The sequence below is a fragment of the Zophobas morio genome, unplaced genomic scaffold, assembly GCF_036711695.1.
Source record: "Zophobas morio isolate AGI-343-1 ecotype UQ-CSIRO unplaced genomic scaffold, CSIRO_AGI_Zmor_V1 ptg000175l, whole genome shotgun sequence".
NCBI classification, from domain to species: Eukaryota; Metazoa; Arthropoda; class Insecta; order Coleoptera; family Tenebrionidae; genus Zophobas; species Zophobas morio.
The window spans coordinates 144,995-215,410 of NW_026972279.1; the positions used below are offsets into that span (position 1 = coordinate 144,995).

General features: G+C 29.9%; 5 protein-coding genes and 3 long non-coding RNA genes across 11 annotated transcripts; 2 read left to right on the forward strand and 6 right to left on the reverse strand.

Annotated features, from left to right (window-relative positions):
- Positions 1-4,322: 4,322 nt before the first annotated feature.
- LOC135145688 (protein SERAC1-like) lies at positions 4,323-7,351 on the reverse strand. The gene is made up of 13 exons (XM_064077819.1): positions 7,212-7,351; positions 6,944-7,006; positions 6,852-6,889; positions 6,688-6,748; positions 6,269-6,361; positions 6,015-6,082; positions 5,505-5,618; positions 5,417-5,450; positions 5,272-5,371; positions 4,886-5,015; positions 4,674-4,780; positions 4,438-4,537; positions 4,323-4,382 (listed from the first exon to the last, which is right to left on the reverse strand). The coding sequence occupies exons 5-13, from the start codon at positions 6,327-6,329 to the stop codon at positions 4,323-4,325; spliced, it is 774 nt and encodes a 257-aa protein (XP_063933889.1). The 5' UTR covers positions 6,330-6,361; positions 6,688-6,748; positions 6,852-6,889; positions 6,944-7,006; positions 7,212-7,351.
- A 261-nt stretch (positions 7,352-7,612) lies between these two features.
- On the reverse strand, positions 7,613-14,913 carry LOC135145689 (uncharacterized). Its single transcript, XM_064077820.1, has 8 exons — positions 14,612-14,913; positions 11,859-11,996; positions 9,909-10,017; positions 9,717-9,788; positions 9,609-9,652; positions 8,367-8,487; positions 8,095-8,197; positions 7,613-7,815 (listed from the first exon to the last, which is right to left on the reverse strand). Exons 1-8 carry the CDS (start codon positions 14,911-14,913, stop codon positions 7,613-7,615), a joined length of 1,092 nt encoding a protein of 363 aa, XP_063933890.1.
- A 4,946-nt stretch (positions 14,914-19,859) lies between these two features.
- LOC135145696 (uncharacterized) lies at positions 19,860-21,432 on the reverse strand. Its single transcript, XM_064077829.1, has 3 exons — positions 21,324-21,432; positions 20,164-21,260; positions 19,860-20,111 (listed from the first exon to the last, which is right to left on the reverse strand). Exons 1-3 carry the CDS (start codon positions 21,398-21,400, stop codon positions 19,882-19,884), a joined length of 1,404 nt encoding a protein of 467 aa, XP_063933899.1. The 5' UTR covers positions 21,401-21,432; the 3' UTR covers positions 19,860-19,881.
- A 1,463-nt stretch (positions 21,433-22,895) lies between these two features.
- LOC135145700 (uncharacterized) lies at positions 22,896-24,820 on the reverse strand. Its single transcript, XR_010283537.1, has 7 exons — positions 24,810-24,820; positions 24,588-24,629; positions 24,414-24,499; positions 24,305-24,363; positions 23,410-23,493; positions 23,238-23,361; positions 22,896-23,082 (listed from the first exon to the last, which is right to left on the reverse strand). It is a non-coding gene; the product is annotated as an uncharacterized LOC135145700 (long non-coding RNA).
- A 5,648-nt stretch (positions 24,821-30,468) lies between these two features.
- On the reverse strand, positions 30,469-35,905 carry LOC135145695 (nuclear migration protein nudC-like). Its single transcript, XM_064077828.1, has 6 exons — positions 35,818-35,905; positions 35,372-35,744; positions 35,101-35,224; positions 33,279-33,383; positions 31,037-31,193; positions 30,469-30,566 (listed from the first exon to the last, which is right to left on the reverse strand). Exons 1-6 carry the CDS (start codon positions 35,867-35,869, stop codon positions 30,469-30,471), a joined length of 909 nt encoding a protein of 302 aa, XP_063933898.1. The 5' UTR covers positions 35,870-35,905.
- A 375-nt stretch (positions 35,906-36,280) lies between these two features.
- LOC135145703 (uncharacterized) lies at positions 36,281-38,878 on the forward strand. Of its 2 annotated transcripts, none has more exons than XR_010283539.1 (4): positions 36,281-36,568; positions 37,719-37,800; positions 38,170-38,269; positions 38,836-38,878. It is a non-coding gene; the product is annotated as an uncharacterized LOC135145703 (long non-coding RNA). The 2 variants fall into 2 exon arrangements; XR_010283538.1 differs by lacking the exon at positions 38,836-38,878 and adding an exon at positions 38,370-38,605.
- A 3,122-nt stretch (positions 38,879-42,000) lies between these two features.
- Positions 42,001-43,013, forward strand: LOC135145683 (uncharacterized). The gene is made up of 3 exons (XR_010283536.1): positions 42,001-42,056; positions 42,150-42,237; positions 42,958-43,013. It is a non-coding gene; the product is annotated as an uncharacterized LOC135145683 (long non-coding RNA).
- Positions 43,014-57,111: 14,098 nt separating this feature from the next.
- LOC135145693 (uncharacterized) lies at positions 57,112-59,842 on the reverse strand. Of its 3 annotated transcripts, XM_064077824.1 has the most exons (12): positions 59,708-59,842; positions 59,364-59,558; positions 59,210-59,266; positions 58,821-58,967; positions 58,653-58,760; positions 58,533-58,595; positions 58,441-58,480; positions 58,274-58,383; positions 58,143-58,223; positions 58,009-58,088; positions 57,837-57,960; positions 57,112-57,189 (listed from the first exon to the last, which is right to left on the reverse strand). In XM_064077824.1, the coding sequence occupies exons 2-12, from the start codon at positions 59,446-59,448 to the stop codon at positions 57,179-57,181; spliced, it is 906 nt and encodes a 301-aa protein (XP_063933894.1). In that variant the 5' UTR covers positions 59,449-59,558; positions 59,708-59,842; the 3' UTR covers positions 57,112-57,178. The 3 variants fall into 3 exon arrangements, with proteins under 3 accessions (XP_063933894.1, XP_063933895.1, XP_063933896.1); XM_064077825.1 differs by lacking the exon at positions 57,112-57,189 and having other exon boundaries at positions 57,823-57,913; XM_064077826.1 differs by lacking the exons at positions 57,112-57,189; positions 57,837-57,960; positions 58,009-58,088 and having other exon boundaries at positions 58,142-58,223; positions 58,320-58,383.
- Between the last annotated feature and the right edge of the window lie 10,574 nt (positions 59,843-70,416).

Consider the following 70,416-nt stretch of genomic DNA (forward strand, 5'->3'; position numbering starts at 1 on the left):
GGAGAATTAGGAGGGATGCAAAGTCAATCCAGTTCATATATTTCTGTTTAATTTTATCTCGGTTAGAGACAATCATCTTTGGAAAGTTTTCTTTACTTTCTACCATTACGTTAAATGTTACAACATCAAATAAAGAGCTTTTTTTAGGAACCTCTTTATCAAATAAAAAGTCTTTATCAATTTCCTTCTCTGATAAGTGCTCCAAGAGTTTCGTGACATCCTCACTCTCAGTAAATGAAAAGTGTGCAAGTAAATTATTCCTTTTAGTTTCATTTCTACATTGTTTTATGAACCATAAGAACATTAGTTGAGTGTTTGTAAATTCATGGATAGGTGATGAATTACCGTTAAGGTACAGTAGAGTATGCCCATCGGTTTTATTTACTATGTAAAAAATGTCAAAGGAATAGACATCGGTTTTAATATTGGATACCCAGTTTAAAACGAATAGGTTTATAAAAGGAAAGGGCCCTAAAATCTGAGCCAATAAAGTGAACGGTAATGGTCGATAAAGGCCAATAAATTTAATTTCTACGCTCTCCTCTCTTTCAGTAACAGCATTTATTGCAAGGGTTGCTCCTTTTTCGCTTAATGAATGTTCTTCATACTGCAGTAAAACACTTTTAATAAATACTAAACGTAGATGTTTAGAGAAGTTATAATAATTATCATCCCAATAATTGTTTAAATAGTTTTTATACTCCGTCTCAAGATCAATACTCCCTGCTATATTTCTAATAATCTCTGGGCTGATGGACCAATGTGTTTTGGGAGTAAAGTCATACTTGAGGTTGCTCTTATATATGGCAGAATAAAGATAAAATTTTTCATTCGAAATGGAGGTTTTTACAGTGTGAACTTGTCCCCCAGTGGAAATAGATAATGTGTTACAGGGAATTCCTGTTTTCATAGCGCTTTCATCAAAAGCAAAATGAGGCCCTCCCTCTTTATCGAAGTCTTCATAGATATAATGAGGTTTAGAACCTCCACAAAAATTAACCGACTCTAGGGCATCACTTCTATCCCACTCATTGTCTAATAAACAACTAGCTAAACTCTTTACCATAGTTATGTACGAAAAATTATTTTTCCTAGTATATATAATTGTGACATATTTTGCTTCAGTGGCATCGATACTTTCATTTAACTTGACTTTAACAGCGTTCTCTATTAAATTTTTCGCTTTTTCCAAAGGTGACTTTAATACTTGGAAGGGAAGGCCTATATATTAAATAAATAATATTATTCCATAATAATAATGACACAGACATAAGAATAATATTAAAATTTAGAATTTTTATTAATTTTAACTTACCAAAACCTAAAAAAACCACTATTAAAAACTTGGGTAGAAAGAACGTCTTATTAAATTCTAGATAATATTAAAAAATTGTCAAATTAAAATTTTTTAAGTTGTTATTACATTTATATATATACCCATTTTTTTTAAAATCTAAATAGCACTCTATGTAAAGTAAATTGCAGAAAGGGGACCTCAGTTTTTATAAAAATAGATTATAGAGTTTGTGCGTAAGCTAAGCATTTATTCGTACAGAATTATCCTTGTAGTTATAAAATAATAAAGTTGAGATTAAGTGACTCTCTTGGCCACTTTTGTATGATTAAAAGTCGTGGAGTGTTAATATCTTCCCCTTTTAAAATTTTATAGATTTTAAGTCACCTCAGTTACTATTAAACAAATAAAATTCTAATTATTATTTGCAATATTTACCGACGTAACTAAATCTTTTTTGTATATATATAAACAGTAGTCGGAACGATTAACTTATGTAGTGAAGATTAATAATAACATTAAGTAGAAAACGGGATTATAGTCCAAAATATTATTTTGCATCGTAAAAAAATTTTTACTTTTAAAAGATGTATTTATTGATAATTAGTGCAAACAGAAATTTATATAATTAGCACATAAAGTCCCCCCCTCACCATTTTGACTTTTTCTTCTCTAAAATTTATTTCACTAGCAAGCTGTTCTCAAATTAAAAATAAAAATTAAGCTTTAATATAATCTATAGAGTAAATATTCAGAGGTTTAGAAGCGAAATTTAGTTTAGATATTTAATTAGAAAAGGCTGTTAGTCTACCACCATCTCATCTTATATCGCATAAACAACGCTGTTATAGAAACTGTTTAATTTAAAAAAGAGATAAAAGTTTAATATAACATTATGAATTAAACTTTTACAAAATAATTCTAGCATGGGGAGAACTTTCATTAGACACTATAAAGTATATTCTATAAGTTAAAAGGTATGTCCATACATATCTTCGCAATTTAGAAATCTTATAAGCTTCTGTAATATTATATGAATTGTTTAAAGTTAAATTGGGGTTATTTATCGCTTGTAGATTTTCTGAACCGCATTTAGAAGTCTTAAAAAACTAGTTACAGTCTGAAAAAATTAGTCTTTATCTTTTATTAGTATTTGCCCTGACAAAATTGGAGCTTAACAAAAATAATAAATTCTCCAGAAAACTACACATGAATGAATAAATGTCTTCTAGACCAAAAAGCGTATCCACTCTGTCCAATCTAAAATTTTCACCATTAATGACGATATTACAAATTCTGGTCTAAAATTTGTACGTTTGTACAATTTAAAGTTTACAATAAGGGAGGAAAACTTCAAAAAGCGTTCTTCTTCCCTCTTTCGTTTTAGTGATGAGAACCCGTTTAATGTGTCTATTGTACTATAGTTAGCATTTTTATCTCAAAGTTAATAAGGTAATGTATTATAAGTAGGTTAATATCTAATATTTGTCCAAGTGCGCTTTGAGAGACTATAATAATTTATTTACTTATTTAATGTACCATAGCGCCCAAAACAGAGTTGCTTAATAAATTACCTCAACTTTCAAGTACGTTAATGTCTTAATCTAATATTAAAAGCTTTGAGTAATTGAATAGATAGATATAGAATAACATAATGTTAAATTGCGTTTATAAAATGTATAAGTGTAATATATAGAGTGAAAGGCTTACGCGAGGAGTTTTCTTGGAAGGATTGTAGAGGCCATTTAATATACTCATGTTAGATAATAATAAAGTTAAGAAGCTTTTGAAAATATATTCTAAAACATACTTTCGTAGCAATAATAAGTTTGAACTCTTAAAATTTTTTAATAAAAAAAAAGGAGCAACAATTTAGATATAGACAATTTTTAAAATAATGTAAAGGCTGCCAAAAATTCAACTTAAATCCTGAAAATATTGGCTTAAGTAGCGTCTTCTTGCAGTGGATGGTAAAATTACACTGTGAACGCAAAGTTCTAATAGGGAAGCATTAGCACTTTATGTAGGTGAGGCGTCTTTGCTGGCTGACGACTTGTATAGGCTTGTCCTACAGTGTCTTTGCAGGGCTAATTACCAGCACTTGCCGATGGGTTGACCAATGAGGGCTTGCTCAAAGCGATATAGAGCAAAGCGGACTAAAGTGCAACAAATGAGTATTCTACACATTAAAAATACCACCATTCATGAAATACACCACTGCTGTATGGGCTTACGATTTGCCGGCCATGACGTCTACTCCGTTATCGCGAACAAAAGAAACTTTGCGCCTCACGAGGGCGTGATTTGTGGGCCCATAAAAAAGATTTCTAGGTATAAGCGAACTGCAAATGAATATAAGTTCCTTTTATTTTACCAAAAATTTTTGTTACCTAGTTAGTCAAAAGATTCTATTAGAAACAAGCTATTTTATGTAAAGTCAAATATCGAAAAGACTGAACATATTTGTTAAGTTAATGACTGGATGATGCACTTTTGCCATAAAATCAATATTTGCAAGTGAAAAATAGTGTGTAGTTTAAAGAATAAGTAGTAATCCCATGTAAGTGTAGATAATTGTAAACGCATTAAGTTTTAAGTTATGTTAATTGTAGCCCTTTATATATATGTATGTAAACCAGCAAGCCTATATATATAGAAAAAAGGTATATAAACATATAAAGTAATATCACAAAATCAAGATTTATGTATTTTCAATATAGTTGTGAATTATTATAATTCTACTTTCCACGTGTCATTGTCTCACATTTTAGCATTGTTATTTAATTTTTCTGCAGTTCTAAATGAACTTTTTCTAAAGAGTTTCATTTTTTTTTTTTTAAATTGCTCTCTGCTAAACTCTGATTGGTTGTAAAATTTGCAGCTTTTTTAATATTTAATAGCAACATAATGAAAAAGAAAATTCATGTGAAATAATTTAGTTTACTAATTCTAAACTTTTAAACACGCGGAAAGTAATGCATTTTCTTCAAGAATATTTTTATTACAAAGTAAATTCATTATTTCTTGTTTATTTAGTGTCCTCCACAATAGTTTTTATAAACTCAATAACTTTCATATATCGTTCATCCTGATTAATAATCACATTGTTGTATGTAACATTAACGATAATAAAAAATTATTACTTTAAACGAAGTCGGTTTGCAAATACTCGTGTGATCAGTGTCGTATTCTTCATAAACGCCAAGCCCTGGATTGGAAGATTCCACAGGAACAATTACAGCACTGGTTGTATTAAAGTCATTAAAATATAGTACTTTCGGCTCCACAATTTATAACAAAAATTTAAACAAAAAATAAGACAAGACCGACTGCACTATGATAATATTATAGTGAAAATGTTAAGGGGAGGAGGCGGTACTTAATGGCCCACGTTATATTGGTAGCTTTCAGTTCGCCGAGGCTGAAGGACTTGATATTTTTAAGCTTGGAAAAGCGGCTGTGGAGTTTTAGCAAATAAGGAGAGTTCTAAAAAACAGTCATAACAGTTTAAATTAGAAATGAAAAAGGTTAACAAGAAATTTGGTAATGATGATAATATTTATAATAATAATAATATTATTATTAAATAACCGATCGTAATTCGTCTACTTCGACAGACGGAAAAATAATATATCTGAGCTTACTAAAAACTTGGTCCGCCACGGGCGAGCCAAAGTGCGGTGTCGAATAAAAAACGACGCCTCGCGTGTGTTCCGCCAATCTTAATCAGAAACATGCTTGGTCAACCAATAGGGTTAATACGTTAAAAAATCATAATTTAAAGTTTTATTATGATCATGGGGTCACTAAATTGGCAGACCAATAAGGTTAACCCATTAAAAGTCACACTCAATTTTAAAGAATTTTTTTATTACATGTTCCCCAAATGTTGGGCATGGAAAAAATTTTAAGACAAACAATAGCAGATGGTCTACGCTATTAAATAATAAAGTGAAAAATAATAATAATAGTAATACTCTCTATAAACTGGCGAGTTACTTGACCCCACCAATAGGCACTTAACGATCAGACCGCCCATTGAGTGAGTCACAAATATAGTCGGCCGCCTTCCAACCCCTGAAAGGTATTATAATAAAATCATATTACTCATAATATCTTAACCGGCTGTGTGCAATTTCGAGAGCAAACTTGAGGCCTTGGAAATAATGAATTTATAAAAGTTTATTACAAGTTTTTTTAAAAAAAAAACTTTTTTTCGCAGCGTTCGATTTCTGATTGTTTCTGGTAGCAAAGGGCAAACAGACGCCCAATCACTAAACTGCGTATCGTATTCCACGCTAATCACACGGACGTTGGGGATGGACTAGCCAATAAAATAAAGTAAAGATTCATTAATCAATATACTTAAATATAAGAAGAAAAAAAATAAAGTGTTATCAAGCCATAATAAAAATAATAATATATTAAAATAGTAATGAATTAAGAAAATATAAATGTTTATAAGTAACCAATAATAATGACAAGGGCCAAAAAAATAGTGAGCAAAAAATTTTTGGAAAGTTTATAAGCACCCATCAAGAATAATAACTAATAAGATTCATAAAAAATTTGTAAGCACCCAAAAATAATAATGAATAAAGAAGTTATATATATAAAAAATTTATTAGCATCGATAATTTTTAAAAAAAATTTATAAAAAACTTTGTAATCACCCAAAAGTAGTAATCAGAAAAAAAAACATTAAAAATTTTGTAAGCACCCGTGGTAGCCAATACTTGGGCCAGCAGCTCGTTTGGGTATCGCTTTGTTCATCCACTGGCTCAACCGCTGTTCAAAAAAATTTATAAAAATGTCTTCCAGCTGACATCGGACGAATGAAAAGGCAATTTAAATAACAACTAACCAATTACGCATAATAGAAAAGATGGTTATTATCTACGCTCTTACAGGAAACCCCAAAAACTGCGCATTATTTTTTATAGTTCCAAGCAACAGTAATAATAATGAGAATACTTCTGGTATTACTAAAATTCAGTTCGTTTTCGGCTTCTATAGAAGGAGAGCTTTCTCTCATCGGTAGAGAGCGCCAAGTAAAAAAGGCGCCACCTGGAAATACATTAATAATAATGAAATAAAAAAAGTTTTACTTTTAGCATAAATAATAAAAATATATTTTATTATAAAATTAAATCAGAATAAACATAAGAAAATATCTATTATGATAAACTATATTGAACCGAAGAAAAATAATGTAAAGTTTTATAAAATAATAACAAACCTATAATTGATATACTAAAAACAAGTTATTATAATTAAAAGCTGCATATATAAAAAATATAATAAAAAGTAAATTATACTTTTTTATAATTTTTAAATATTAATATCTTTTATAATAGAAACTTTTATTATTATAATTATAATTATTATTATACCGAGCAATCCATGAACAAAAACAATGTCCACTACTGGCTCTTTTTTTGACCAATCGCTCTTCTTTAAATTTGTCATAATAAAAAAAATAAATACAGGGAATAGAGTGAAGCTAGATATGGAACTTAAAAAAGATAGATAAATTATTATTGAAGGTAACTTCGACCTTTTCAGACCAATGAATGTCTCTTTTTATATCATTATCTATATTTTTAGTGAGAAGAAAAGGAAAAAAGGGCCAATGAAAAAAGAACTTACACCAGAGTGGCTCCAAAAGGGTCGGATAGAGAAGATAAACGCCGTCTCGAAAAGTTTCTTGTTCTTTTATAAAAGTTTTATTAGCGAATATAACAAAAGAAAAAAAAATTCATTAAAAAGGTAGTATGCCAAAAAAGTTTTATAATTGGATATAACAAAAAAGTACTGAAAAAAAAGAGAAAAGTTTTACTAATGAATATAGAAAAAGAAATTCATAAAAAGTTGTATAGAAAATTAATAAACAAATGATTTCTCAGAAAAAATGAACTTTTTTTAATGGGTAATAAACTTTTATTCAAGTTTATTAATGCGCGCGTGGCTTCCGACTGCAGAGCGACATTGCTCTTAATATTGGCCCATTCCACAAGGAGGCCAATGAAATCGCTTCGAATAATAACTTCAGATAATTGATCTGTTGAAAAGTATTCGAAATAAAGAACTAAAATACACCATTAGCGTTAAAAAGTAAATAACTAGAAAAATAATGATTATTTAAAAGCAATTTCACTATAAAATATGCAAGCGTGCCGATTTTATATGCATTAATCGCGTAGTTCACAAAAATAATGAATATGTAACGATAAATAGTTATGAAAACTCTGAAAAAAAAATTAAGAATAATATAAAATATACAAACAGAACTGTATGATATTTACTTTTCACAACTATTTAAAAGTTATTCGCTAAATTTTTTTTATCAACGATAAATAATGAAGCGCGCTTTCCTTGAGCTGATAAATTTGCGACGATGCGCGCGACTTCCAACTTTTCCTGAGCGATTTGCTCTGAAGTGTACTGTGAAGGCGTTAATTCTAATGTGTCCAGAAGCACTTGTAACCCGTCGGACTCTCCAATGAGAATGCAATTTTCGTCTTCAATAATTATAGTGGGGTGAAAGTTTATAAAATAACAAAAATTAATAATAAAAAGTTTTTCAATGTTTTCATTCTAATTTTGATTGGCGCCTTTCACATAATAAAACAGTTATATTTAATTTTATTGGTCCATAAAATTTATGAAGGCCAATCGTCTTGGAAAGGGTAGAGTGAACAAAAAAGGATTTCGTATACAATTGGAGGGTTTAAGCCCCAACAAAAATTAAATCCTAATTTTTGGGGGCCCCATAAATATGTGTAGCTTAATAAACGAACCAACAGTGGATAAAAGCGCTAATGAACGAATGCATGTCTCCCTTAGCATAGCACGTGAGTCTTGAGAGCCGGACGGAACACGAAAACTTGCATCATCGCTAATCTTTGTAGAGAATAAATATAAAAAATTCACGAAAATAAGTACAAAACTATACAGCCCTGACAACTATTTTTTACGGGTAAAAAAAAAAGATAAACTTTTTACATTGGTAAATTTTAACGAAAGAAAAATAGTTTTATCCATATTAAATAATAGGAATTCATTATAATACTGAATATCTGTGCGACTTTTTTTTCTTGTTAACTGCGTCATACACGTGCAACCGTTGGCGCGTGGCAAAGAGGATGTATTCCATGCATTGGTCACTGGCTTTTAGCTTGGAAAGCAAAATTCTGACGAAAAAAAATTTCATTATTTTTTTACTTTTTTTTTTGGTGAATAAAAAATAAACTAACAAAAATGTAGATAGTCATTAAAAAAACGAGCATAAGCGGGCGAAGCCCACTAAAAAGAACCCCAAAAAAGTGCGCTTTTCATTATTTTTATAATAATCATTAAAAAAATTACAAACGCTGAAGAAAATTTTTTATAAAGCCAACAGAATTTAAATTTTAAAAATTTCTGCAGTTTTTTTACTGCAGCGTATACATAAATACCGACGAAAAAACGAATAAAAAATAATGAAAAGTTACTCACAATTAATATAATTATTAAAGAGCACACTGCAAATTCGAGAACTTTTTGATGATGAAGTAAAAAGTGACTCCTTTTATTTATAATAGCAACCAAGTAATATATAATGAACTATTTAAGCGCATTTTGTATAACAATTATAATTGGTGTAGAGCCAAGTTTGATTATGAAATAAAAAGAAGCCATTTAGAAAAGTTCAGGCTATAAAAAAACGGTTCAAGCCCATTCGCTAGGAAATCTAAATAATAGAACATGATTGGCTAACCCTTACCTTATTAAACTTTTTAGTGAACTTTTATATAAAAAAGTTACTTCAAAGAAAAAGTGTTTTCCATAAAAACTTTTAAATTAAAAATAAAAAATATAAAAAAATTAAAAAAAACTTTTTATGCTCACTAAAAAAAAAGTTTGTAAACTTTTTTATATTCTTTTTTATTTGATGAAGTAATAAAAAATATTTACAATATTATTACGAAAATATATACAATTATAAATATTGTAATAAGAAACTATAAAAAAACTTTTTTAGATAATAAATATAAAAAGTTCATGAATTAACCATAAAAATAACTACAAAAAATGGCATAACAAATATATATTTTCAAAATAGTAAAAAAAATTATCATTCTTCTTTGATTGGTTCAATAAAGCTTATTTATAAGAAAATATTCGTTAAATTAAAAGCCAAGAATTTTAAAGTAACCAACCAAAAGATATGAAACAAAACTCTCAACCAATGAAAAGTTGGCAAAAAATTTACTAACTTCCAGTAATTATTATTATTATTACAAAAATAAGAATATTCATAAACAAAAGCAACCTCAAATCTTGAAGATTTTGTCGTTCCAGTTTGCTTTTCTTATGCTATAATAATAATAATAATAATAATAATAATAATAATAATAATATTAATAATAAAATCTTTTACAGCATGCAAAGTTTCTTTTTTTCCAGTTTTAAAAAGTTCGAGTGGAATTGATTGGATTAATGAAAGACCACTCTATTGGTTCAATATTATTTAAATTTTTTAATGACTAATCATAAACTTTTATATAAAAAACATTCTTTTATTGAAATATAATATTAAAAAAAAACTTCATTATATAATAGGTGAACTCACTAAAGTTTTATAGTCGGCGTGCTTGCGGATATGCTCTACCGCGCGCGTGGACGTAGAAGCCAACGCAGCCAATAGTAATAAGCAATTCGGACGGTGCGACTCCGAATAACTTTATGTAGAAAATAAAGTTATACATATATATTAAAAGTAGAATAAAAAGAAGTATAAAGATACGAAAATATAATAATAATAATAATAAGTAAAAAGCAAAAATATTTTTCTAAATTTAATAGTTAAGTAATTTAAATTGTAAAAAAATTTAATTTAATTTTTCTACCACCTTTTAACAAAAATGATCAACACTAAAAAATAAATTCTATGTAGTAAAAGATTTATAAATAATAATTATACAAACTTATGTTTAACTAAAAGATCAATATCATTTATAATTAAATAAAATCTAAAATTAATGTGTAAAAAAATTTATTTTGTAATAATTGTAATTAGACTCTTCTATTATTTGAAAAAGTAATAAAAAAACCACAAAATTAATTTTTTTATCAAAATTTAATAAAATTTAATTAATATTTAAGCATAAAAATGAAACCTCTTTTATACCTTTCCGCAAATCATAAAAAAAATAAATCACAAATAAAAATCTTTTAATCTATTGGCGCGTATTATAAAAATAAAGAAAAGCAACTTCTACTTTTATTTCATTTAAATCTGAAATTTTCAAATTCAGTTTAAATCTTAAAATTAATATAAAAATCTTTTAAAATTATTTTGCGCGGTTAAAATTTTTTATCTTCAAATCGAAAAAATGTAAACAAAAATAAATTAAAATCAAAAATCTTTTAAATTTATTTTACGCATATTATAAAAAAAATAAAATTCTATTTATTTTACTATTGAATCTCAAATTTATTCATCTTCAAATCAAACAAATTTATAATTAATAAAAAAAAATAAAATTATATTAAAATCTTTTCTTATAATTTACTTTTACTTTACGCATATTATAAAAATAAAAGCGAATTTAATTTTTATTTACTATTTGAATTCCAATTTTAATCTTCAATTTCGAAAAAAATTATAATTTATATAAAAATAAAATAAATTTATAAAACTTTAACATTAATTTAGCACTTATATAAACGATAAAATAAAATCAAATTCTAATTTTATTTCCTATTTGAGTTTCAAACTTTTCATCTTCTATACAAAAACTTTTATACTTTATAAGAAATATAAAAATAAAATTTGAATTATTAATTTAGTAATCAATTTTTTTTTACTTGTCCTAAAAAAGTGATTGCCGTTATAACGAGTCGCTTATTTTTTTTTTTTAATGGTCGCCTTCTGGCGCATGTGACGTAGTTATTAGCTCTCATCAGTCAATAATAATTGAAAAAGCAACAGATCTTAATAAATAATTTCAGTTTAAAACATTAACAAATTGTAAAATTTTTTGATCTGAACTTTCAAGAAAAGATCAATGAAATTAGCTTTTACTTTTTTATAAAAAAGTTTACACTATAAAATAAACTTGAATATAAATCATTTATTTTTTAAAGAAAAGAAATTTAAATTTTGAAAAAATTAATGAAAAATAATAATTTTGAATGGCGAATTAAGCATAACAAAATTGATTTTTTTCTAAAAATATTCCAAAAACGATTTTGGTAAAGAATAGAATTACCATATTATAGTGAAAATGTTAGAAGTGAAAGTGCTTGTTTTAGTAATTGAGGACATTTATACTTTTTAATATTTAAACTTGAAACTTGTATAATATTAAAATCTTAAATTAATCGGCATAATATTGTACAATTTTTTTAATTTTTGAAATTGATTAATTAGTTTAAAAAAATACTCAGATAACGTTACCAATTTAAAAGATTGATAAAAGTATTAAAAAAAAGATTAAAAATAAAAAAATATATAATTTATTCGTGCTAAATGGTTTTCACTAACTTAATTTATTCAAAATCAAAAAAAGGAGACAACCTGAACTCAGAATTATTTAAAAATCTCGTTAGAATTTCTACCAGTGCAAAAGATTCTAAAAAGTTAAGCTCTTCTTTATTTATTGTAACAAAGTTGTTTAAGATTTTCAACTGCGTCTGTAGCGACGCAAACTCCAAACTTAAATAGAAAAAAGAAATTAAAAAAAAAAATTTCGAAATAAGCAAAAAAACGGGCCTCGCCAGTGAATTCAGAAGATTTAACAAAGTAGAACTCCCCATCATATGAGAATGAGTACTTAAGTAAGTGGAAGAATCTGTATACGTTAAAGTAAAAGTGGACTTATTAACTTTTTCTTCACGTATAAGTTTATTAGCAGGACTTAAAAAATAGGATCCCGAAATTAAAGAAAAGCCTAATATCAACAAAAATAAAGTAAATTAAAAATAAATATTGTATAATTATGTACCCAGCAAGGCCGCCCATTTTGTTCCGCAAATTACTATATTTCGAGCCAAAACGCCAAAAGGTTTTACATATATTAAAGTTTTCATTATGTTTTAAGAAATATTTAATAATAATAAAGATATATATTATATGCAACGCGAATGAGAAAAGCAATTTTTTTAAATTAAAAATCTATGTTATGAATTTAAGCTATGGTCATCCCAACTATTTTGAAGCAAAAAGTTCCATGTTAGTTTTTTATATTTTTATTTTTTACTGACTTTATCAAACTGAAGCAAACCTTTAAAAGAGAATCTTAAACTAATTAACTTTAGAAATAGCTTTGAAGCGATAAGGCGTGACACCTATAAGAGATAGTGACCAGCCTTTGGGTTGGCATATATGTTATCGATGCATTCTAATAAGAAATTTATATAATTTTTATTTATATATTACTGCTTTTTAATTTTATTAAAAACCGGAACCACTTATGAACTACTCGATCACTTTTTAAAAACAGTGTTCTTAGATTAACTGTTAAATTGTTTTTGTTCTCGCTCTATTAAAAAATTAATAGATTGAACGAATTTAAAAGTAGCACTTTTGTTTTGCTTAAGCTTTCACCATCTTATCTTTATAAGGTTCTTAAAAATTCTCTATTACAAACTTTAATGGGTGAAACGTTTAAAAAATAGTACAAAAATATTTATCGGAAAGGAGCATCTTCACCTGCATCCTTTCCCACTATCGGGTTTTAAGTTGTATAGAAGATTACTGTACTCTAGAATATTAATTATCACAATTATTTTATATTAACAATAAAGAAGTACTTCCAAAACTCATTGCTCAACTACACAACTTATAACCTTTTATAATATCTTCCATAGTACTCAATCTTCTTTATAATTGAAATGTTTATATTCTATTACTTTTATCTTTTAAGTTAAAAAATATAATATAAGTAACAAAAATACTTGATGCCTCTCTAGATTTGAAGCCTTATAATCTACGCCGTTATTTTCTATATTTTTTAATCAAATTTTTAAAAAAATTCTTATTTTTATTGCATTTATTATTATTATTACAACAGTTTTTATTTATATTAATAATTGTAACGGTGCTTAAAATGTCGTTTAGTTTATGAAGGTCCTTGTACAGAATCTCCCAGTAGCCTAGTTTTTGCTCATCTTTTTCAAAGGGGACTTAAAAAATAACAACTACTTATAACGCCAATGAAGCCGAGAAGGTGCAAAGAAATAAAAGATGTTTTAATTATCTACTCAACTAAGTATTAAACCTTGCGGGTCATAAAAAGAGTTATCTTTATTAAAGCCAGTTAAAAAACTATTAAACAATAAAGTTTGAATTCTTTTTTATACAAAAAAAAGAGTAAAATAAAATTTAAAGGCGTCTTATTATCACTTTCATAGCTATGCTAAATATCAATATATAAACTAATTAAGTCGATATAAAATCGGATTAGCTTATTTTAATAATAAAAATAAGTTATATAGAAAATTTTTTCTTTTATTAAAAGATGCACTACTTTTCTTCGGTACTCCTAATTATCGTTGTAAAAATATAACAGGTAGATCCATATTATTGGTAAAAATTAAAGCTTAGCCGTAATATAAGCTAGATAAAAAGTTTTTATAAACAGATTGGCGTACCGGAGATTAACTATAACACGATAACGATTAAAAAATTGGCAAGAAAAGTTTTTATCAAAGGACATACAAATGATTTAATCTGTAAAGGATTCGAAAAGATATTGTCATAAAGTTCAAGTAAACCATATTTTTAATAAATTCGTTGTTACAAAAATAAACCTTCTTTTACGCTAAGAACGAGAAATGTTAAACTTTTAAAATAAGCCCACAATGAATTCATATAAAAAAAAATTAAAAAAATTTATAATATAAATTTTTTTTGAAGCGAACTTAGTAAATTTTAAAAATATGAACTATATAAAAAAAGGGTTACTATAACTATATTGCTTATATAGATGAGTTGAGAAATATACATTAAAGCTTCAGCTCTAATAATTTATTTATTAATGATAGTTTCTGGTGCTCGGTCGAGTTAGATACTTTTGAATACTCGGGCTCCCACTCAGGAGTGATTTGCAGTTACATTTCAAATAGAATTCAGGGTGTCATTATTTTTTATATTAACCTAAAAAAACTAGAGCTTAAGCGCGTGTCCCATGGCCCGTAAATAAGTTCGCTCACCAGCAGGCGATTAGTGAACCTGCTGAGCCTTTCGTAGAGAGTTACGGCATGGCGTTAGAGGCAATGTTTCAAAGGTCCAGCTGAAGGCCCCGGTGAAAAGCATCATTTCGCACAAACCATGGTGCCTTTGTAAGAACACGCAGCAAGTTGTTCTGTCGCACTGGAGGTGCCGACGCTAGGGCAGTGGAGTTGTAGGTCAAGCAGCAGATGCATATGTCATTGCTGGTTGGATGTAAAAACAAATACAATTGCCGTTTGTTTCGCAGAGAAAGCTTACTCTTGCCGCAAAGTAAAGAATAAAGCGCCTTGGTTGCTGTCTTGACCTTCGCCACTACATAGTCCACGTGAGAAAGCCAGGAAATTTTGTTGTCGATGATGATTCCCAAGTATTTCGCTTGAGAACACCATGGAAACTTCATGCCATTAAAAGTTATGGGTACCAACAATGGAACGCGTTTCTTTGAAATTAATATATCTTTACTCTATCGCAGTTAAAGTAACCTTCCAATCTTATACGTGATTTTGAAGACCTTAAGTATTTAAAAAATGGGTCTCAAAATCAAAAAGAGTGCCTATACCTATTAAATAAGATATACAAAAGTTTAAGTAAAGTAGCATAGGTATAAGCACTAACCAAAGTAAACATTTTTATAAATTATTATTTTTATTTTAATTTTAAATTATAAAACAAATAGATAAAATCCAAAGATAGTAATTCAAATAAAATCACGGCATCAGACAGCAAGAGTGTCAAGATAGCGCTGTAGATGCTTGCATAGCAAGGCGGGAGACTTTGAAGAGGAACGTACGGTCCTATCAGCAGCTTAGAGGGCAATTCGTATGTGTAGGTCGGACGGCAAAAGCACGTCACTCATGTAAATTGCAAACAAAAGGGGCGAGAGTAGTGATCCCTGAGGGATCCCTGCTATTAGAGTCTGAAGCAGTGAGCGGGTATCTTCCACGCGCACGCTGAAGACGCGACCATTCAGGTAGGTATGATTTCAGCACGTTGTAAAGGCCATGAGGAACGGATAATGAGCGCAGGTTGTGTAGCAGACCTTCATGTTAAACTTGCTCAAATGCCATTCAACATCAAGGAAGACAGCGCCTGTTGCCTTCTTATGATTAAAAGCGCGAGTGGTCTTTTTCAGTTGAGCAGGGCTGCTGGATCGTTGAGTGCCCTTGCCAAAATCCACACTGAAACTCCGGTAAAGCTCTCCGAGCGTCAACGGCCTCTAAAGACGGCGCAGTAAAGCAGTCCCCACCCACTTTGCCGGCCGCTGACAGTAGGCTGACGGGTCGTTACTTGCTAGAGGCTGATTCCGACGGTTTAAGTGTTTTTGGTAGCATTATCACGATATCCGTCTTCCATCGAATCAGAAAGGAGCCAAGGAGGCGTCAAAGATTTTATAGAGGTAAAGATAGTGCATCCTTCTTAATGGCATTTTCTGCAGCTTCCCATTAGTGATGTTATCGGGGCCAAGAACTTTTTTTTTAGGTAATGCTTCGACAATTGCTTGCACCTCGTTAACAGTAACTAGATTAAGCGGTTTTGTTAACGGGGAGGGGTTAAGCTCAGCTGAAGGAACTCATTATCATTAGGAGTAGAGTGGGCAGCTAGCAAGTTTTGGATAGCAAGAACATGGGCGAAAAGAGTAGCTTTATTTCCATCACTCTCGGTCACTATATTTTCTTCACGAAGGGGAGGTAGTGTTATACAAGTCCCCAATCTTTGAACCTTTTAACAAATTTCCAAAAGGAGAAGCGGTTAATGCTGCCTGTTTCAGATATACAATGCAGTTTGCTCTTCCATTTGTTAAAATGGGTCATTATCTTTTTTCTAATAGACCTGTGAAGTCGATTATGCGCAAGTTTGTCTTCGGCGCTCTGCGACAAATATGGCTACTCGAATGAAGACGTCGACGTTTACGAAAGACTGCCTTTAGTTCGTCAGACATGCGGTCGGAGCGGTATGTTACTTAGTTGTCGTGGCAGTAGTGGGAGCCACGTCCCTTGCGGTTTCCAAAAGGGCGACAGCATCATCCAGCAGGGCGAAGGTGGACGGTAGTGATGTACGCGGAGCTCTAATAAATAAAACTATGCAACTTTTTTAATAACCCAATACGCAGGCTTTATATCTTAGCTATCAAAATATTTTTTTTAACTTTTATTATTCCCACTTTCTATAAACGTAAATTTAAAATTATTTTTTGAAAAATTCAGTTAGTGCATTTTAGTGGAGCTCCTTTTTTTTAAAAAAAATTAATTAGTTTGTTTTATTAAATGTTGATGTGTTCACAACTGTAAAACAATTTAATAAATCTGTTTTAGTGCCTCTTTATATACAGTTCTTCTAGATTAGGAGCTACAGTTTTTGAAATTGTACGAAATAATATCCCCACTTAATATTCGTTTTAATGAATAAGTGTACTATGTTAAAACAAATTTAAGCCTCAATTGGATTTTCTATTTTTAACACTAAATTAAAAGTAATAATAATAATAAAAAAAGCAAATAAAACAAACTAACAAAATTGTTAGGAATATTTAATGGCCATAAAATAACGAACACATTTCCGAATTTTTTTAGGAGGACCGAAGAGTATAGTAAAAGGCAAGTTGTATAAGATTATACACCTTGACAATGAGTTATTATGCGAATTAGTTTATAGAAGTATTCCTTTTTCGAAAGCTTATAAAAAGAAAACTATATTATTACTTTACTTAACATTTTACATAAAAATAATGTTATAATGATATTTAAAAATTTAATTTGGGACGTAAAGTTTTTTAAGTTTTGGCAGAAAACTTATTTAAAACTTGAGTTTAAACTGTTAATATTGTGTTTAACTAATTATTATATTTTAATAATGTTTCTTAAGAAAAATTCAGTATATAAGTAAGCATTATTAATATAGTGTTTTGTAGCCACACTATTTGTGAATAATTAACACCTCGCCTTAAACTTTATATAAGTTAAAGCATAGTATAAAGATTTAATAAGTTCCCAATAAAATTATATATAATAGAAGAAACTTCCACACAAAAAAGAAATATGTCAAAAAAATGATAAGGTATTGAAAATATAGCGAGTAGGAGAGCTTCAACGAAAAAATTTTATAACAGTAACTTTATAAAAAACATAAATTTAAAAAATAAGCGATATAATTTCATCATTCTTAAAATATACGATATTTTGAAAATAAAAACGATTTTTACTAAAACTTATTAGTTGAAATACTACAAAATTTATGTTTTAAAACTTCCTTGAATTGAGAAATAGACTACGTCGTACTTGCAAGGGGCTGAACTTGACACGCTTTGTTAATTTTAGTGTACTGAATACTGAGCTCTTAACCAAATACTACTGCCGCTATAACTGAGATGAAAAATTAATAAAAGTATATGTAGTTTGCGTACATATTATATAAATTTCTTAAATTAATGTCTTTTCAAGAATATCAGGAATACTATTATGGTTTTGGTTTTAATGCTCATTCCCAACTTATCCCAGAAGCTCACCCTGACTACTCAATTACAATAGATTCTTTAATAAAACTACCCGTAGAAGTGACCGTAAAAGAAGCTAAATGGAATAGGGATAAAGAAATTACTACTAATACTGCTAATAAGTGTAGTAATAATAATAGTAATTACAATAACATTAGTAGTAATAAAAATATTGCAAATGTGTTGCAGCCTTCATTTACTTGGGATGGAACCTGGTTTTTCGCTAGCAGGGTGGGTCATGTTGATAAATTTAAAAACAATGAAGAGAATGGAAGTGTAACTATAAACTCTCCCGTATCCCTATCATATTGTCTGAATTTTGTAGGTGTTTGTAACTTAAACGCCATTAAAGATCCCTCTTGTGTGAAAAACTTTAAGGAATTCAGTATTTCTAATTTTTGTATATTTGATTCGCATTTTGATATTACAGACATCTTGAATTGTTGTCAAAAAAAGGAACGCGACTTGAAATATTGCACAGAAAAAATAAAATCTTTTCACCGCTGTATACTTCTAAACTTCGAGCACTGCGCCAACGTCATTTACTTATTTATAAAAGTTGCCAACGTTCTTAAAAACAGTACAGTTGGAACTAATAAAATTTGTAAGTTTTGTAAGTTACATAAGGAAAACTCTTTCCAGATTAGCACTTTTGGTAAATTTAAATTTTCGGAACCCATTACATCTATAGCCTCTAAAGACAAAGAAACTATCTTAATCCTTTTAAAAAGTGGTAAAGTCTTTAAGCTATACTTAGAAAACAGTAACGGTAAGAAAGAATATTCTCAACTTTCTACTTCTGAAGATTCTGGAACCCGTATTTACCTTGACATTTGTTGTGAATTGTGCAAGTATAAAGAAAAAAACGGTTTAGAAAAAAATATTTTCACGCAAGTTTACTTTAAACAGCTGCACTTCGCCTTGAGTTCAACATTAACATACTTGCCTCCCCCTTGTATAACTAAAATCCGCTGTGGTCTTCTACACGGTGTTTGTTTGGACGATCAAGGCAGATTATGGAGCTTTGGTGCAAATAACTTTGGTCAATTGGGAAGAGGACTCCCTATTAATACGGAGTTTGAAGAAGAGCCAAAAGTATGCTTCCATTGTATATTTATGTTTCATTTTGTTTAAAAATAACATATTATAAGAAATAATACTTAAAAGATTTATGTCAGCCTGTGATGAATTTTTTTTTAATACTACTGGTGCTTCCAGCTTTATTTTTTTACTATAGTGTCTCTATAAATTTTTTACTTTAAACATTATATCGCTTCCAATACTAATAATTTACTTTTACACATCTTTCTATATTTCCAACAATAGACCTTAATGGTATCATTTACAAAATGATAGATAATAAAAGCGTTAGATGGGCTTCAAGTGGTCGATGTGGACTGTGGCTATTGGCACGTGGTAGCTGTGACCTCCTTTGGGGATATTTACACGTGGGGCTGGAACAATTTCTCTCAGCTTGGGAGGCTCACAGCTGAACTCGAGTCCACTTGCCATTTACCACATTTTATTGAGTCCGACGTGGAGGCTTGCAAAGTTAGCTGCGGATCCTCTCATTCCGTAGTGATAGATGAGAAAGGACACTTGTATGGATGGGGCTGGTCCAAGTATGGCCAGCTGGGCAAACTTTCCGGAGAGCCAGGCGTTAATTTCCCACAGCGCATCGAGTGTTCAGGTCTTGAGCGCAACAAGGCTATTAATGTTTTTTGTGGCCCGTGGAGTACCTTGGTTCAATTGTATTAATAAACTGTTTTTTATACTTTTTTTTATAATAAAAAAGAAAGCTAATAAAAATATTGTTTCATTGTTTTTTTAAACCTGTTTGCTTTTATTTACATATAAAACTTTATCTCATAGTTACATTTAGCTTTTATTTATATTCGATGGTTCATGTACAACTCGGCGAGGGCGAAGAGTCGGTGAGAGAGATTTTAGGCTTATTTTTTTTATATTTGTAATATTGGAAGAGCTTTCATTGTATAAGTTAAGTGTCTTGCCAAAAGTTTTTTTAAATTTAGAGCTGTCTTCCTTATTAGCATTAGTGAGGACACCAAAAACTGAGCGCTGCTGATTTTGACTTCTTTTTCCCAAATCTATTAAAATACCGATAGTAAAGTTATTAATAAACAATAAGAAACAGTGTACTTTTAGATTTTTGATAGTCCGCATTTATTACATTTTCCTTGTTAACGACGTATAAAGGGCTGTTCAAAGGTTTATTTAAATTTAAAGTTTCATTTAGTGGCAAGTTTTTCACATTCCTTGAGTTGGCTTTAAAACAATTTTTAAAATCGTTATTAGAAAATTGTGTTCTTTCAATTCTATTATCAAGTAACAGTCCTTTGTGATTATCTAATTGACCTTGAGTAATAACTTTCTTTGTATCTTTGTTTAACATACTCTTCAGATCGGTTAAAGTATTTACCATGTGATACTTTTCGGATATATTGGTAGGCAGCTTTAAATCTGAGGCAAAATTTTGGGAAGTTTTTAATTCTTCAGAAAGATTTCTTTTGCGTAAGTCGGAAAAAACTTCTTTTTCTCTTGAGTTAGACATCCTTCCAAAAAACTTTTTAAATTTGCCCTTAGACATTTTGTGGAACGGTAGTTCACTTTCCTTTAAAGATTTCTTCGATATTGGACAATTCATTTGCCGGATTATTTGGAAATCACTTTTTTTATCAAGAGTTAAACAAGAAAGGTTAAAGATTTTATTTTCAGCACTTAAAATAATATCATTATTGTCATCACTTATATAAGAGGTATTATAATTATTATGAGTAGTAAAATTGACTTTAGATTCTGAAAAACTGAAGAAACTAGGGTTATTATCGTCACACTTAACAACTCTCTTATCCACGCTATTGTTCAAATTTATAATGTAATCTTGCTGTGTAAAATTTAATGTGTTGGAACTTTTTATAACAGGAGCGGTTGCTGAAAGTAATAAGTCCTTCTCTAGTACGTGCGCATTTATATATCTTGGTAAAGCAGTTGACTTGCGTGTGAAGTTATCCCAAGCTTCTCTATTGGCAACAATAGCAGATAAGGCCGCAGACTTATTAGTAAAATGGCTTTCTTTTTTTATAGTTTTATTATTGGAATTAAGACTCAGAGATGATGTGGAAGTATTTTCTAAGAGAGTGATATCTTCTTTACGCAACTTTAAAAGGGTTTCTCGTAAATTAGGTTCCGGTTGTTCAAGACTTGGATGGCAGCGAAAAAACCACTCATCATTAACACTTTCCTCATAACAAATATATAAATTAAAAGATATTAATTAAAAAAAAATATTATTACTATACTCTAATAAAGGAGCAGCTAGATTCGCGTACTTGGGAGCGTCATACTCATATTCCAGATCTTGATAACCTTCTTCCATTTTAGTTACATATTATATGTTAAATAGATAAAAAAAAAATAACAATTTTATATGATAAAAGTCTATCTAAGAACTGAACGAGCTAACATCAAACTGAGCCAAGCTAAAGAGGTACGCGTTTTAAGTCTTGCGTAGCTGAGTTAAGAGTAGAAAACCCATAAACTAAATTGAGACAGCACAATTTCAGAGACCAATTAAATTGCAAGACAAATATTAAATCTTAACCGGCTTGAGTTTGGCGGGAACGATTCCCATTTGGACCTCTCTTCTTGCGTAGGACGGGGGAGAGACACTTAGTGGGGATTTACTTGGTACTATGTCCGACTAATTTTGTTACAGTAAGAGTATACCCAAGATTCTAGAAGATTAAGTCGGGTTATCTACAGAAAATAAACAATTTTTTAACGCTACAGGTGCATCCAGGATCTAGCTTCTTGGTGGAATTAAAGCAGCACTTAATCTAAAGACGTTTAAAATTTGACACCCTCCAGCAAAGCTTTCTGGCGGCATTAATAGTTCTTTAAAAAAAGCTTAGATATCAATGAGAGCTTTTGCTGAATAACGTACTCTTATTCCCGCTTAACTTATGAGCAATAAACCTTAGACTTTGTAACGAGTACCTAGCTCGCAATTAGTATAAATTTTATAAATACTACTATGTGATAATAGTTTAATCTATTGTTATGCTTGGTCTCTTAATTATAATATTGCTACTCTACTCAAGCCGCTTTAAATAAGAAAATGACTTTTATTAAGTGAATCAGCTAAAGTTTGCTATATAATTCTCTTTTAGAGAGTCGAATATACTGAATAAAATAAGCAACTTAAAAGGATTTTAATTATTTACCCCTTTAACTTCTACCTCTTTGATAACTTTCAAGGGCATAAGTCTAACCGATTGCGTTTTACGTTAGCGATTGTACAAATGCCTTTTTAAAGGAGTGTAAAGGCATATACCCCATAAGCAAGCTTCTAGAGTTGTGCTTTCACCTAAATCGCAATTAATACTGTTTGTCCTTTTAGAATTTTCTTTAAAAACAAAAAATAATGAGATAAAAAAGGATATTATATGCAATAAAAAAAGGATGGCATTGATAAGTTTGTCGAACGTCAGTTGATCTAGCATTCATTCTCCTTAAATTTTGCCGAGATGTTGTGTCTCACCCTTTCTACTCTAATTCAAATATATTAGCGATTTTATCGCAATTTTAACGAGCATATGATTTAACTAAAAAAATTGATTTATTTTACTGAGTCAATTGTAAGCGTGTAATAGTGGAATAAAATCTGCTAATATTTTTTACCATAACTACTCGCTATAAAGTTCTAGTGTTATGCTTCCCCTAATTCTAGTGTCACACATCTTTAAAAAGGTTATAGTCAGAGAACTAAAGCAATTAACATTGTTTTTAAGTGTAAATTCCTCAATTATTACCTCATTTAAATTTAAGATTTATGTAAGTATTGAAAATAATAATTAATCAAAAAAAAATTGGTTTATTTGCTTACGAAAAGTTTTTATAGAAAATATAGTAAAAATGTCTTCATACGTTATAGGTCTTATTAAAATAAAATCGCATGAAATGTATTCACATAAAGACTTGGTCGTGCTAGACACGCTTTCAACCACGCCGACAAGAAATGGTCTTCTTTTAATACCTTTTAAAGTTTTAGCAAAGTCCCTAAATAAGTAATTAATATAATATTACGCAGCACTTATACTTTAAAAGCTTTTATAGTAATTTATATAAATTAGAATATTCCATTTTTAATTTCGTTAACTTTTTTAAAAAAAAATTAAGTTGATTTACTTAAAGTATAAACTTCAAAGCATTACCTTAACAGCTGCTTGTCAAAGGCAAACAACCAGTTTATGTCCAAAAACAAAACATCAAAAACATCCAGAAATATAGAGTTCAAATCTAATTTAAGTAGAATCGCCTTGACAAAAATTTTTCGCTCTAAAAAAATTGTTATAATTAATATCATATAGTTAAAAAAATAGTTACCAGTCCTTTCGAAATGTTTTATTAATTTTCTTAAGCAGTTATCTTTTTTAACAGCCACTAGTACAGTGACCCTAGAAAGGTTCTCTGTTAATATAATAGTAACCATTAGAAAATAATAAAACCAGTATATATTAACTTTTTAAAAATTAAAGACTTATGACAAAAAGAATTTAAAGAAAATACAATTATGATCTCAAATAAAATTAAGTTAGTTGACATTAACAATGCTTAATAACGCCACAATAGGCAAAAGGCCCGTGTCCACCTGGAGATACCGGCCAACACCACGGCCAGTTAGGCCTCATCGATTATGAACTCCTCACTCGGAAGGGAAGTCTTTTGAAAGGGCAATAATTAAAATAGCGAAAACCTATTTATTTTTTGCACTGACGCCGTATATCTTTTTATATATAGATGCTGCCTTCACAGGAGAACCATTTTTTATTATAAATTTGGTCAACAGTGAGTAAACCTTTACTGACTGGGCCATTTTTATAAAAGCAGGGACTTTGATTACATTAACTTAGTGCACTATCCATTTATAATGATATATTTCTTTGAATAGATCTCGTCTTCAAAGAAGATTTTATTATATTTTAAATTTGGCTGATAGTGAGTAAACCTTTACCGACTTTATAAATACTATTTGAGACTTTAAATATACCGTTACTAGCCGAGATATTAATTATGCACAACTCATATTTTAAAATTGCTTTTATCTACGTTTATATCGAATTTGTATGATGTTGACTAAAAAATTTTGTTTTTTCCAATGAACACATGACAAAAATTACCAGCTGACAACCATTATAAAATTTAAATTATACTATGTTATAGTAAAAAGTCTATTAGTCAAAGATAAACATGTGATTGGAAAAAAGAATAATTCACTTACTTAAATTTACTCCTTTTGAACAGTTTTCCCGCTGTGGGGGGTCATCAGCATTAAAAGATCTATTGAAAGAGTCTACAAGTTTTTCATAATTTTAATGACAATTTATAACTTATTATGGTTGCTCTCTTTTCTAGCATTTTTCAAAAGAAAAGTTCGGATTAACGAAAGAATACGAGACATAAAGGTTAATTCGTCCTAAACGACGATATAAATACATTTAATATCAGCTACAGATAAACATATTAACCTCCCCCCCTCCCACCCTTTTGAAAACTCTACTTACTTTCTGACTAAAGCCGAAATGAATAAATTTGACAGGGCTCCGCTTTTTACATACAGTTAATAAGTTAAAGAATTAATTAAGGAATGGACAACTCTTAAGAAAAACAAGCAAAGGTTTAAAAAGTACAATGATTTCTATAATTCTATTTAATTAAAAGCCCTGTAGGAAAGGAAGGCACGCTACGAAAGCGTCCCCACTTACACACACAGAAAGGATGCCTACCTATCTCCCCATGAAACCGTTGAAGATCTTTAGAGCTGGAAATCTTATATACTAATTGTCTGCCCCTACCATACAATACTTTAACTTTTTGTAAAGATTATCTTATAACCAGTACCCTATTGCTCGAGATTCACTATAGATTTTTTTATCAGTAAACTTATCAGATAGCCTTTCAGTACAAAGAGTTTTTATATAACTTGAAAGAGGAGGACGGTTTGTCGCACCTGCACCACAGTGGTCAACGAGAAAAGCAGAATTTAATATTTGGAATGCGATTACAGTTATCTTTTATAATAGGCACAACAACTTAGCTCAGAAATTATAAATACATTTACAATAATAACTCTTAACACCAAAAAACTTTGAAATGCTCAGAAAGTATACATTTTTAAAGTAAATAAAATGACTCGTATTGGTAATAAAATCCTTTTACCCTAGCAAAAGTAAAAAAAATCCCCGTGTCTATAAATTTTTAAAAAAAAATATTTACATGATTAATCTTTTACATAAAGTGCATCTATTTACTCTTCATAATAATTTTTCAGTATTACAACTTAGCACTAACTACTAAAATGTTGACGGTCCGTAGGAAATATACAAGTGGTTAATAATATTGCCTTCTATATTGTTTTTCTCTCAACGCAAACGCTACTTTAAACTTTAAAGAACAAAGAAAGACAACATATTACAATTACTTTATAACTTGTATACTACCTTCTTATTTTCGATAATTCATATTTTCCAAATATAATGACCATGTATTAATTTATAGTATTGCAAGAACACTAGACTCCTCTTAGAGTTATCTAAACGAAAAATGCTGCCCTGTTTTGTTTGTATAATCTAAGCTTAACTCTACGACTTCAAGAATAAGTTAATACAAATTTTATTTTGGCAAGCACCTAAAGGTGTACTTTAAAGCTTTTTCCATTTTGGCCTAGTACGACTAAAGCTAAAAAGGGTAAAAATAAATGTTGTAAGTTAAAAAAATCATAACCACTACTTAGAAAACCGATGTTCGTAAAAGTAAGGACTGAAAAGGAATGTGAGCCAGAATGTCAACATGCATACGAAACGTATCTAGTATCTGTGACTATGTGTATGCCCAAGGCAAAGCTCTCTCGGGTGTAGCGCAAAGAAATTTAATAAGGGTAATGTTTCTGCCTATTTTTAGTTAAAAGGTACTTTTATTTAAACGAAAAAATACGGCTTAAAAGTAAAAAAATTCTTTCAGGACATAAGCAACTACTAATGTTCACCGTAGAAGTAAGATTTTAATAACTTTTGAATAGTATAACTATAATTATAAACTATTACTGTGCGGAAAATTAAAAAATGATATCTAAGATGGTATGCATTGCTATTGAACCGCTTACAAAAGGTAGTAGTTAACCAAAGTGTCTTTTTAAACTCTATTAAACAATTATTTAAATGTAAATATTTTTTAATCACAAGCATTTTAAAGCTACTTTTAAGGTTATTTATTGTTAAAAAGAAAAAGATGCACACAAAGCGTTGTATAACAAAATAGATACAATAGAGAATAGATGGGTGCATATTTTACTAAATCGCGTGCCATAGAAATTTACATCAGTTGCCACTTGTTATTAAAGCGCTTTTGGAGATCAACGGACTTTATAAAAAACAGAATATATTAGAACGCTACTCGGTTTTGCAGGGCTGATAACTTTGGTATGAGGTCTACAGTGGGACATATAATATTTTTTAATGGCAATTCCTTCGATTGATGTTCTAATGTTGATAAAAGCAACTACAAAAATCTACATGCGAAGCCGAATACATAGCCCTTAGCAAGGAGATTACGGATACCATTGCTATGGAAAATTTAATGTTAGAACTTTTATATGAGAAATATAATAGCACAATTTTACATGGACAATGAGGATGTTGAAAATATTATGACTGGTGTTGCCTCAAATGGAAGACTGCGGTATGTGAATATTGCTTACCCCTACGTCCTTCAAGAATTATAAAGAGAGAGTTAACTTGTAAGACATGTAATGGCCAAAGAAATGGAGCAACTATTTTTACCTAAACTTTATCCTTTAAAAAGCATATATCTTGGATTGATATTATATATTTAATAAGACATAATATATAAGGTTGATAACATGGAGGTATAACAGGTTAACTACGTAAAACCACGTACCAAGGCTTTGAGTACGCGCGACAATGCTCTTAACCGCTGAGCTGCGACAAAAATCCTCGATCCGGTATGAGATGATTTTATATATTGACCTGTTACATACAGCTACCAACAAACATTCTATTTATTAGCCCTTTTACTAACACTAATATATACGTTTTTTTTTCATAAACTATGGGTGGGTTTTTTAATACAGTTTAAAAGGATATTTATTTTTATAAAGTTACAAAGTTTTCAAGGATTTTGCTTAATAAAAGTGATATGCCTATAGACCTTTAAAGAAAATTTACATAAAGACTTACAACCCAGTTGCTGCGCATAAGTCGGGTACGTTTATACCCATTTAAGCCTAATTTAAAAAATGTATATCTACAGTGTTTTAGGTTAACGGATTAAAACATGGCCTTTATCTAAACCTTTCCGGTCGATTTCTAAGTTAACGAAAATCTTAGTTTAATTAGAAAAAAATAATAATTATAACTTGATAAGCACAGTTGGTAGGTAAACTTAGATGTTTAAAAGAACAGAACCTTGACAATCAAAAAAAAAAAGTATATAAAAAAAAGTTTGTAAACACTATAAAATATTGAAACAATTTTTCGTAGCTTTAATATAAATCACTGTAGGGAACATATGGAAGTAAAGGAGATATAATTTACAGACAGCTTTAAATATTTATGTATGAAGCCATTGGTTAACAGTAGTTAAGTAAAATTAACACTTAAGAGATAATTTAAAATAAAGAAAAACATGTAAGGTTCAACTTGAAGTTAACAACTAAAAAAATATAGGAGAATTCTAAAAATTTGGGCTTATATTTGAGAATAACTTTAAAGAAAATAGTTACGAGCGCTCACAGTTAATAAAAGAGCAATAAATGCCCCGATAAATTATAAGGTTTTATTTTTATTTATAGAAAAAAATATGAACACCATTTAAAGCTCATTATAAATGCACTCGTTAGGTTACTTAAAATTAGCAATTTTTTAATGGGATGTTAAAAATATAAACTGTGTAAGTATCAAGAGCAAAGATGAGGTGCTTACTTTGTACCATGCAATCATCTATTAATTAACACAAAAACTACTTCAAAATATTTTTATTTAAACACGTATTAATAAAGTTGTTTAAATAAATAATTACAACTAGTTTTAAAATATTTAATAAATAAAATTTTGTGTACTTACTGTTTCCATTCTAAAAAGGTAACTATTTTAAGATGTTTTCAGTTTTTGTGAATGTCTAGAAATTTAAGATTTGCACTACCTAAATTTAAATTTATCTGTATTGTTATGTATACATACTATATAAAGCGAAGGTAGAAAATGAAATAATTAACAAGAAAATAAGGAAATAGAACGCAAACTTAGCTCGTAACTATTAACATATTAATACCTTTCAGTTAAAAAGATTATTACCACTACTTCTAGAAAGTAAACGTATTCTATAATTTAGTAGACTTTTTGTAACTAAAGTAATCTATATAAGCTAAAAATTATAGTTGTTAATAATTAGGAGCCAAAATTGCTTTCTATATTCTGTTAGTTTTGTTAAAGATGCCAACAATGAGTTAAAATTCCCGACGCTTTATTTGTCCTATCAAAAACCTACAATTTTATATATATTAAAAAATTATTTTGATAATGTAATAATTTAAAAAAAATAAAAACAGAGACTTGGCAGAAGTTATCGCGGGTCATAATAACAACCTTTAACTTAATAAAACTAAATTAAGAAGTATTACTAAAGTTAGTTACCTCTCTCCATATCTAAAATTTCGGATACTGTCTTCCAATGAGCTTCCTTATTTTTGGGATTAATTTAATTAAAATTTTTTTAACGAATTAATTTTTCTCATCCAATAACCTGGCTTGCTGTGACCATTCGATATTTGGCATTTTTAATTTTTTTTGTTTTGTATGGACTTAAGTTATTATCATACCTTAATGTTATGTAGTTGTTAATAGTGTTCATTAGTTGTCTAAGGAAGTGTTGATATTTCTGATGAGATAACTTCTTAGTATTACATCTGCGATGTTGTTAGAGGACGGGGTAAATAAAACAGTATGAGTTTTTCAGTTCTTTAGCTTAGTGGTAGGCTACATCCCACGTGCCTTAGTCTCTTGTTAGGAGCATCAACTTTATGTTGCACACTGGTTTGTTGTTGAGGTTATATTTCCTTTAGGATGTTTTCTAGTGCTTTAACTTCTGCGATGCTCTTGCTCAGTGCTACGTTTTCAGATTCGCACGTACTTGTGTAGTTTGCATCTGTCGACATTAGATTTCCATAAAACTAAGTTTTAATTGATCGTAATGATAAATCCCATGGGAATGCGTATATCGTGTTTCACCCCATGAAGTATCCGAATAGTATCTTATTTCCAAAGGGTTGTGGTTATTATTTCCTTTTTTGTTTATTAGGGTGAGGATAAGAGATTGCTTAAAGATTAAAAAAAACTAATCCTTTTGCAGAAGTTTTAAGGCCTTTTCGTAAAACTTCCCACGCGGCCAAAAAATAATAAAAAAAGCTAACTCAACGTTGATGAACGTCAAAAGTATAAGAAAACAGTACCCACTTACAGGATTCAAAAATTAATAACTCCAACTTAATTATAAACAATAAAAATTTATAAAGCACAAACTTTTTTAATTTTATTTTTAACTGATAAAATGATCTTGCAAATTTGTTATATAAAAGTTTCATACTAAATCTCCTATTAAACTTTTAAACCTATAAAAATAATAAAAAGAAAGAGTGTAAAAACTTTGAATAGTAATCTATTATACTTTTTAAAATGGTAAATAAATCACAATACTTGAGTAATTAATGATTTCTCTTTAATTGGTGCTACTTTCAACTTTACTTTAATCACCCCTACGCTAATTTAAATTTAATTAAACGACCGCAATCCTATCATCTATTAAAATTAAACAAGGAAAATTCTGTATAACAATTTCTTGTGGACGCTCCAAACAGACACTAGCTTTTATTAAAGAAGACCTCCTTAGAACATTAATTATACATTAATGCATATTATAGAAATTTAGTGAATTTTTTCAGAATTTTCTAACTTTTGACTTTAATTAGTACTATACTTTTTTACTTTTTTTAATTAATACGATGGTAATCCTGTACTTTTTCTGTTATATAAATTAATATAGCTAGTTAATATACGAAAAAGGAGAAATTGTACGTAGCTCTTTTGTTAAGATCTTAAAACTTTTAAGATAAATAAAAGCACAGTATTTTGTAAATGGTAACTTCTTTCTTGATTTTGTTACTTTTGACTTTACATAAATTAATACAACACTAATTTAATCTTAAATAATAAAACGGCAATCCTATACTTTTCCCATTATACATAAATATAACTTAATAAATCAAGAATTAAGAAATTGTATTTAAAATATTTTTGTTAAGTCAAATAAAAAATATAATTCGCACTTTTTATATATAAAAGTAAAAAATGAAAATAGAGAAAAATTAATTTATTATGAGAATTTGGCTTTAGAAAAATCCATTTCGGGATGAGCCTTCATAAAGTTTTTAAGAAGTTCTTGCTTTTTCTGTTCCTCTGACGTGGGCAAGCCTAAAAAAGTTTTATAAAAAATAAACTAAGAAAATTATATAAAAAAACTAAATTTTTATACTAAACAGAATCTTGAAAATTTTAATAAAGCAATTAAATTAATTAAAAAATTAAATTTTATTATATAACAAGTAAAAATATCTTTAAACAATTTACTTAGGAAAAGTTAATTATCCTGTGGGAAATTAATTTTCTATAAAAAGTAATACTAAAAAAACTCTCAAACTATTTAAATTTATTATATATTAAATAATTTAATTTTTTTTTTTTGATGCTTAATTATAATTTTTGAATTTGTAAAAAGTTGACTACAATTTATATTTTTTTACACAGAACAAAATCTATAATTATAATATTCCTACAAAAAATAAATAATTCAATTAAAAATTTAAAATTCTTTTTTAAATTATAAAACTAAAAAAAAAATAACTAAAATAAAATTTCTAATTGTTAATAAAAAAATCCCGAACCCATTTCCTTCTGCCGCTGATCGTACATCATTTTCTCAACGAGGCCACGTGTTTCTCCGTCCAGATCGGATAGTTTCGAGTTTTCAGGTTGAATCTTGCGCGTGTCGATTTCCTGCTCGCCTTCCAGCAAGCGCGGCCACCAACTCATACTATTAATCTGCTTTAAAAAACAGATCAAATCTGAAATTAAATTATCATAAACATTTTTAAGATTTTAATTTCTTTTGAAATCAAAATAATCGATCTGAATTTAAAAATATGGATTTTTAATAAAATTAAATTTCCTTTAGAATGAAAATAATCAATTCTGAAATTAAATTATTGAAAACTTTTAAGGAAAAATCTTCTTTGAAATCAAAGTAATCAATAAAAAAAATTTATTTATAACATTTACTTTTTAGAAGAAAATTACAGTTGAAAATTCCCATAAAAAGTAAATAATCCAATTGTTTAGAATTAATATAATAAAGAAAAGAAATATAAAAAATATAAATTTTTTAGTTAACACAATACAGTTTATTATTAATAAACTTTTCGCCAAATAAAATTATTAGATGCAACAACACAATAAGGATAATCATTATTTATAAAAATATTTATACAGCAAACTTATATTGAAATTCATTAAATTATTAACAAAAGAAAAATAATATTAAAAAATTTATTACAAGATAAATACAAAAATAATAAACAAATTTATATTAAAAAATATAAACATATGTTATTAATAAAATTTATTTGCTAAAGTAAAAATAATAAAATCTAGAATCAAAATTATAAAAAATCTTTTTTTAATGAAATTAAAATCTAAAATTACTTTTTAATAGTAACAAATGAAAGATTTTTAAGAAAAATTGAATTAAAGATGGGAATAGAATAAAAACGAATCTAATTTTATTTAATAGATTATTAAGTAAATTTGCTATTTAATAATAAGAAATAAAATAATTTTATTTCTTAACTTTAAAGATGACCACTTCGAAAATAATTATAAGATGCGCATCAACAAAAAAATGTTTATTTTATGAATTTATAACTAAATTTATTTTTTAATAATAGTAAAAAAAATAACTTTAGAAATAAAGTTTAAGATGAACCTTCAAAATTTATATATAAAACAAATATAAGAAGAGCATTAAAAATTAAAATTATAGTAATAAAATATAAATTATAAACGAGCATTAAAATAATTTTATAAAAAGTTTAATAGAAATTAATTAAAACAATAAAATAAATTTCCTAACAATTTACGAAAAATAAATTTATTTAAGAAAATAATTTTAAATTTTTTTAAAAAAATTTGTATTTATATTTAATTGAAAAGTTAACAGAAGTAAAAAAAATTAATTAAAACTTAAAACTAAAAAAAAACCTTTAAAAATGTTTTTTTTAAATATTTAATTATTTCGAAAAAGTAATAAAAAATAAATTTATGCATTTAAATGGATCAAAATTAAATATATAATTTAAATTTTTTTTTAAAAATTCAATAAATAAAAAGTAGAAATTTATAAATTATATGTTTGAATTGTTTTATAAAACAAAAATTTTATTAAAAAATTAATAAAAAACTAAAAAAATTTATAAAATTTTCTAAATATAAAAAAAAATTATATTTTTTTAAATAATTTATAAATTAAATATATAAAAACTTGAATTTGAAGTATTTGATTTTATCTCATTAGAAATTTCTTTAAAAAAAATAATATTTTTGTATTGCTTTAATATTTTTTTAAAAATTCAAAATTATAAGTAAATAAAATTTAAAAATTAAAGAAAATTATTTTTAACGCGATTAAAAAATAGTAAAAAACTTTTAATTGATCCTTTTTTACATTGAAAATGAAAATTATAAAATAAAAAAATATTTTCAATAAATAATTTTCTTAAGAAGAAAATTTAATAAAAACTTTCAATAATCTAAAAATCTTAAGAATAAATTTATAAATTTATATATATAGAAAATATTTTTATAAAACTGATTTATAATTGAATTGTTTTTAAGAAAGTCAAAAACTAATAAAAACCAGAAAGTAATCTTTTCATAATTTCACAAAAAAAATTAAAAAATATTTTTTTCAATATTAATAATTTTCTCTAAATCTTTTTAAATTTTATAAATCAAAATTCAAAATATTTTCTTTAAAAAGTAATAATAAATTAATTTTTTATAATCTTTTTAATTTTAAAATTCATAAATTTTTAAAGGGTAATAAAATTTAAAAATAAACAAATTTATAACTTTCGGAAGAGAAAGCACTACAACATTTCGATCTTCAAGAAGCCAAACACTTTCTTCAGCCTTCACTTCGCCATGCAAAGTCCCACAAACAAAATAATCTTCTCCCTGAATAATTTATAGTAGTAGAAAGTAAATTTACTTTCATAAATAATTCTATTTTTAATATATAGATTTAATTATTACTTATAATTTTCTTTAACATTAAAAAATAATTTTGTCAACTTTCTTTTAATTTATAAAAACTTAAAAAAATAAATTTATAGTTGATAATTCTATGAAATTGTTGTCTACATTTACAAGATCATCTTTTATAAAATTTCAAATTATTTCTTTAAAGGTGTATTAAAAATAAATCTTCGACCTTGAATTAAATTTATAAACTTTTAAATATTAAAAAAAAATGAAAATAAATTATAATTTTCTACAGATCAAAATTTTAATTAAAATTAAAATTTAATTTTTTTAAATAAAAAAAAATTACAAATCAATTTTAAAAATTATATAATCACGAACTGAAAAACCGTCAATCTTTATAAATAAAAAAATTAATAAAAAAAAGTATATTATGAGAATTAACTAGAGTCGAAATAAATTATTATCGACCCAGCGAAAGTAGTAACAGTAATAATAAAAAGAGGCAAAATTCATTAGTTTGTACCAATTCAAAAATTTATTTTATAAATAAGTTTAAGTAGAGGAGGTGTTAGTTTTAGGGAGTGGTTGAACGGATAAGCATCATTAAATTTATCAATCAATTTTGTTTTTTAAAATTAAATTTACTTTTAAAAGTAGAATATAATTAAAATATTCTTTTGTTACTTTTTCTAGATTATATAAAAATTCTCAAGTTTGAAAAATTAAATAAAATTTTATATTTTCAATCTCACCAAACTTTTTTTTAGATTTATTAAAAAATTCCACATTAAAAATTAATTATTTTCGGTAACCATTAAAAAAATTTCAAACCTTAAAATAAATTGAATTTCTAAAAATTTAAATTTTAGTTATAATTTACTTTCTTTTTAACATTAAATTTGGTATCTTTTCCAATTTATTAAATTTTTAAAATAAATTTTTAAAAAATTTTAAAAATTTACAAATAATTTTTAGGTTTTATTAATAAAATCCAATATTTTTTTTAAAAGAAATATTAAATTTAATGTCGAAAATCTTTTTTTTAAAAGTGATGATAAAGTGAATTAAAAACTGTTAAAATTTAAAATTAATAATAAAAATAATTTTTATCAGAATCAAAAAAACTAAAATATAAGAAATAAATTTTAATAATAAATGGAATTTAAAAAATAAATTAAATTTATTAAACTAGAAAATAGAAAAATCTTGAAATAATTATAAAAATAATTTAAATAAAATAAAAACTTTTTAAATTTAATATAAAAATTAACTAAAATAAAATAATAGATTTTAATAATATATATATGAGTTATAAAAAATTAAAAAAAAATTAAAATTAAGCATACTAACAAAATTTATCGACTTATATTAAAAATAATTAAAACCCTTTGAAAATTAATATAAAAGATAACTAAAAATAAATTATAAATATTAATAATAAGAACTGCAAAGGATTATATTAATAAAATTAATACAAAAAAATTAAAAATTGTCGAAAAATTTAATATTAAAAAAATTATTTTAAAAAAAATAAAAACTTAAAAAATTAAATAAAAATTAAAAATAGATTTTTAAATAATTATAAAATACTAAAAAAAATAATGCCCGGAATTTAAAAATTTTCTAAGAATAATTAACAAAATTAAAAATAAGTATTTTAAAAAAAATTAAATTAATTAAAGAAAACCTTTTTCCCAACTTTTAAAAATTTCTTATTAATAACGACCTCCATTTGATTTCCTCTTAAAACTGAGCAACTTTTAAAAGGAATTCGAACTTCTATCTCTTGCAAAGTTTGAGTCCAAACGTACCTGGAAAAAAAAATTAAAAGGAAAAATTCAAAAACATTTAACAATAGTAAAAATAATAAATTAATAATATCAATCCAAATAAATAATTTCAAAAAAGCGCAAAAAAAGAAATAAGAAAAAATTTACAAAAAAAATAAAAGAATTTACTTTTCAGTCTGAGAACCGTTCCCCTTATTGGGTCTGAGCTTGCCTTCTTCAAGATCATCTTCCTTTTCAGCCTCTACAGTTTTATTAATATTTCCGGAAATATTTTCTTTTTCAGAATCAAAATTTTTTTTAATTTCTTCAAAACCGGTTTCATCTGGTAATTCTACAATTTTATCTTTACAAACATCTTTAATTAAAGCATTTTTCTCTACAGAAACTTTCAATTTTTCCTCTTTATTCTTTAATGCATATTTGTTCATATACTTTAACACCATCGACTTGTAATGTTTAGGATCTGCACTGCTGTAGAAATCCGTTTTTCTGCTCAAAAAACCGAATACGGAATCTAAAAAAACTTCTATACCACCTTCTCCTAATTAAAAGTAAAAGTAAAGATTACAAATTAGATTCTAATAACAATAATAATAATAATTATAATATAGTACCCTTCTGAGAGAGTGCTAACAATAAACTATCACTTCGTTCGTCAGCATCCATTGTCAAACTTTTCTTTAAAAAAAAATTCCCAGAACCAACGCTACTGTTTAAAAAAAAAATAAGCTGAGAGACTGCAATCCGTTAAGAAAAGATATCTTCCGCCACGTGTAATTAGGAAGGGATGTTTTTCGGTTCTTGCTGTATAAATTTTATGCTAGGCAATGACTTTTACTCTTGCTAAACATAAGTAATAAAGGTAATATTTTTTTTAATTTAAAAATTTTAACATATTTATTACTTTTAAGAAAAGTAAATACATTCATTATTTATTATATAAAAATTAATATGTTTTACTAACTATGACACTTGTTATTACAATTCTTTAAATCTTTTTTAATTCCTTTCTTACTCCATTTTACGTAGTTTTAACTATAATTTTTTTTTTTAGCATCTATGTTAACTTAGTAACACTGGATTTAAAATAAAGACTATATTACTGATAGTCCGACTGCAGCCACCTGAAGTACCTGATTTTTTTCTAAAGCATATACAATTTTAAATTCGCTTTAGAGGTGACTAAGTATATAAAAAATTAATTAACAGCTAAAAAGGCAAAGCTAAGTTTCTTTATTAAACTATTTCATGGTTATTATTAACTCCAGCAAAGACAGCAGGGCTAACTGATATACAAAACAAGCAAGTCTACCGAAGTAAAGGCTAAGAAAAAAAAAAGGATGCGCCTTTACTAATTTTTCTTTAGTAGCCTTTATATCTTTACCTTCATGCTATTTCTATGGCATTACTTTTTAGAAACTTTATTATTCTATTGCCCCTCATTTAGTTAGTTTTTATATAATATTATTTACTTTAATTTATTTTAACTTGTTTTCTATATAGTTTATAAATTCTACCGGGTACCAAAAACAAAGTTATCAGTTTTTTACGGCTATTTCTGTTTAAATTTGTGCTAAAAATATATTTTTTTAAATAAACAAGTGTTAAGGGTTTTTAGAGATAAGTTATTCTTATATAATTAGCTACTATAAATAGTTTTTAAATTACATTTTTAAAACGGCCATACTTATAATAAAGCAAAAAATAAGGCTAAAAATACTCTCACTTTTTATTTATGTTTCGCTGTTTATAATGTGCTAAAAATAATTTATATATGTTATTATACCATAATTGCTATTGGTAATTGTGTACTTTAGTTCCTTGCCTTACTTCATATTAAGGGTTTTTTTCACATGGTAGAAGTAATATCTTTAAGGAACTTATTGTAAACAGTATTTTTTCATCCTATCAGGGGTAGTTTGGGGACTTAAAAAAACTTGTCTTGACTTGAACTGGAAAAATTTTGCCTTTTAATATTAATTATTATTCGAGATATAAACTTCTCTAAGTCTACAATACCCTCAACTAAATCAATTTTTTTAAACAAAAAAATTACTCAAACAAACAAAAATATACTAGAACCTTTAACAAAATATGAATGTATATGTGGGACGAGATCCTAAGGATAGAAGTAAAGAACTAATGCTTACATGGGAGTACACCAAAATTTATTAATCAATTTAAAAAGAGTTGCTTGCTACCACTAAAAAGCTGTAGGCACTCCTAGTTAAATTTATATTATATAAAACTAAACATTTTATAACGACATATATCGTATAGGTAGGTTAAACCTTTGCTAACTGTTCATAATATTATAAAATATTTAAGAGTTTTTAATTAGATTATGAATGTTTTTTTTCTTGCGCCCTTAAGCTTTAATTTCTTAGTCAAATATATTTTAGTTGCAACCATTGCATTTTTAAATTCTCCAATATATTTGCGTTTAAAGACTTCATGTATAAAGCGTTCTTTTTTTTTTTATTAATAATTTCTAACTTTATTTTTTTTTATTAAGATCCTAATCATAAGTTCGATTCTCGCCTGTGCACAGCTTTGATTTGGTTATGTCTTTCTACTCTTGAGCTAAACTTTAAATTGTATCAACTTCATTTTTGCTTTAATCTCTTACTAGTTTACTTAATTGTTTCTTCTATATATCCATCTTCGACCTATCATAGAATTTAATTATGAACGATTACTATTTTAAAGAACCTTATTACCCTAGAGTTGTATCATTTTGTGCTAAGAGAGCATTACTAAAATATAAATATACTGAACACATGTGGGGCTTGAAAAATTGTTGTATTTTTCTTTTGCCTTTTAAAAATTTACAAATTTACTTTAGCCTAATTTATATTTTAAATGTCCTTATAGATCCTTTTTTTTTGAGATCTTGTCATTCATTTTTGGTTGCAAAGTTTTTATTATTTCGTTCAAGTTGTAATCCATCTTACTTTTCCCCATAGTAAAAACAGCTCACCTCGGTATAGTAAAGGCTCCTTCGTTAAGAAGCCTTGCATCCCACATAACAGTTGTAAAATGAGGATATGCGTTGCACGATTTGAGGTTCAAAAATTTTTTTTAAATGTTTGTTGAATTTTTTATATTTGTAGTTAGTAAGTGCATATAACTTAGTGAGGGATAACTTGTAAATTATGTGTATAAGTGATTCAGTGACGTCGCTCGAGATTTCCTTTCATCTGTTGCGCGCTTGCTTGGTGGTCTGCTTCTTGGTTCGGTAGCGTGGATGGGCTAGTGAAATTAACAAATCCTATATAGTTTTCGTACAGAATTATCTTTATTACACTTCGATCACAGGAGTATGTAGTGACAGCGCATAAAAAACAACATATTTGACAAAGACTTTTTTATTATAAATAAAACTTTCATTTAACAGTTAATTTTAATAAGGAGCGTGCAACATTTTTCTCTCCTTGGATATCATAAGAGGTCAATAAACTAAACTATCTAGCTATTTAATTATTAACTAACTTATTCGTTCCTAGTTTTTATAATCTTTAAATAATTTCGTAGCTATATTACATAAAGTATGTTGAGGATCCTTTATAATTAATCTTTTGATCCAATGTTAAGAAGAAACTCATCCATATTCTACTATATAATTATCAAAGGAGGTGACTAGCTTCGGTGATACTATAAAAGTTTTATTATAAAGTAAACTCTTGCTGATAAAATTAATTCCGTAATTCCGTACAGGTTGGTTGTATTTTTTTGTTTTTAAATTTGCATATACCTTCTATTACAAAGGAGCTATCGTCATATCCTTCTCGGTTGACTTTCAGTTCATGTATTATTAAATACCTTTAGTTGGTTGAATTAGTAGTTTTTTCTTTAATATCTGCCAAAACATATATAAAATGTAGTTGCGCGTAAAAAACTTTAAGGTTTATTAAAATAGATGAGGGCAAATTAGTTTATTTCCAGTCCAAAAAACTGAAAAAGGTTGCCGTTTCGGTGAATAGGTGGAAAATTAGCCCCACGCCTATAGTTACCTCTAAGCTACGGTGACAGCTTGGTTCGATTATAATTTTAGTTTCTACTAAAAGGTAGCTTTTTTTAATCAAAATATGTTCATTAACTTGAATATCTACTTCATTCTCTTATTGGTAAAATTCCCTTAGTGTCCATTAATTGCCAAGGTGTTACAGGTTAAACAAGTATATCATTTATACTGAAAATAACGTTTTGTTTTCGTCAAAGTTCAGAAGGTTACAGCATTAGGTTAGAGGGAAGCTTGGGATTACAACGGTTATTTTGAATTTAGTATTTGAGGTAAAAGAAAATAGTATAAAAAAAGATGTTAAGGTTATACTCGGACTGTCGTTTAAACGGTTAAGAAATATCAGTGCACTTGGGTCAGTCAGAAGGGAGTCACGTATAATAAATAAGAAAAGTAAGGAATGCAAATGGTAGGATTTTGCTGTGAGAAGGAATTAGAGTGATTAAATTTTTCAGAGAAAAGTAATGGAAACTTGGTGTGGATTCATGACGTGATTTTAGTTTTCATAATTTATTCGTTATACCTAAGATTTCATTACTGTTTGGTTTAGTAAACTAAACAAATATACCTTTTTTTCTTTTTAGCATATATAATTACTTTTGCATATGCGGTCGACCAGTCTTTATGTTCTATCCCATTGTTTTGTATTTATACACAGTAATCCCCCGAGTTATTTGGATCTGGGGTCCCGTTATGTTCAACATACTTTTTTTCTTAGTTATTCTTTGGTCACTGAAGGGATGACTACTCCATATTGTGTCTCACCTTTCTGTAATTAGCGTGACCGTAATAGATATATTGCCTTTATTGTCCATCTCCTAGGTTTGTTAGCCTTGGGGAGACAAGGGGTTAGTGGTTAAAGCTATGGTGTGTTTTCCTTTTACAGCACCCCTCTCTAATAAGGCATATTCAAGTTAGTTTTGTTTGTCGCACTGTCGCTGAGCTGTTTTAAAGTTACTTCTGTCTAGTCTTTTGCCCTATAACATGTTATACTTGAAGGTTCTATAATGACTCACCTTGTCCATGTCGAGTAGAGTGATCCCAACCTTCTATCTCATCTTTTATCAGGGAAAAACGTGAAGAGCGACAAGTGTATATACTCGTATAGGAATGGTATTTATTATTGCAAGGGAAGTAAATAAAAAAAATGTGAGACAGAAAACAACAAGCGCAGTGACACTTTAAAAAAGTACGTGGGGCACTCGATTTATCAAAGTTAACCACAGTATTTTAATCACTGTATTAACTGAGTCTTTTTTTTCTTCACGTTATGTATTAATAATTTATTTTCTACTAATGTAGTTGTAAGCGGCTTAATCAAGTTCCCTCACATCAGAGAAGGTTTTCATTCCTTTGGTGATGTGGATGAGTTAATGGTTTAAAGTGTTGTGGCGTAGGTGTCATAGTATAGTAGGCTCGGTGTGTGCTCTTGCATACTTTACTTTATTTTATGGATGGAGTTAATAAACTTCCTGGTAATATAAAAAGGTTTTTAAGGACGCTATTTATATAATCCCAAAAAAGTTGTGTATAACATTTTTCATTATATTAAAAAGCACTGCAAAGAAGGTTCTAAAAAGGCACATTTATAAGAGGTTAGAAAAAAGTAAGGCATGTTTTTAAAAGGAACATTTAATCCTAAAAAACTACTTTCAACAAAATTAAAGGTAACAGAAATACTAGATTTTTGGTTTATAGCCATTAAGTTAGTGATATATACTGAATCGTATCTTCAACTGACTAATATATATTTTTTTGGTGAAGAGGGGGGCGGGGATCGCATATATATAACGAAGGAATTTAGACTCAAACTTAAGTAGCAATATTTAGTACGTTTTGCAAGTAATTTAAATTATTGTTTTTAACATCCAATATTTCCTGTTCATGAATCTAATTTTGATAAGTCTATGGGAAGAAAGCATGAAAAATTAAAAATAAAAGTGCCAATAATGCACGGTTAAAAACAAAACTCTAGAGGAGCCGCTGCCGCAGTTAAAAATGCTTCGTAAAGTTAACTCAAGGTTTGAAATATGAACCACAATATAAACAAGAAGTGATATAAAATATTGAAGAAATTATTTAATATCTTGTAAATTAAACGTGGTAATCCCTACACAATACGACTTATTTATACTAGTTAGTAAATTTGTGCAAAATCTTTCAACCAAATACGATAATAAGGGAGCACAACAATTCCTACAAGATAATTTTTAAATAGAAATTATAATTATATTAGAGTACATTCGACAGGCATCAAGTTGTAGTTTTTAATTATAAATTTATGAACTTGAATACTTAAAAGTTCATCAGTCTCACCTAAACCTGTTTAGATTTAATTGGGATATCAGAGAATTTTAAAAGACATAAATTTTAATTATATTTGGTTGACATAATCAACAAATAAACATAATTAAACAACTATTAGTGGAAATTTAACCGATTTACTTAATAGTAATTAGAAACGTATATTCCATATTTTTGAAGATTACAAGTTTCTTTGTAGCTATAAATATATTTCGCTACTTTTTTTAAGTTCCCTTTCTTTTAAAAATAAAGAAAAAGTTAATGTATTGCTTGGCGTTAATCTTAAAAACACTATCATCACAGGATACTCGCTATAAATAACTATTGATAACACCTACTTCCCTTCACTTTTAATTGTGTACGTTACGATTTATATTGTCATCATTGTCGTCATTACTAACCAGGTTAAATTTGTCATGGATAGCACTTGAATGTTTTTTCTAATGCATTTATGTTTCTGTAGCCTTGATTGATTAATAAGCTACTACTTGTCTCAAAAAAAGTATCTTGCTATGTGTTTTAATACAGGTAACGTTTTATTTTTTTTTCGATGAGAAATTAGTTATGTCTCTGTGTAACCTTAACTTACAGGAAACTATACTGTTCTGTAAATTATCTTAGGAGTACATGGAAGGCAAAGAAAAGTATGAGGGTTTCAGAAGTCAATCGCTGCTCAAGAAAGAAAGCAAAGCCGTGCATTAACGTCAATGTAAGTCTAAAGCCGATCATTTGTGAATATTGAAAACTATAAGATTGTAAACCTAATTCAAGGTGTAAAATTTCATCAAAAAACCTGGTGTTGGCGTTTACCGTTTTATTATGTTAATTGCATTATGGATGATATAATAGTCAAGATTCACAACCTTTTTATACTACTTTCTGTTTTATAATTTTTTTAGTATGGCAAAAAAATATTATTCAAAAACAATTTCACCTGATGTACACACATCCTTCGTCTATATAACTGTGTTTGTAGACATGAGAAAAGATTTCTGCTAATTTCAGGTTTTTACAAATCCACTGAAAATAATAAATTATTTTTAACATAGAGCAAGTTATTAAGTTTCTCTGCTAAAACGGTTAGATGTAGTAGTAATATTTTGAAATTATATAGGGGTTCGATCGTTAAGCATTTATAATTTTCCAAGTAATATTAACTTAAAACTGAAGCTTTAAACAAAATAGATTAGAACTGAAGACCTCTTTTCGCTTAACAGATAATTTTATTAACTAAAATTATGATTTTTTAATTCCCTCTATTTACCGAAATATAGTCATCTTTAAATAATTGTCAAACGTAATAATCTTTGAATTAACTTTATTAACTAAATGCCAATGATTAATAATGTAGTCAACTTTTGTACTTATAATAAGTATTTAAAATTTTAATCTGTATACAATCAGTAGATAATAAAAATTTTTTATATAGTTCTCTTGAAAACAATCGTTAAAGTTAACATTAATACTTGCAAAAAGGGACTTATCGCTGTTCTATTAACATAATAAATGACATACTAGCACTTTCTGACCCTTCATCCTTGTTTATCTGTTTTGACTAATGCGAACTTTTTATATAAATTATTATAAGAACATTATGAATTAAAAACTTCACTAGAAGCTGGTGCGATTCGAAAAAAAAGGACTAAAAACAGTCATTAAAAACGAGCGAATCAGAATACTTACATTCAATTTTTTTAGAAAGCCCAACTAGGGAAAAAGCAGCTTGTATTTCAGATATTTGGCAGGGTACCCTGGTAATTATTTAGGATATTAATACCTTCCCTTTGAGAATTTTATATTATATAGTTTAACGATACTTTTGGATCGTTAGACCCTATGACCCAAACAAAGGAGGTGTTATATTTTTTTGCAAGTGTATATCTATAGATGTACTTTTGCCTCACGCTCGTTTAAACTGATGAGCAACTATTCCTAGCATTTAAAATAAGCAAAGCAGTATATTAAAGGCCACACACATATAAAATATAAGCTTTCTTTCCGAGTACTTGGGAATAACACTGGAAAAGATCTTGGCAGCTAACCCAATTTTTATAATAAGCAAATCTTTATAATTAGTTTACACAGTTTTAGCGTTGGGCTTTTAGTTTTTTTTTACTATGAAAAATAAGAATTTATATAAATAATAATACCTCTTATTGACAAATACTTTAGTAATTTTAAAGTAACGAAATTTTTTCAAAAATTTCATTAAACTGTTTTACTATGAATTAATTTTTTAGTTATATTACTTATTCTTGCTTCCCGCCTTATTTACACCAAAAATTATATTAATATAAGCTTTCACTTTAAATAAATAAAACATTTATTTTAGTAACTTTACGCGTTTTTAAACTTAATAGGCTTTATTAATACAAAATTTTTGTTTAGAGCTTTAGTTTTTTCTATTATTAAAGATTAGATAACACTTATAGGAGGCCATAGCACCGTAAAACTTTAAAGTTGTAAAATTTTTATTTTTGAAACTAGCTTTAATATAATTACTACTAATCATATCTCTAAAAAGTAGTTATAGAAGTTAAGATTTTAGGAACATATTCTAATAATATAATCACGATAGTCATAATTAATATCTTGAAAAAGCAAAAGGAAAATAAAATAGGGTACTGCTTCACGTCGCGTATGAACTTTAGTGTTTAGTCATATCAAGATTAATAACGCAAACTTTTACTATTATTCTCTGCTATAACTCCCTCTTATTACTGGAAAGACTAAACAAAAATTATTTAAATTTTATATTTTCTGCAGCACTCATTAATACCTTTGGAAATTTCGGTAAAGTTCCATTTATATAAATTTTCTGGAAAAAATATTATCTTTTTTACATAAAGAGGGTTTGCTTTTGAAGTTTCACTTTTAAATCTAATTTGGAAAAGGCAAAAGTTTATTGAAAGACGCTGTAAAAATCAGATTCAATGAAATTATAATTGCTAGTGAAGCAAAATAAGTTACTATAATGTACGCAATGAGAAAAGTAATCCTGTTACATAGCTATAGAAAGGAACTTGGTTTATTTCTTAGAAAAGTATTGGGACGGAAGCGGGGCTTTAAAGGTCATAGATACATGCGTAGGGTGCTAAAAGATTTTATCTGGTGCTCTTCGATAAAAAAGAAGGGTTCAACTCTGTTCTTGATAGCCGTTTTATGAAACAGGCATTCTTTTTCAATTTTATAATTTTATAAGTAACAGTAAAAATAAACCGTGAAAGTTCATATTTTCAAGGTAAGATCGTATACTCAGACATAGATAAAAGAAATACCAGTAATGCCTTCAGTCCTAAAAACAGTTGGCCATTAATCTTGAGGTTATCTAAATATAGTAAAAGATATTGATCTTGATACTGTCTATGAAGACTAAATTAACGAATACTGGGAAAACAATGATATCTTTAAAAGGTTTACTACCGTCGAGCAAGAAAGGGGAACCCTTGCAATGGAGGCATTCATCATCCATAGAGAGAGAGGAGGAGGGGGGGGGGAGGTTAGTGTTAACTTCCTCGGCCTTTAGCAATAGGGACACCCACTCTGCTACTTAAGGGTTTAGGTCCATTTCCTTATCTAAACTTTTTAATTGCAAAGCGAGTTTCTAACTATAAAAAGTATTATTTGCAATTAATATATTATATAGAAAGAACAAGACAGTTGACCGTATCCACTTGTGCATAAAGGGCAATTTATCACCTATAAATGAATTTTATAGCGAAAAATGTTATCATGTTTATAAAACAGTGTAAAAATGAAGCTACCAAGAGTATAATTACCCGCCTATTTTCCATTTACTGAGAATGTAAATAATATAAGCTTTTAGGATGTTTTAAGACCAACGAAACTGCCAAAACCTTTTTACTAGATAAAACTATATACCAACAAGATTCTATATATTGTTGTAATTGCTTATAACATGAAGACAGAAAGCTTTGAAAATTTTCCTAACATGACCGTTTTCAATAGAGATAAAAATAAACAATAATTTGAAGACTAAGTTGACATCGCATCCCTCCTTATCTTCCCGTTTTCTCTTTTATTACTAAAAGGTCCCAATAAGCGAAGCCTTATTTATTGGCGCATAACAAAACTAATTAATTACATATCTTAAGCTAAAACCTTTAAGCGTTTAACTGGGGTACACCAGCAGTTTTTAAATTCGGTAAAGAGCTTATTAACTAGTGCTAGTAAGCGTATTCAAATTATTGTGAGCTTACACTGAAATTCAAAGTTTATTCATTAAGGTAAAAGATATAGTACGGGGAATACGGAAGCAACGATCGTATATTTTACAACAATCAAAGGTATAACTTGTGCTTCCTTCTTTTATAACGCGATTGCTCTCAAAGGACTTCGAAAATTGGAAATTGTTACAAGAAAACTATCAAAGTACCTATCTTCTTGAAGGTTGCGCTTTTCTGTTAAATGCGAGAAGAGAAAGCAAACAAATGTACTATATTCACGTTTTCTTAAAACTTGTTTCTTATGCTAAATGTAAAAACTTAACATCAATAACTTTTTTTAAAAAAATTAACAATAGTAAAGTTATACTTGTAAAGGGATTCAAAAGAATTCTTTAAAAAATTTTAATAGAAAAATCTAATTACGCACTCTTCGTCAACCAATATTCTGTAAAATTAGTTAATATTTTATTTTTACAAGGATATTCTTATATTATGAAAGTACGCATTCGTAAGAAGTAAGCAATAGTAGTTTTAGTCATTTTGGTCAACTTCCATGTGCTTTTGATAATATGAGCTAGATATACTCGGCAGGGTACTCCAATTTTATTCCTTGCTGAAAAATGAAAAAAAAATTGTCGTTAATAAATTTAGTATAGCGATTAACTTTAAATTCTATGAGTAAAAGTAAAGATTCAGTTTTAAGCGTTCTGTTCTTGATGTGTTTATAGTGTAATGTAATATGTTTTTATAATTTTTAATTTAGTGATCTAATAAATATTGTTTGTCATCTAGCGCCAATAATACCTGTTGCGTTTTGTAGCCAAGATTTGATTTCCTTTCCCGTAGTATTATATCGAATGCATAGTAATTCCTTAACACACTTTTAATTTGAATTATGGTATGTTTGTTGGCATTCTTTATTACAAATATACTGTAAGTTGGATTCTTAAAGGGGTGACTATTGTGTTATGTGTCTTAGCTGTCTGGTGATTTCAGGTCAATGTGTGTATTGCATTTTTCATCACCTCCCGATATGGTGTATCCATATTACTTTTGTTTGTCACAGCCTTCTATTAAAGATGATCGCAAAGTTATTTTTATCTAGTATTTAGATATATTTAAATTAAACACTTGGGTTTTGTCGTAAGTTGCCTTGCTTTTGTCGAGTGTCGAATTCAAGCCTTCATTGCCTCTATTTTTACTTAACTAAGTAGAATATATTTAAGATTATTACCACTTAATAACCTTAGAGAAAACTCATTTCTATCAGTTCTGTTGAATTAACTATTACCAAGTATACATTTATAGAAAACTCCACTTACTTCAATGATAAGGAGAACTAATCACTTAAAACTCTTAACGCTCTGTTTTAACATTTTAGGAGAAACATCTTGTTACTCTCTGGTTCACTCGTCTTGTTCAACTGTTTTGACATCATGAGATCTTTTTTTACCGATTATTAGGAAAGAACTCTGTGTTAAATATTTATTTAAAGTTAGTGCGATCAAATAAGAACAAAGGGCTAAAAAATTTAGTACTTAAAAACTTGCGAATTATAATACTTCTAATCGCCTTAATTTGGAGAACCTCAAAGAGAGACAAAGCAGCTTGGTTACTATAATAGTGGGTGTATGGATACAATATTCATAGTTAATCTCATATATCCTTATCTATAATTTAAGATATTAATCCCTTCACCTTCAGTGCAGTTTCATAAATAATTGCATAATATATGAAAGTTTAGCATAGGCACACCGATAATTTTTTAATGATATATTTATCTAAAATTTTGCTTTATACCACAATAACCCAGATAAAGTTGTGTCGTCGCTTTTTTTTTTTTTAAAATTTATATCTTTATAAATTTCGCCTAACACACGCTCCAATCTAATCAACAATTATTCTAAAAAAAAGTAGTTACTACGGGCATCTACAAGTCCCCTTGGAAGCTACTACCGCCCTACGATTTGGACGCCATTTTGCGATTGACTTCTCTGCTGATGAGAATGGGCCTTTTTAATTTCTTAGTCAATAGACAGCTGTCTTGACAAAGTACTTTAAACTCTCGTAAAAACATTTTAGAAGAATATATAATATATTTAATAAGCTTAAAGATATTTTCAGAATATATAGCTTTTGCGTTGTACGCTTTTTTTAAATGTTTTTCCTTCTACACCTTGCCCTCACAATTAGGTGTTTAAGGGCAGAATTCCCATCTATTAATAAAATATATAAAATGTATTTCTCTCAAATTTAAAATACCTTTTAATGTAATGGTAGATAAAAATCATCTACAAATTTCATTACTGTTACTATAACAATACTCCATAATTTATACAATTTTACCTTATCTACAAGGTACATTTACATAAGAAAATATCATAAATTGGGGGTGAAAGAAATTAACCTCTTCAAAAGCTCAAATTACATAAAATATTTGTATTTTATTGGGTTGGGTATGTACCTTAAAGCTTTAACATTAAAAAAATAATAATAACAAATAACTTAAATGATGAACTACTTTTCCATATCTGAGAGTTTAGGCATTAAAAAAATCTTTGAAAATCGGTAAAAAAATTTAATCACAGAAAATCGTAATTAACATCATTAACAAATTAGTATATTAGAAAATTGCTAGATAACGCTAATAGAATTAAGTGTCTAGCCATAAAATTTAACTCAGAAACATTATCTCTAAACACTGTTCTCGACATATATTAGTTAACTTAAATATGGGTATGAAGCTATATATTTATTGCAGAAGAAGTACTCTCCCTAAATTGTTTGTTTCCTAGAGTTTTCAAAATTAATAATTTATACAGCACCCCTATTAATGCTTTTTGGAGACATCGGTAATTAAAAATTCATTTATCTGATTAAACTGAAAATTAATTTTTTTTTTTCCATGCACAGGGTTTGCCTTTGAAATTTTTAAAACTCCCTTAGAGAAGGCAAAAAATTTATTAGAAGACACTGTAAAAAGCAGGTTAAATGAAACTATTGATGCTAGTGAAGCTAAATACGTTACCGTAATATACACAAAGAGAGAAGCAAATATTTCTTATAAAACTATAGAAAAGAACTTGGCTTATTGTTTTTTAGAAAACGATTGGGACAGAAGCGAGGCTTTGAAGACCATAGATATATGCGAAGGTGCTAAACCATTTCACCTAGTGGACTTTGATGAAAAAGGAGGGCCCAACTTTGTTTTTGAAAGACGCTTTATGAAAGCAGGCATTCCATGTCAAACCTATAGTTTTACTAGTAACAGAAAAAATCATACCGTAAGGGTTCCAACTAAAAAGGAAATATATTACGCTTATTCCGCCATATACAAGAGCAATATTAGTAATGCCTTCAGTCCTGAAAGGCAGTGGCCCATTAACCCCGATGTCATAAGAAATATAGTAAAAGATATTGATCTTGATACTGTCTATAAAAACTACATCAACGACTACTGGGAAAATAATTATCATAATTTCTCTAAACATTTACGGTTGGTATTTATAAAAAGTGTCTTACTACAACATGAAGAACTTACGTTGAGCGAGAAAGGGGTAGCCCTTGCGATGGATGCAGTCACTGAAAGAGAGGAAGAAGGAGTTGGGATAAATTTCATTGGCTTTTATGTCCCAGTACCATCCACTGTGCTACTTCAGAGTTTAGGTCCATTTCCTTTTCTAAATTTGTTACTTTTAAAATGGGTTTCTAACTATAATACGAGAGTGTATGCAATGGATATATTTTACATAAAAAACAACACCGATGGCCATACGCTTCTATATATAAACGGTAATGCCTCACCTATTCATGAATTTTACAGCACAAAACAAATGTTATCATGGTTTAAAAAACAGTGTAGAAATAAAGCTACAAGAATAGCATTGCTCGCTCATTTTCCCTTTACAGAATCTGAAAGCATTTATAAACTTCTAGATAATTTAACGGGAAATGAAACTGAAACGGACTTTTTACTAGATAAAAGTATCCCCAGTGATAAATCCATATTCGAGGTGATTACCTACTACATAATGACAGAGAGTACCAATAGCCTCCCGAATATGATTGTCTCTAATAGGGATAAAAAGAAACAGAAATTTATAGACTGGATTGACTTTGCATCGCTTCTTATCCTCCCGTTTTCTTTATTATTTCCCCAAGTTCTACTATTTGACGCGCTCTTTATTGGCTTATCTCTTGCAGAAATGGGAATCGCCATAGATGATATGCGTTATGGAAAAACTGTAGGCAGGAGCCGCCTTTTTTTTGGGAGCTTGAATGCACTTCCCCTAGCGGGCCTATTACCAAAAACTCAAGCCTCTTTAGAAAAAATTTATAATAAAATAAATGGCTTCCTTTCAAAAGAGGAAAAAGTTATATTACACAACAGTGGGATCAATAAGGGACTGTCTATAAAAGTGAAAGATAGTGCTAAAGGCAGCTTGCACGAAACAGGCGTTCAACCCACTGACGATCAAATTTATGAAGCAACTGACCAGCACCCCTTAGAAGATAAGATTCCGTCTAGCAATGGCAGTCCGAGTTTGAAACCAAAATTAGATGTTCCGATATCACTAAAGGAAGCAGGCGCTAGCGAAGAGGATTTGGTGGTTACCAGAAATGAAGAAGAGCCCAAAGTTAAATTACATGAAAATTCTGAATTCAACTTAAATAATGAACAAAGGATTACCACTCGGGAAAAAATAGAACTTCAAGGTGGTGCAGACGATGAGTTTCCGGCCAGAAAAAGGCCAAAACATGAGTATGTTTCTTTAAATGGTATTAAACTAAGAAGTAGTTATAATACTCTCGAGGACAGCGAAGTATTATTTGAACGTAAAAATAATTTTAATCCTACTAATAAGTATTTTATTGAAAACTCTAAGAAAGCTATTAGGGCCGTTTATTACGATCTAGGCAGAAATTGCTGGAGATATAAATTTGATCAGGGTACTGAGGGAAGCTTAGCGCTCACGATTAATAAAGAGTGGGAGGAATTGTCGCCAGAGTTAACTATAGTAGTTCCTCATCAAAGCTTTATAGAGTCTTTTCCACATCTCCCTGAAAACTGGGAAGAAAAAATTAGTGTTGTTTTCGAAGAAGACCAGTATGGCCCTACAAGACAAGTAAATGGCATCATTTTTAAAAATGGTCGTTACAGAATTTTGTTTGAAGGTGAAGAGAAGATAGTACTGTACGACCAACAAAAAGGCTATTGGCATATTGAAGGTAGATCAAATAGACTGGAGTTCACTACTGACAAAAAATGGGCTGAAATAGGCCAATCTAATCCGGTTTCTCTACCAACTAATAAATTTATAACACATGAAGATTATTACCGTTATATTCTTCTTATAACCCTTAACAAAAACGTTAGGGAGGTGCCACTCATCTTAAACTTTGTATTAACAGGTGAAACACCAGAAAAATTTTTTAATCTTTTAAAAATATACCAGAAAGCTTTTGAAAATGGTTATATTGGAAAAAATCACATAAAAATATTTACCTACGGGCCGGAAGCTACAATTAATTTTTTTGAAAAAGCTGAAAGTTCCATAGCTTCCATCAACATTCAAGATTTCAAAAATTTAGAAGGACTATCTGATTATGTGGATAGTATAAAGCCATACTATCAAAGTGGAGGGGAGGAGCTATATAATTTACTTTTGCGCCTAAAACTAAGTGAAACATATCCGGGAATATTTCTAACTTTGAATCATGACTTACCCGTTAATATATTTAAGGAACATCTCTTAGCTGATGAAACAGGAATTTTATTACAAACTCCCGTTTATGACGATAAACTAAATCAGTATGTATTTCCAAGTAACTGCTTTACTTCTCAAGGTGCTCAAGGCAAAGTTTCGTTGCTTCTAAGTAGCTTCTTGGATAATCTCAAAAGCGTGTCGAGTAGTAAGTTATCTATAAATAATTATGCTGTTCTCTTTACAAAAAGTGTACAGTCTACCTTTAAAGGTTACGAGGAGTATTTGACTTACTATAAAGCTACAAAAGATGTGACAAAAGATCTTTATCATTTAAGATTTTCGAATATACATCATTTTAATGAGATAGACCAGTACTTTGGGCAACTAAAAAGCTTATTAACCAAAAATAATAATAAGTGGATCACGGCTTTAAAAGAAAATGCTAGTCCATCTATTCATTTATTAGATGACCCTGAGAGTCTAGCCTTGATGCAACACCATAATATAGAATTGGTTATGATCAACAATGAAGCTCGCCTCATGTTCTCCACTAATAGTGATGTTAGAGAGCTCTATACTTACAAAAAAATAGGCAATGATATAGAAGAACCTGAAAAAACCAACCATCTGGCATACTTTAACGAAGCTAATAGTATTGAAATCTTGAATGAAAAAGTCACAGCTTCTCTATCATCAGATTTGATAAATTACTGTTCAGGAAGATTAGTTTCGGTTCCTTTGGACGGGGTCATTGTTAAAAAAACATTTTATTCTAGAAATTATTGTTATCTTAAAATTAGAGAGAGAGAGACCAAAGTCCTTTATGACGTTGATTTAAAATGCTGGACAACATATGAAAAGGTAGATGGGGGCAGTATAAAACGATTAAGTTACTTATTTAAAGAAGGTGAAGAATGGAAATTTATAGAGAACAGAGCTTCAATTCCTCTAGAATCACCTTCAAAAACTTTAGAATTAGTAAGGCTTCCTTTACTACCCAGAGTACCTCTTCTCCTTTCAAAAATACCCAAAACAGTTAATCTTTTTGTCCACGATTTGACTTTTAAAAGAATTATAGACGCATATCTTAATGTACCTAATGTTATAATTCATTACGACATCTCTGATGCACTAACTCATGAATTCTTTAATTATATGTCTATAAGAAGATTATTTACATGGAACAATGTGAGAACAGATCCAAGTTTTGCTAATTTCTTTCGCAGTGAATTAGGTGAATTTTATGAAGCAGCTAGATTAAACAACTTCCCTAACGTTGCCTACAACATTATGCAATACCAAATAATTAAAGAAAAGGGAGGCCTTTTCGTACACTTCTTTTCAGAACCACTAGCTATATCATTACGAAAAAACTATAAAGCTAGAGTAACAGATGTATTACTTAGTTTACCTACTAAAAATTGGATGGAAAATGAAGCCAAGTATCAGGTATCTAACCGATTGTTCGCCTCCCACGTGAATAACCCTTTTTTCTCAAAGTTGAATGAAGATATAGTTGCTGCCTTAAAAAAGAATGATGGTTATTTCGGAGACATTTTAAAAGGTAAACTTCCAGGTGCAGCACTGTTTCCTACAAGTGAGCTTGTGGGCACAAACGCTTTTAACAGAGCAATTAATAAGTATTATCCGGACATTAGTGCTTTACTAAAATATTTAGATCATAATCAAAGAGATTTATTGTACTATAGAGCATTTGAGGAGGCAAAAGATTATTTCTTTCCTATACGCCGACGTTTGACTTATAATGAATAAAGTTCTTTTTATATTTACTTAAGTTCTAATTCTGACCGCCCCTTCGAAATACTAACTTCCTTTGAAGAATCTAATCAGGCATAAAATATTTTTTTGTTATAAAAAATTGGTCAAAAAATCATGTTAATTGCGTTGCTTTATCTAAAAGCAAAACAATAGTTTATAATTTTATGATATATGCTATATTGCATGCAATTTAACTCTAAACCAAACTTTCGATTTTTATTTCTTACCCCTTTCCTATTCACACTTAATTTATAAATTTTAATGGTTTTCCGTGTAACTGCACGGTAAATAAACGTTAGCAATAGGAATTTAACTATTCCTGTTGATAGTGCTACTTGAAAAGTGGCTTTTTATCCGTTGCCTAACATTAGATAATACTATATCTTAACTTATAATTTGGAAAGTAGTTGTAAGGTTTAACTAAGAGAAAACAGAGACTCTTCAAGATAAAATTTCGTCCAGAGATGACAGCCCGAGCTTGGAACCAAAATTAGATGTTCCGATATCAGTAAAATAACCAGGCATCAATTAAGAGGATTTGGTGATTATTAAAGATAAGTTATCTGAAAATACTGAACGTAAATTATATTATATTGGAAAATATAATATATGGGAAAATTGGACTTCAAGATAATGAGGAAGGTGAAAATCCTCCAAGCAAAATAATAAAAAAGGATTTTGGTGCTTTGGAGGAAATGAACTTTAAATTCGCCCTAATATTATTGTAGACATCAACGAATTTTTTGTAATTCTTCTAATAGGTATTTCATTAAAAACTGTAAGGAAGATGTCAGTGTCGCTTATTATAATTTAGACCATCGGCGGCCAACCTGCTGCCTGCGACTTCCTCCTCGCCCTCTCACTCATTGCGGTGACATACACACCCGTGTACCGAGTGCGTGACCATTGGGTAGGTGCTGCACTCTATCTTTCATTTTGGCGGTTATAAATCGACTTTCCTTTTTTTATTAATATTAATAGATACTTAGTAGTACACTTGTAGCCCCATGAGTCTAAGTAAGACGTTTACTTCAGCTGGGAAAAGAATGTATCAAAATGCATATTGCTCTTCGCGAATTTATCGTCGAATGTGCGTGCAACAAAATTTGTCTGCCGTTGGTTCTAAGCCGGTATGTCTCAGTGGTAATGTCTGTATAGCCCTGGCAAAAATATTTTAAGTTATAACGGTATTTTAATCAAATTCATTTTGATATTAATACAAACTATCCCATATATTCAGAGTTGGAGATTTCATTAGCAAAAGAAATAACCACTGTCTAATCAATGATCATTTTTCAAGAAAGCTACTGCTTAGCAAAATATTATGGTCAAAGTGTCTTATGAAATTTCACTTCTTCTTGCTAATAAAAGATTTTATTCTGCTCTGAAATTATAGTGAAACCATGTTTAAAATCTTGCTAAAACCGTAGCAGATCTAAGATTTTAAGAATGATAGATGATATTGCCCTTTCAAGAAATGTTATGAGAAGATCGATTAAATGGCAAATGATTTTGGTAAACAAATACTTCAACATAAGACCAAGTTCTCCTACTCCTCTCCTTCGGACGAGTGCTGCGCTGCAATGTAACTGACACTGTACAATTGTGCATTTTTATGCGTTGTGTCAGCGAACAGTTCGATATCACAGAAGAACTTCTAGATACGGGGAAGCTAATTAGGTAAAAAGGAGATGTTTTTCCTGAAATTAAAAATGTAATTGATGTTCGTCAATTAAATGGGGCTAATTGGGTTGTAAGATAGAGCAGCGATGACCTGGAAGATATAAGGTTTTTGTAAGTTTGTTGGAAGCAATTTTGAAGTTTCTAAATTCCAATGCAATTATTCATTAAGCTCTCTTTGCCATAGATATAAACTTTTGTTCTATTCTTAATCCTGTGATAGGTGATAAGATGGATCAACCACATTCGAGCAGAACTCTTAATAGAGGGAGATTCCGCTCATATTTTCTCAAAGTTTCATATAAAGGAAAAGCACGGCATGATTAATACTACATTTTACTGTTCGTTGCCTATCTTGAGGCAAGTTCTGAAAAGGTTTTGGAATTTAGAAATTTAGTTTTGGGGTATATTTATAAGAAGGTGATGTTCTCCCAGATGAGTGCTCACTTCTCAGAACTAAAGACTGGTTGTGGGGTTTACTTTTGTGACAGATATAATGGGTCACTTAAATTTAAATAATTTAAATAAGCGTTTGCAAAGCAAAACTTATTTTTTCCCAATCTTGCTCGGTTTGATTCGTTCTTTTAAATCTAAACTGACCCTCTTGTAAGAGCATCTGGGTAAAGCTAGACCACCATTTTAGTCGAATGCAAGATTGATGGCAGAGACAAAAATTCAAGACCTCACGAAGTTTAAAAAACAAGTTTCACTCTTGAAACAATCGTTTGAGTAGAGATTTAAAAGATTTTCAAGAGAAATGTTAAGTATATGCAGCTTTTCACATACCCTTCTCCAGTTTTACCCACTGAAGCTGCTATTTATTCAGCTCACATCTAAAGTAGAAGTTTTAGAGTTACGTAATCACATTGCATTGCTGGGAAATTTAAGGAAATACTTGGAAACCCAACCAATCGAAAGTTGGCCTGGATTTAAATATTGCTCCCCAGCGAAATTTACAAAATATAAATATATTTGTGCGCCGCTTCTTATTTAAATTTAGCTCGACTTATATGTGTGAGCATATATTTTCAACTATAAATTTAATTAAAAATAAGTATCGCCCAGTATTAACAGACGAACAGTTGAAAAATCTCATTCTTCTTGGATCCTTACAAATAGATCACAACACTAAATTCACGGAAGCCTCATTAACTACTAGTAATTTAAAATAAGGAATTTTGGAATTCCCATTTTATTCCTGCGTTCGTGCTCCTAAAAACCAGCTGTACACCATATTAAGTGTAAACAAAAATCTCTTTTTAAGTCATCTACCTCGTCGTTGGTTAATAATTCACCCTTGCTCTTCGGATTACATAAGAATTTTTTAAAAAAATTATCAAATTTTTATTAATTTCAATGTAATTATATTTTTATTAACGTTAAGTTGCAATTTTCATTCGTTATTAATGCGAATTTAAAAGGTTGCAGTTTACGATTCAGTTACTAAAAAGTTAAAAAAAAAATTGTTTGCGTAACAGAAGATTTAGAACATGGTTTTAAAGTTTTATTAAAACTAGTACTCTAAGTAGGTTTACAAAATGACCTAGAGTGGCTTTATAAAAAAAGTCACATACTCTTAATTGTTAAGTTTACCAAGCATAACTGCATAACTTCTTTAGTTTTTATGAAAGCTCATAATCTACCTACAGCCTTTTTAAATCGGGCTTGCAACTCCTTAAAAGACTCCAGTCAAAAAATAATATATCTTAATTAAAAATATTAAGATTTTACAGATTCGCTGTTTTTCTTTGACAGCTATCTTTTGCTTTGGGCCTTATAGCTAAAATCGGGTGAAATCCTACGTACGAGATTCTAACTCAACATTCTAAATCGTTCAGTTACTTTTTGTAACATTACTTAGAAAGCTTTTTTTGTCTAGCAGCTTGGCTGGTCCCGCCTAAACTATTTTTATTGCTTTTTTTTTTTAATTTTGATAATACAGCCCCGCTACAATTTTCTTTAAAAAAAATTTTCATGGGGGCTTTTATGAACCACTCGTATCCATCTTATTTATAACTTTACTTTTTAATGCTAAAAATCATTACTAGAGCACAAATAAGTTTATTGTAAATCTGTGTTTATTTAAATCTTGTGCGACTCATATACCTAAATTATAATTCGTAGGCGCGGCTATAATTAATAAATTATTGAAAAATTACCTTTTATTCATCAACGAAATTTCCACACGACAAGTAATTTATAAATTTTTTTTGTCTTTTCGGTTAAAAAAAGTGGAATTACGGCGGCGACACCTAAACCTCTCACAAGATATAAGAAAAAGGAGCGCCCGACTACTTCACTGTTTAACTATGGCAAGGTAGAAAAAAGATGATTATAAAATCCTGTGTTAAGGTAGAACTGTAAATAAAAACATTAAATATAATAAAGTTGTAAGATTTTAATTGTTTAAATGTAATAAAATGAAATTGGTAATAAAATTTATAATTTTATTTTAAAAAGCTGTGAGTTTTCAAATGTTTTACATTATGTAAAATGTAGAACTAAGAATAAAATTTTGTAACTAAAAAAGTTGTAAGATTTTAATGTTTAACTCAAAGTAAAATGTTATAAATTAAAATTTATAAATATAAACGTTGCAAGATTTTTACTGTTGTAATCCGTTAACGGTAATTAAATATTTTTTAAACTCTAGATATTAAAAATTTATATAATTTTTTATGTTTGACTGTATAAACATAAAATTATTAAAAAATTTTACTTTAAAAATAAAAGTTGTAAGATTTTAAAATATTAAACTGTTTTAAAGTAGAATTTAAAAAAAAATTGCAAATATAATTATTGTAAGCTTTTACTTGAGCACAAATTTTATTTTTTTTTATAGCGCAACTTTATATAATTTTGAATCTTTTCTACTGCGTCACTTCTTTTGGCCTTTGCGCAGGCCGAAAGTACGAGTGAGAAGGAGACTTTGGTGGGCTGCAAAGAATAATTACTGTTCGGCGTGCAACTTGGTTTCCTTGATAGTACGCGCTTAAATATATCATAGCTGACTTTCCAATATTCTCTATGTCTACAGAATTCCAAAAAAGTATTGACAAATTTTACATCCAGTGATATCTAATAAAAATACGAAAAATGTAGTAAATTAAAAATTATATAACAAACTTGAGTTGATTTTTCTATGGCTTCAAAAAGTTTTAGAGATGCTTTAAAATTATTTTCGTTGATAAAACACTGCAAAAGCCCTTTAGTTAATTAAAAATGTAAAAACAGAAAAATTTGCTTAGAAGCTTTAAAACCAGTATAAGTTATAATTGTCGGTGTTATTTTTTTTTGTTCCATTTGATTAATTAGAAGTTTAGCATAATCAGAACGTTTCCCTAAAAAAAGGATAATCGAGATTAGAATAGCAATAATAAAAATAGTTTACCTATCGAGCATACGTGCACAGCAATATTATAGAAGGCTTCATCTACCTCAAAGGCGTTGCCAGACTTGCACTCAATGAGAAAGTTTAAAGCAGCCTTCCAATTTCCCATTCTTAATATATTAAACTTATTCAATATTTTTACTGTTTAATATTACTATCCAACAAACCTTGCATGGGCCAGAGCCACGTTAGAGGCTGTTACTTTGTCTATACACCACTGATCAACATTAGGTGTAAAAATAATAAAAATAAAAAGCACTGATTTGCAAAGAATTCTGCTTCATTTGTTCGTATACGTCCAGAGCTTTTTGGTATTGTCCGCCTGTTAAGCAACTTTTATAAAAGCGGAACGTTATAAAGGTTAAAAAAAAAGAGAAACTTCGCATAAAAGCAACAAGTGCATTAGTATAAAGAAAATGATTCAACTGAATATCAGGACATTGACGGGCCTCCTCAAAAAGTTGCAAGGCGCCTTCATAATTATTTCCTTTAATCACCAAAAAAAAATAGAGAATTACCAACCCCAAAATTATAAGCTTATAAATACCGTGAAGGCAGGCAACCATTGCATTGGTATACAAAACTTCGTTCATTTTTATATCTTTTTCTTTCATAACTTGAAGGAGGTACAGTACTTGTGAAAAGTGGCTCGTTTTGGACAAATAAGCGATGAGTATGCCGTAGACCGTGGAGTCTGTAACATAATATGTAAATTTAAATTTATGTTAAAACTTTATAAGTACAAATAAATAATTTATAATGTTTCATAATAACGATATGAACCTTTATAAGAATTATTAAAAAAATGAGTAACTGTACAAAATAACAAATTAAATTTATAAAAATAAGGTATACACAACTGTTTAAAAGGCGAACGTACAAATTTTACTAACTTAGTGGTAACAGCAGCAAGTTATGGCGCTGGGTCATTGTTACCTGGTTTAAAAGTTGAATATTGATAAAAGTAGGACAAAAGCCAAACTACAGTTTCCGCTGTATATATAAAAATATCACAAAAATCATTAAACTCCTAAAAGAAGTACATAACATAAAAGTTTGTAAATAAACTTGATATAAAATAGAGCAATACCTCCCAAATCTTGGAGTGTGGCTTGTCTAAACATTTCTACAAAATTTTCTTTAGTTTTTAAAGCGCCTTCATAAAACTCATACATATTAACAACACAATGAAGGTGAAAAGATTATATTCGATAACCTTTTCTTACTTGGGTTTTTAAAAAGTTAAGAAAGTTACGGCGCTTTTCTTTATGATAACTTAACTTTCCTAATTTATATAAAATATATTGATAAAAAAAACTCTACCGTACTTCCTTTTTAAAAATATAAAAGATGATGTAAATCTTGAAACATAACATGCTTTAGGAATAAAAGTATAAAAAAATTAAAAAGAAGTGAACTGCTGTAAAAAAGTACCAGGGGCTCTTATCTCTTCTAAAGAATCTTTTATTCGCACAGGACGAACAAAAGCCGTCAGCAACTTAAAGGCGTGATTGATTTCAACTTTATTAGAAAGTAATTTATAACACTTGGTTGATCTAATAACCCTATTATTTTTACACCCAATTATTATAGGTTTATTGTAGTTTGCAATTTTCTTAGTAACTTTCGTGGTACTTTCTACATTATCAAACAAACTAATAGTTTTACTTCCTTTTAATTTATCGCTTAAAGAAAATTTTTCTATTCCTCTTGCTCTATGATTTAATTTTAAGCCAACAAGTGAAAGTTTAACTGATGCATCGACAGTTGAGGAGTAACTTGCATACAGTGATAAAACTGCCTTAAAACGCGTAGAGGCAAAGTGATAAGAAGGAAACATGAACTCATGCTATAATGATGTGTTAAAAAGCATATAACTATCTTTTAGCACGTGCAGCTCCGCTACAATAATATCTACTTGAACTTAGAAGAATAGAAGCGACATAAACTTGATAAATGTTGTAATATATGATAATTTTTTAAACGACTATATATCTATGGAGCGTTAGACTCTCTTGAATTATCAGCCGATTGATACTTTTTTTTAAATTAGATGCGGTCCTACCTTTCAGTCCTTATTTTTGATTGTATAAGTTTTAGTAAGTTAAAAAGTTTTTGTCCTTTTTTTTTTATAGCACTGGCTTGCTATAGGCTTGATCTACCGTCCATTGCTGCTTAACCTGCTTTCCCTCTATTTATTGAGGGTGCGATGCCTCAACCCTCTGACTATTCATTGTATCTTCACTCAGAAGAACAGATACGCTTTAGCTAACTCATGTACATAAATAAAGACGTAATGACAAAGTAATAACTATATTACATGTAATAAAATAGTTGTTTTCATACCTTTATATTATTAGAAATATATATATATAAATATATATTAATAGGCTAATAAAATAAGCTATAATCAGCCATATCCCCCCTCTAATAGATCTAGGAAATGCTTTGGCCGCTGGTAATTGGTGTACCAATAGGAGTCATAACTCAAGTGCCTGCCTAGTTATTATGTTACGAGGCTACCAGCTCAGTAAGCCAGTTCCTTAAAAGTTTACAATATTTTTGAATAAGCTCGAGGTTACACTCTCTAAGTAGTTGGCTGTTGCGCACAGATTAAGGGGAATTCACCCCCATCCTCAGAACGCGATTTTGTTGTATTTATAGTCGATGTATATGTTTGCTCGAGGAGTAGTCCCAGGCGATAGAGGTATAAACCATCAGGGGCGCATAACGATTTGTATAACAGAAGCTTGTCTTTAAATACAGTTTTCTTTTCATGCATAATAAGGGATACAAGACGATCATAGCTTGGTTTTAGAAACGATGTAAGAAGGATGTGGAGTCTCCCTTCCTTCGAGGGATGACAGTATGGTTTAATGAGACTAGGGATCGGAGGAAGTAGTCTCCTTCTTGTTATATTAAAGCTATCGCCGAGTACATTACAAACCTCCATGTTGAAAATCATGCCTCCAGTACTGTTTAATAAGACTATTTTTTAAACATCATTTAGGCAGATTTGTAACTATAAAATAAGGTTGTCACTAGCGTACTGGGTTAAGTATTATATTTGACGTATGTGACATATAGGACATGTAATTAGAAAAAAAGTAAAGAGGATAATAAGTGGCCTTATGGGGCGCCCATTTTTTTTTATTTTGTAATAGCTGACTTTAATCTGTAATATTTGAGCTTACTACCGTAGTTAGGTAAAAAGGGAAACTAGCGGTAACCATTTTGGAGGCTAGACCATCGTGTTACATTTTATCAGAAGCTTTTTCAATATCTAAAAATACAACACTTGTTACTTTCCTATTGTTAAAGCTTTCGTAGTTTCTTTTTTAAGTTGTGTATCTGGTGATTTGGGAAGTAGTTTTTTCGAATTCCAAATTGAAAGTTAGGCAAAACGAACATAATACCTACAAATTCTTGTTACCTAAAATGGGTGCGGCTTCTGTCATTTTCCTAGGCAGGACAACAAGGTTATTGGGGGAAAAAAACAGCTAGAGGTCCTAGTTTAGGTATAAAATTACATTTTCTAATTTCTACCGTTTGGGAAATAGGCAGCGGCAAGTATTTGACTAATTAATTTTAAGAAATCAGAGAAATAGTTCCTGGAGTTAAGTTTTCAAGCATTAAATTAGAAATACCATCAGAATCCGAGGCTTACCTTGCATTAAGGGTTTGGATACAAGTAATAAGTTCCTCACTGATGGTAAGTTTAACTTAGTTACATACTTAGGTCTTAGAAGGCAAGCAGTAACTATAATGGACGCGTGCTTTGAATGGTGTTCATTATGGTTGGATTATAGTTGGGTGGGATGCCATTAAGTCAGCATATGCCTCTACTATTTCGAAGGGCTTCGTCGCTGGGTGTCCTGCGTCATAGATAACAGTGTTATATCCTCAGTCTCATGGCCTTTGTTAATTTCCGTAGGGAATTATTTTCTGGCCCAGAAGACATTTATTTTTTCAGCTCTCGTTAAATCAAGCTTTTAATTTCTCTTTAACTCGAGAGTTAATTCTTGTTGTAAAGTTATTTATCTCCTTGGAAGCAAGAGTTCATATATCTTCCCCTCAACTTTCACCTTCACTTAATCAGCGATCTGATATGGTCTGGAAGGTCATATTGCTGGTTTTGGCGTTCTTTTAGTGAAGTGGACCTACTCTAGGCTTCCTTTATAGCACCTCCTGCCCAACTGCCAAGTCTGAATCAGGGGCTTTCTCAGTGGTGTGCGCCATGGTGTCTCAGCTTTTTCTAAGTGAGCCAGAAATGTTGGCCGACTAATAATCTTTTAACCCAAGTGCTCGAGGCCGACTTATTACCTATTTCTATGGGTATGGAGTTATGATTCAAAAGAGGTTTCGAATAGCGTATTGACGATGACGGGTTCGTAGATATTTTGTGTTACTGTGATAATCTAAAAAGTTACAAGCCCCTTTGACTGGGCGATGCGTTGTATCCTTTGAACCAATAAAAATTAAACTTTTTCCGTTGACTACTTCGGCAAACCTCTTTCCATTGGCGTGCTCCCTCCTGCTATATCACAAAGGGCTTTTACAGTTTAAATCTTCAGTCATTAAGATCCTGGAAGAGTTCGCAAAATGTTATCAACATCAATTTTGTGGGTAACCTTATCAGTGATTAATAAGCAGCAATTATATCAATTTTCCATTGTGCCAGAGCTCTATATTCACGCCGACAGCTTTTAAACGTACCAGGTCGAAAAAATAGAGCGATTGGTAGATAATGTTTTTTTTAATTAGGACGGATACGCCTCCTCCTCCAGTATCTCCCCTGTCACACCTGTCAATCCATTACCTTCCTTCAAATTTGTTCAAAAATGGAAATTATGTTTAAGTTCATTAAGCCAATAAGTTCCTGTAGTTCTTGCTTCTTGCATCGAATACCGTTGGATCCCATGCCAAAATCCTTAAAGAACTAAGAGTTAGACTCGATTTATTCAACTTTTTAATTATTTAAATTTTGAAATAACTTCGTTATGGCCTTCGTCAGATGAGAGTTAATCGCTTTGATAAGTTGCTACAAAGTTATTCATCATGTCGTTTAAGGGAGCTGTATTAGTTGCTTCAGGTGATAAGTTCAGTTTAATACGCTTTGCGTAGCTTATATCTCTTCAACGAAACTTTCAGAGCTCTTGGAAGTTTTAGTTGAAATCTTTTTTATAAATTTTTCTCATAGGTGCATTTTCCGAGTAGTATATGCATCCTTTATAATTTTAAGTATGCTCCCCTTAGCATTTGGTTCAGGAAGGCTTTCATTCTTGCTTTTAGTGCAGGAGTTCGACTCGTGAGGACCACCGCTTTAGCTTGACTTACAGTATTCCTTTGTATGTCCAAATATTTGACACTTATGGCACTGCTCAATTCTCCCTCTTCTTTTTAGGGGTTTACCGACACAGCGCTATACCCTATACTTTTTAAGTCATAGATTCTTGCTTCGCATCTAGGTAGCTTGACGAGTAAAAGAGGCAGAGGTTGTCTCTCCTTTCTAAACGAGCGCGTTCTAATTGCTTCAGACGGGTTGAAACCCATGAGACATAAGATCTACCTTTACAGTTTCCATATCTATCTCTGCGGAAATACCGCGAATTACCACTTTAATCTCTTTTCTCCTAGGCAACTGGTATGCATAATATTTTCAGCAGTTTCCGTCAAGAGTATGTGTCAGTTTTAATAGTTGTCCGCGGAGACTACGTTCACACTAATTCCGCCGTCTTGGATCTTTTGCACTTTTTATATCTATTTTGCTTTAGAGAATTGTTGTCTAACAAATCCTCAAACTGGTTTGTTACGTATTATAATCAGAGGTATTCTATCAATTTTAGACTAGTTGCTCATAGGAGATTTATTATTATGAACGTTATGGTTATCAATACTGTTGCAAATATTAGTTTTGGTATGGTTTATACTATTAGGGGTATTACTATTTTTATTGGTAGTGTTACCACAACTAGCATAGTTATATTTCCATCTTAATTCTTCTTTGGAAAAGGTTTCAAAGACTTGATTAGACCTGTTATTATTAGAGTTAATAGTTTTGTATTGTTAAAAATTTTACTATTAGTAAAGTTATTATTATTAGCATTACTGTTATTGTCGTTTTTAAACTCCCATTTTTTACTGTAGTTACAGCTTTCATTATATATATAATTAATGTTGTTGGTATTGTTAGTACTACTATCTGTTAAGCCTACAGTGGTCTTTTTATATAAGGCAGTCATCGATAACCTCCTCTATTTCAAAACAAAGTCCATCTAGAAGTTGGAGGGGGTAAATAAGGTTTGTTATTATTTTCATTTTTAATAAATGGTTGACCGAAAAGGTTCATTACATCTTTTAGAAATAACTTTGGTACAACTTACTTTTTCCAAGCAAGCTAACTTTGTTGTTAAAGCCTCTATTTCTTTTCTAAGTTCAGCGTGCTTAGCCGACAGGTTGGTAATATTACCTCGCTGAATTAGCAGTGCCTGCAGAGTGGCGCTTCATGGTAGCAAAGTTTATGTTATAAATAGTCAGTAATTATAGATTTAAGAAGTTTAGGTTTTCAAATATATAAATATATATTAAATAATGCGCTGAATGAATAAGTTTTCGTCCTAAGATTTTCCTAATGGTTTATAGCTCTAGGACCCTGCTATGATTTTTAAATAGGGTTGTTTTCTGATTATTTAGCACGTCTTCAATGCGGTAATGTATTAAAAAAAAGGTCATATTGCTCTTAATGAAGAATTACTTACTAATTTAAGTAAAAAAAAAATCTCTTCAAAATTATTACTATCACCACTAAACTTGTTAATTTTACTGTTATACTGGTAGTTAATTATTTTTTATATTTTATTTTTCATGCTAACCACGTTTACATAAAATTTATCTTAATACAATTTTAATTTAATAGTAATTAATTTTAGGTAACATAAGTTTTCGTCTCCTGAAACTTTTTTAAATAAAGAATCTATGTTGTGCTAGTATCACAAACCTTTTATATTTCAAATAAATATCACACTATCTTAAATGAGGCCAGGATGTAGATTTGCAGTTTTCCTCTGGCCGCTACGCTACTGCACCGGTATTATACCGAGCGCCCAATTTCCTTGTGCCTGATTTTTAATTATTGGCAATAAGAGCTTAAGGGTAGCGAGAAAACATAAAGGTCATTTGTGCAGGCTTTTTTTTTTCTTTTTCTTTCTACTGCTTACTTTGTTGCTCATTGTGTGCTATACCGGGATATTTATTTATTTATTTATTAATAACAGTTTCTGGTGCTCGATAGAGTTAAATGCTTTGAATACTCGAGCTCTCAATCAGAGGTGATCGCAGAGATATTACAAAGAGCATTCAGGGTGTCACTATTTTTTTATATTAACATAAAAAAATATCCCATAAGCGCGCCGCCTGGGCGGCGATAACGTGTCCCGTCCCATGGCTCGCAAATAAGTTCGCTCACTAGCAGGCGAGTAGTGAGCCTGCTGGAGCCTGTCGTAAAGGACCACGGCATGGCGTTGGAAGACAGTTTTTAAAGGGTCCAGTTGAAGCTCCCGGTGAAGAGCATCAGTTCGCACAGACCACGGCGCCCCTGCCAGAACACGCAGCGATTTATTCTGTCGCACTTGAAGTGTCCACGCCACGTAGTGGTGTCGTAGGTCCCAGCAGCAGACGCGTATGTCGTTCTTGACTGGATGTAAAAGCAAAAACAATTGCTGTTTTTGTTTCGCAAAAAAGCTTACTCTTGCCGCAAAGTAAAGGATAAAGCGCCTTGGTTGCTGCCTTGGCCTTCGCCCCTACAGTCCACGTGAGACACCCAGGAAAATTTGATATCGATGATGATTCTCAAGTATTTCACTTGAGAACACCATGGAATTCTTCATGACATTAAAGGTTAAGGGCACCAACAATGGAACGAGTTTCTTTTTTTTTTTTTTTTTTGAAATTAATATATCTTTACTCTATCGCATTTATAGTAACCTTCCAATCATGGCACCTGACAGCAAGGGCGTCAAGATAGCGCTGTAGATGCTTGCGTAGCAAGGCGGGAGACTTTGAAGAGGAATACACAGTCGTAACAGCAGCGTAGAGGGCGTTTGAGTGTATGGATCGGGGGGGCAAGGGCACGTCGCTCATGTAAATTGTAAATAAAAAGGGGCGAGAGAAGTGATCCCTGAGGGATCCCTGCTATGAGATCGAAGCGGTGGTCGGGTATCACGCACGTGCACGCTGAAGACGCGACCATTCAGGTAGGTATGATTTCAGCTCGTTGTAAAGGCTATGAGGAACGGATAACGAGAGCAGTTTGTGCAGCAGACCTTCATGGTAAACCTGCTTGGATGCCCTTTCCACCGTCAAGGAAGACAGTGCCTGTTGCCTTCTTATTAAAAGCGCGCGTGGTCCAGTTCAGTTAAGGGAGAAGCTGCTGGATCGCTTAGCGCCCTTGCCAAAATCCAAATTGAAACTCCGGTAAAGCTCTCCAAGCGTCAACGACCTCATTAGGACGGCCCAGTAAAACAGCCCCACCCACTTTGCTGGCCGTTGACAGTAAACTGATGGGCCGGTAGTTGCTAGAGGCTGATTCCGACGGTTTAAGTGTTTTTGGTAGTATTACAACGATCGCCGTCTTCCATCGAATTAGAAAGGCGCCAAGGGGCGTCGACTATTTTATAGAGAGGTAAAGAGAGTACATCCCTATTAATGGCATTTTTCTTCTGCTTCCCATTAGTGGTGCCCTCGAGACCAGGAGCTTATCGTTTAGGGAGCGCTTCGACAATTGCTTGCACCTCGTCAACATTAACTAGGCTAGACTAGATGGTACGTAGTTAACGGGGAGAAATTAAGCTCAGCTGGGGGAACGCAGCAACATTACCAGTGTAGTGGGCAGCTAGCGCGTTTTGGATAGCAAGAACATGGGCAAAAGGCGTAGCTTTATCTTCATTACTCTCGGCCACTATATTTCCGTCACGAAGGGGCGGTAGTGATACAAGCCCCAGATTTTTGATCCTGTTCAACAAAAACCCAAAAAGAAAAACTGGCTAATGCTGCCTGATTCTGGTATACGCTGCAGTTTGCTCTCCCATTTATCGTCAAAATGGGCCATTAGCTTTTTTCTAATACACCTGTGAAGTCGATTAATCGCAAGTTTGTCTTAGACGCTCTGCAGTAACATGGCTTTTCGAATGAAGACATCGACATTGGCATACGACTGCCTTTAGTTCTTCAGACAGACTCTCTGGCAGGTATGTTAGTTCACGAGTTGTTGTGGCAGTAGAGCGAACCATGTTCAGTGCGGTTTAGAAAAGGGCAACAGTATCATCTAGCAGGGCGGGCGTAGACGGTAATGGCAGAAAAGGCTGTAACGTGGTTTCTGATACATGACCGAATTTTTCCCATTCAGTAAAAATACGGGTAAAAATCTCTGTTGTGTCATTCTCGTCCCCTAAGTCGAAAATAACTGGGAGGTGATCGAAAGACAGCTCGTGTAGCGCTTCAGTTTCTGTGAGAGACATATATCTTTAGGTATGGCAACCAACTACGCTCGCTATGCCATTAGTGTGTTTGTTACTGGGGACCTAGTACACATAGCCCGTTGCTCATCAGATTAGGCGTCAAGGACGTGGCTATTCGAGTTATCGACTCGACTGTTCCATAAAGGGTGCTTGCAATGAAGACCACGACTCCCCCTCTCCCCACAAAACAGTAGAAGAGGCACGCTCAAGATGGCGTCCAAATCGGAGGGCGGAAGTAGCTTCCTAGAGGATTTATAGATAGCGATTACAAACACGAGATCTGGTTGGGCATACACTGGGAGATCCCCACTGCCTCGACACTTTGCAGAGCTGGCATAAATATCGAATGATGTCGTATACTCCATTTTACCAAGTCACCGATTCTGTCTGGCGATACGCAACAAAATTGCACAAATTAAATACGACATTAGGAAAAAGGTGCATCTCGTTGATGGCGCATACATCAATTCTTTCTCGTTGTAGCAGTTCGGGAAACTCCTGCTTCTTCCTCTGGACACCGTTTTCATTCCATAATAGAAGTCGAATGTGGCGGTGCGTCTTTGGCTTAGAAAAAGTTTCAGACAGATTCTAGTCTTTTCACAGCCTCAAGTTTGCTGATAAAATTGTCTTTAAAATTTGCTAACATCTGCCTTATTGTCGACTACGATGTGTGACCAGGGGGCTTGGACCTAATGGGATATTGATAAAATCTTGATGAGATTTGTCCTCAAAGGAGACGCGTAAGAGACCCCCGGGTAATAGTACTGTTTGTAGTTGGCGCTGACGAAGTGAACTATGCGGATTAGATGGCCGCCTTACGCGGATAATATTTGCAGCCTTGATGATTAGGCTATGTGTCTCGCCACAATTTGCATATTTAGCAGCGAGTCTCGTGGTTTGTACACCTTGCGGTCAAATAATCCTCACCGCATTTAGCTCATCGAGGTACCAAAGAGCAAAAGCTTGCATAGATGGCAAACGCGACTGCTTTTACAAAGTTACTCTATTTTTGATCATAAAACTTTTACGGTTTGAGGGTCATAACTCTTTTATTCTGACAAGCACCTTGTAATTATTTAATTTGTTTACATACTTAAGGGGTTGCCTCAGGTAACCCTTCCACTCCAACTTTTTTAAATATTCTAACCTGTATCGTGTGCATTAGCTTAACATTAGCTTATATTTCCAACTGACGCCACTTACAAACTGTAAATAAGGTTTACAAGGAAATATTTATTTATTTTATTAGCTCTGCGTACTATTTAATAATTATCTTAATTTACTTAATAAATATCCGAGATTTTATTGCTTTTTTGTCTTAAAATAATTCTATTTTTAACCGATAAAAAGAATTTTATTAGTATTGTAACTATTTGAAGGTCTCAAGAATCTTGTGGAGCGTTAAAATGCAAAATATGCAAAGTATAAATAGATTGAGGGATAACTTTATTAACTTTGAACCGAGTATAAATATTGATTAGAGTTAATTTAAAATATCTACAATTGTGGTTTAAACTTGTAAATATAATTACTAGAGCTGAAGGAAAACTTAATCAACCTTAAGCTAAGAAAAAGAAGGTATTAAAAAAAATAAAATTTAAGATAATTCACTCAGATGAAATAGAAAAAAAAATTAAAAAAAAAAAGTTACTGGGTTAAAAAGATGCACTTCAATACAAATATTTATTATCTGTTTAGGCAAGGAAGGACTACAAAAAAGCAACCATGATGTAGATATGAGGAAAGGACGGGGTTTTTATGTATTTATTGTGTTCATCTCTTAACGTTCAATAATACGAATTACGTTTATATACTTTGAAGAAAGGATTTAATACCTTTTAATTAACGTTACTTTGGGATGACCTCATCAACACGGAGAAACTCGGGTTAAAATCAAAGCTGCGACCCTAGCGCACTTCCTGTCGCTGTGCGCAAAAGGTGAAGATATCTCTGTACAAAAAACTGCGCCTCTATAAAGTGCGCGTGCGCTCTATAATGGCCCACTCATTCTGTTCTGGACCTACAAAAATCCATCGACCATTGCTCTCCTGCAAACGCAAGAAAACAAACTCCCGTGAGTAATGCCAGCGTACCTTATTTCGTACGAAATGATGTTGCATGACGGCCAGTCTTTTTCCGAAATGCAAACACTCATGAAACCCTGGGTAGGCGCATGCTTCCGACGACTCCCGCGAAGAGTCACACACGATCATGTTTATGAGTATGGACTAACCAGATAATGAAAAAGTTTCAGCAAAACTGAACCGTCTGCGCTTGACTGAATTGAAATGACAAATAAAATAAATAAAAATGTAATTAAATTTGCTGAGCCTCGTATGAGTTTTACAGTTTGGCGTAGTCAACATCGTCGTAAAATTTCAGAATATTTTAAATTATAGTTATTAATTATCCTTCAGTTATAAAATTTTTTATGGTTGCTTTTTTTTAAAAAATTTTGATATTGAAAAAGAATAAAAACTGTAGTTCTACAAGTTTCCTAAAATATCTTTTTTTTTTAATATCTTTAGTTAGATTTCAGTCTTTCATATTCTATGTCCTACTGTGCAATTTTTAATAGAACGCATGATAGTAATAGAATATATATCTTTCAAGCTTATAATTATAACA

What these genes read in the sequence shown, in the direction of transcription:
- LOC135145688 (XM_064077819.1), bottom strand. Translation starts at nt 6,329, where the DNA reads ATGAGAGAAAGCTCTCCTTCTATAGAAGCCGAAAACGAACTGAATTTT. An exon ending in GAATTTTAGTAATACCAGAA is followed by an intron (nt 6,083 to 6,268) that starts GTATTCTCATTA and finishes TTTTTTGAACAG; the next exon opens with CGGTTGAGCCAGTGGATGAA. An exon ending in ATCGAACGCTGCGAAAAAAA is followed by an intron (nt 5,451 to 5,504) that starts GTTTTTTTTTTA and finishes ATTATTTCCAAG; the next exon opens with GCCTCAAGTTTGCTCTCGAA.
- LOC135145689 (XM_064077820.1), bottom strand. Translation starts at nt 14,913, where the DNA reads ATGAAGTTTCCATGGTGTTCTCAAGCGAAATACTTGGGAATCATCATC. An exon ending in GTTCTTACAAAGGCACCATG is followed by an intron (nt 11,997 to 14,611) that starts GTTTGTGCGAAA and finishes TTTCTATTTAAG; the next exon opens with TTTGGAGTTTGCGTCGCTAC. An exon ending in AAAAGTCGCACAGATATTCA is followed by an intron (nt 8,198 to 8,366) that starts GTATTATAATGA and finishes TTCTCTACAAAG; the next exon opens with ATTAGCGATGATGCAAGTTT.
- LOC135145696 (XM_064077829.1), bottom strand. Translation starts at nt 21,400, where the DNA reads ATGGAAGAAGGTTATCAAGATCTGGAATATGAGTATGACGCTCCCAAG. An exon ending in CTAGCTGCTCCTTTATTAGA is followed by an intron (nt 21,261 to 21,323) that starts GTATAGTAATAA and finishes TTATGAGGAAAG; the next exon opens with TGTTAATGATGAGTGGTTTT. An exon ending in GGACTATCAAAAATCTAAAA is followed by an intron (nt 20,112 to 20,163) that starts GTACACTGTTTC and finishes GTATTTTAATAG; the next exon opens with ATTTGGGAAAAAGAAGTCAA.
- LOC135145695 (XM_064077828.1), bottom strand. Translation starts at nt 35,869, where the DNA reads ATGGATGCTGACGAACGAAGTGATAGTTTATTGTTAGCACTCTCTCAG. An exon ending in TTTTAAAAGTTGGGAAAAAG is followed by an intron (nt 33,384 to 35,100) that starts GTTTTCTTTAAT and finishes TAAATTATTCAG; the next exon opens with GGAGAAGATTATTTTGTTTG. An exon ending in TAGTGCTTTCTCTTCCGAAA is followed by an intron (nt 31,194 to 33,278) that starts GTTATAAATTTG and finishes TTTTTAAAGCAG; the next exon opens with ATTAATAGTATGAGTTGGTG.
- LOC135145693 (XM_064077824.1), bottom strand. Translation starts at nt 59,448, where the DNA reads ATGTATGAGTTTTATGAAGGCGCTTTAAAAACTAAAGAAAATTTTGTA. An exon ending in ATATTCAACTTTTAAACCAG is followed by an intron (nt 58,968 to 59,209) that starts GTAACAATGACC and finishes ATTATGTTACAG; the next exon opens with ACTCCACGGTCTACGGCATA. An exon ending in CCATAGAAAAATCAACTCAA is followed by an intron (nt 57,961 to 58,008) that starts GTTTGTTATATA and finishes TATTTTTATTAG; the next exon opens with ATATCACTGGATGTAAAATT.